The following is a 72,089-nucleotide window of genomic DNA, read 5'->3' on the forward strand; positions in this document are numbered from 1 at the left end:
TAGATCCTTTGGGGAAGACAGGACCATCAAAGTGGAAACGCTGCATGGCTGGTACTAGGACCTCTGGGAGAAGATGAATAAGGAGTGTTAGAACTATGGAGTGATGGGGTTGGGGATTTAGCTCAGTGGTAGAGCACTTGCCTAGCAAGGGCAAGGCCCTGAGTTCGGTCCTCAGCTCTGGGAAAAAAAAAAAAACTATGGGGAGGGGGAGGAGGGGGAGGAGAGGAAAAAGGGGGAGGAGGGGGAGGAAGGGGGAGGAAGGGGGAGGAAGGGGAGGAAGGGGGAGGACAGAGAGGGAGGAGGGAGGAGCAAGGCCTAGCTGGAGCTAGGAAGCTGCACAGCTGTGCCTGCTGCCACGATGCAGACAGGAAGCTCTGTCCTCTCAATCCTCCAGTTGGTTCCCAGCAGTGTGTCTCCTGGGTAGGATCTAATAGTAGCCAACCATTTAGAGAGAGTGAGTCTGGAAATAGAAGCAGGAAGAATAGCAGCCCCAGCCAGCAAAGTGTGAACCAGAAAGCTAGGCAAGCAAAGACATAAATAAGAAAGACACGTATTTAATCCATTTTAACCTGGAGGCCACACTGTGAGATGAGTGGAGGCCACACTGTGAGATGAGTGGAGGCCACACTGTGAGATGAGTGGAGGCCACACTGTGAGATGAGCGTGGTTTTTATCCTCCTATAGATGAGGCTACTGAGCAGAGAGATTAATAACCGGAGGGGATTTGAACCCGAAAAGTCAGGAGCCAAATTCCTTCCTGTAATCACAACCGCATCTTGAGTCCCTTAACTGCTTACTCAACAAATACTGATGGGAAGGTGCCTACTATGTGCCAGAAACTATGCCAGTGCTGACTAGTAAGTAAAGAGAAGCTTGGTAGCTGTTCTTCTGAGCCATAGTAGCCTGGTAGACAAAATAAATATCACTCAGATCCACTCTGTATCACAGAAATAGTGAGTCTTCAAAGCCAGAGAGGCCAGTGTCATAGGTAGACACTGAGCAGACAAAAGGGAACAAGAGTCTTTCACAGTGAGCAGGAAGGAAACGACATGTGAGATGTACCTTAACCAATGGGAGCTGACACCTATCAGGGCCCCCAGGAAGGTGTATTACGCTGAAGAGAAGAGAGGCAATATGATGCAACGTGAAGTTTGCTCTTGAAATCCAGACACTGCTCTTGGGCAATAGAAAATAGAATAATACCCCACGACTGGAAAGATATGACAGAAGAAATGTTAGAATCTGATCCTCAGCTACAACGATGATCAAGGTAGGGGAAAGAGATAGAACAGAAAAATAGGGCCAGAGGTATCGCTGTTCCCCATGATCGGTTGCTAGGTGAAAGTCCACATGCTCGGGGACAGATGCAAGGTGTATAGGACCAGGCAACCTGAGCGTTACGTTGCACGGCAGCTTTAAATGCCTGGGCCAAGATTGAAGAAACAGGAGAAAGGCCTGAACCATTTATTCAGATTATGCAAGGCCCAAAAGACACATTCACTGACTTTTTACAAAGACTGACTCCCGCTAGGAAAGCACAGGTCAAATCTGTGGCTTCCAAACATGCTGGTGCTGAATGCAGAAAAGGTGATCAGGCCCTTAAAGGCGAAATCAGCACCACGAGATGGATGGATAGAAATACAGTGATAATTGGTTCTCATTCATACGATCTAACTTTAACAGGAGACACGATCTCTAAAGGCTTTAAGAAAATCCAAACTGTCAAATGCCTTATTTTGTGGTAAGCAGGGTCATTTCAAAAGGAATTGTAGGCAGAACCAACCTAATTCTGAAAGAAGGCCTGAGCCTTCTGGAATATACAAAAGACGCTGTGAAGGCCAGAGTCGGACTAATGAGCGTAGATCAACAAGAGACCAACAGGGTAACCTCTTGTGGGGAAACACCCAGTCAGGCCTCTCACAGCCATCTCCGGTCAACATCGGAAAAACTCATCCATCCGCAGAACAACTGAGCAACACTGCTCTGAAGACAGACATTAGTAATCAACGTCAGATCAGCGTCAGTGCGTAGAAGAGAAAATTCTGGAGAGTTAAGGCAGGATGTCTGTTCCCAGTGAGGACATCCCAGGTAGGGAGGAGAGAAAGAGAGGAAAAGGTCACCACGAGGACAAAGATGGAGCAGAGACAGCCAGGGAGAGACTAAGATGGCAGGTAACGGGACTCATGACTGGGAAGTAGACCAGACCTGCATAGTTGGGTTATAATAGATGAATATCTGCCTAGCTATAGTGCTTGAAGCTTATTAATAAATGAAGTAGGTCTCCATGTCACTATTTGGGAGCCAGAGCAGGTGTAGAAAAGCTCTTACTTTTTTTTTTTTTTTTGAGAAGCTCTTACTTTTAATTTTACACACTGAATGTCTGTGTAGTGCGTTATGTTTTCCCCCTCTTAAAGCACACTTGTTAAATTTCTCATCACTTTGAAGCTACACGTGACAGTAACACAGGAGAGAAGGTTTGTTTGGGCCAATGGTTTCCTCGTCAGGATTTCCATCCATCAAACTGAGGAAGGCTGTGTGGAGCCCTTGGTGGTGGAAGCACACGTCAGAGGCCCCTTGCGTGACAACAGACCAGGAAAGAGCACGGGCCAACACCAGGGACAGTGTCATCGTCACCAGCCCTCGAGTAGTCAACTTGCACCAGCCAGGCCAGGACTCCTAACGGTTCTAGGGCCTTTAAAACACCAAATTCCCAAGCTTGGGACTGCATGTTCAAACCACGAGCCTGCAGGGAAACATTTCACTTTCAAACCTTAGCAGAGATGCGTATAAAACATCTATTCATTAGATTTGTATATACTGTCAGGGGGGGAAAATTGCACATCTCACAGCAGTGAAGATTTTAATCTTACTTTACATGTCTCTTGTGGGTAGCCTGAGACCTGTGCACAGGATTGGCTTATTCCAGGACCCAAGACAGGAAGCAGAGTGTGGGCCGTTGAGGGAAAGATTGGCAGGGTGTTCCTAACGCCTTTAACAATCGCATCTGGAATTGGCTCCCAGCACTTGGGCTCACATCTCATTGGTCAGAGCGAATCACAGGAAGGAGCGAGACTGGTCTTGATGCGTGGAGACAAAGTGTGCCTTGTACAGTGAAACTGAGTAGAGCCAAACGCTGAACCTGGAGCAGCAGGGAGGCGGTATGCAGTGTGTGCGAGTTCAAGAGAGAATGCGAGAGAAGTGACCAGAGTAGAGACCAGAAAGGACATTAATAGCCACTAACCGCTAAACTCTCACATGCCAGATGGTTTTGGGCGACTGATTTACCCCCTTACTGTCAGTAATCTGCTCTCAGAAGAGGAACAATCGGTCCTCACAACACGATTCTGACACAAGTGGAATTAAGCAACTTCAAAATAGTTGCCTTAGAATTTAAGTTAAATCAAATTAGTCCCCAGTCGCTTTGGTCTTTATAATTTGGCCCCATGAGATTGAAATCCAAGCCAGCTCAAACCATCTAGGTCAGGAGGTGTGCAAGCATGGGCCTTGGGCATGGGACAGTGTTGTGATCAGGACGATGGATGCGGGTACGAAACTGTCTCAGTTGGCCCCTAGCTCTCCATTTCGTCAGCTCAGTGGTATCGGCTGGTGCCTGCATTCCCCCACTAGTAAAATGAGAGTAATTATTACAGGACCATTGTGAATATCTGATGGATTAAAGTGTGTCCAGCCTAGCATATTGCAAATGCTATGTGGGCGCTTTAGCTGAAAGAAAAGACCCCAATGTAAAGACTTTAGTGCACTGTTAGTGGAAGTCCTCTTCCGGTTCACTCCCAGGCCTCCGTTTGGGTGAATTCTGAAATCTGCCTCAACTATGCAGGAAGAAGCAGCCGAAGAAATTTAGCCTAGAGTTTGCATCTTGATTTCTTACTTTCTGAACTCTTCAACAGTAAGGGGCTCACTTTCCCCATCTACAAAGTAGAAATGACTGTGGTGCCTACTTTAAGAGACCATGAAAAAGGTTGAAAACAGCCAATGCATGTGGGACACCCAGCAGAGCACACATCATATAACAACCTGGATTTGGCTCATCCTGGAAGAAAGGACCCCTGACACCCCAGAGAGCAGAGAAGTTACAGAGAGAAGCTGACCTTGGAACCAGAATTCCCCGTAGGTGAGGTGATACAGGCTGTAATCCCAACACTTGTGAGACAGAGGCAAGAGTTTAAAGTCAGCCTGAAGGATACAGACCATGTCTCAAGAGGGTCAATGGGGAGGGCGTGAGCAGAGGAGGATGGGGAGAGAGAGGCCGGAGGAGAAAAAGGATCAGAGAAACCAGAGAACTGGAGAGAATCCCTCTCCCACCGTTTATTGGCCACAGGATATTAAACAATTGTTTCTCACCCTGGTTCTCAGTTTTCTCACCTGTCAAATGAATATAGTCTTCCTTGCTGGAGAAAGATGCTCAAACAGCACAGTAAACACAAGCGATAATGCACCAGGATAGACGGACAGCAAGCGCTGGGGGAGACTAGAGAGAATCCAGCTTCCGGGCATCCCTGGCTCAGGTTCCATTTTCCCAGACAGGGGTGGCCAGCAGAGTAACTGATTCTCATCAGCAGGGCAATGGGCCCCGAGAGCAGTTGTGTCCATCACTGTTCTGGATCACTGGTAAATGGACGTGACCAGGCAGGAAGGGTCCCAGCGGCCATTGGCAGGAAGCAAGGGCCTCCTTTTTAAAGAAGAAAGGAGCCTCTCTGAATTGCGGTCATCCCAACCCCATGTTTGCTTTGCACCCGGGACATTTGGTGTGGATCCCAGTGCTGTTCACCGATCATTGCTAATAGACCAGAAGGCACACTGGCTTCTGCTAGCTCATTGTATGCTCACCCTCTGCTTTGGCTGGTGTCATGGTGCTCACCTTTTCGGAATCAAGACAAAGCACTCGCCTCTTCCCCTCTCCCACCCCAGTGAAGCCCCTCCATCCTTCCCAGAGAATATGCTACACCCATGATCACTCTTCTCCACATCTCTCCGCTCATGTTCTCCTTACCAGGCCACCATGTCTTTCCTGCCTCATCTTTTTTGTTTGTTTATTTTGTTTTGTTTGGTTTTTGAGACAGGGTTTCTCTGTGTAGCCTTGGCTTTCCTGGACTCATTTTGTAGATTAGGATGGCCTCAAACTCGCAGGGATCCACCTGCCTCTGCCTCCTGAGTGCTGGGATTAAAGGCATGTGCCACCACCGCCCAGCTGCCTCATCTTAAAGCTAGCCAGCATCCCAGAGGTGAGCACCTGACCCTTTTGGACAAAATCTATTCAAATTGTGCTTATTTCATGGTATGTTTTTCTTGCCACTGTGTGTGTGTGTGTGTGTGTGTGTGTGTGTGTGTGTGTGTGTGTGTGTGTGTGTTACTAAGCTACTAGAATTTGAACCTTGATCCTCACACATGACAAGCATATACACCACCACTCAGTTATTTCCCCAGCCTTTTTTTTTTTTTAATTTCTTATTTTGAAACAGGATATTCACCGATTTGCCAAGGCTAGCCCAGGGTAGCTCAGGATAGCGCGAGAGAGCCTCAAATTTGTAGTCTTTCAGCCTTTTGGGTAGCTGGATTGCAGGTCTGATTCACATTGCATTTTTGATTACAGAAAAATACCATGTGTGTATAAAAGTAGAACTGGAAAATAAACTAATATTTATCTATAATCTATCATTTACAATCAACTTTGAACCCTCTAACCACAGGTCTTCTTTCTTGCCATGTCCAGATTTTTCTGAAGCAAATCTCAGGTATCATATAATACCATTTATATTTGTGACTGCAGCTCCAAAAGACACAGTTGTTTTATGAAATGTACATGATACACCATTGTTTAAACTCAAAATGTTGACAAAAATTTCTTGATATCATTGGCTATCAGTGTTCAAATACTTCCATCTGTCTCGACTTTTTTTTTTTTTTTTTTTTTTAATGATTTGGGGCCTGGCAATATGGTTCAGCAGTTAAGAGCACTTGCTGCTCTTCAGAAGACTTAGTTCCAGTTCCCATCACCCACATGGCAGGTCACAATTATCTGTAACTCCAGCTCCCAGGCAACTAGTGCCCTATTCTGGCCTCTGAGGGCACTGGATACATATAGTACACGGACAAAAAATGTGGGCAAAACATCTACATAATTTTTTTATTTTTAATTTTTAATGACTTGTCAAAGTAAAGAACCAAGCAGGATTCATACACAAAGGAATTTGTGTTCATCTTAAGGCTGTAAAGTCTATAGCATGCCCCTTCAGCTCTTGTATTTTCCTTGTGATAATGTGCTGAAGGCCTGTCTCATCTGTACTGATGAGTTTTCATGGTTTGCAACCAGCTTCTATATATAGTTCAGCATGTGTAGCGGTTTGAATGAGAACAGCCCCCCGCCCCATTGCCTCATATATTTTAAATACTTGGTCCCAGTCAGTGGAACTATTTGGGAAGAATGAGGAGGTGTGGCCTTGTTGGAAGAGGTATCATTGTGGGTGGGCTTTGAGGTTTCAAAAGCCTGTGCCACTCCCAGTTAGCGTCCTCTCTCTCTCTCTCTCTCTCTCTCTCTCTCTCTCTCTCTCTCTCTCTCTCTCTCTCCCTCCCTCCCTCCCTCCCTCCCTCTCTCTCTCCCTCAAATCACGATTAAGCTCTCAGCTGCTCCCCACCATGATGGTCACAAACTCTGGAACCCTGAACCCCCAAATTAAATGGTAGTTTCTTTCACAAGTTGCCTTTGTCATGGTGTTCTTTTGCAGTGTTAGAAAAGCAACTAAGACAGCGTGTTCAAGCACTAAACCAGAAGCACATGTCTGCCTTTGGGAGTTGACCCAATAGGATTAGATCCCAGAGCGTCTTGGGCATTACTCATGGTAAGCACTGGGCTCTGGCTCAGAAAACTGGGAGCCATAAACCACTGGACCCAAGGAAAGCACTCACCACCGGCCATACCCCCAAAGAGTGCCTTGCCTTTGACAGAGAGAAGAGAGGCTGAGAGTCCCATGAATGACAAGTCTTCTGTCTTCTTCTGTTCTTCATGATGACCATTTTTTTAAAAACTAGCTTCCCCTTAAAGGAGAACACTCAGGAGGGGCGTTCTCTGCTCAGCCACCACGGCAGCTGGATTCTTAAGGATACCTGGGCCACACAACAACTGCCAATGATTGACTAGCTCCTATGTACCAGAACTTGAGGTCATCAAAGGAGATAAAACCAAAATAACCCCCAGAAGAGTGCAAAGTTTAGCAGAGGAAGCAGCCAGGCAAACCAAATAATTATACACTGGCCTTAAAAAGAGGCAGGCACATGGCTGATGCCAGTACACGGGGGTGCCGGGCGGGAGAAATAGTGTCCCTTTGTGTTCTCTGTTGCTATCATAAAATACCTAAGGCTAGAAAACTAACTTCTTAAAGAGTAGAAGTGTATTTAGTGATGTTTCTGGAGGCTGGGGAGTCTAATTGCATGGAGCTAGATTCTGATGAAGGTCTTCCTGGTGCAGCAGAGCACGGCAGCAGGTATTGCATTGCAAAACTGAACCAGAATGCTAGCTTGCGTCTCTGGCTCTTTGTGAAGAGAGACACCAATGCCAGCATAGGCGCCCCACCCTCGTTTAATTCCATTTGCTTTTTTTTTTAAACTCCAAATTATCATAGATTGAGGATTTAGTTTCCAACATAGAAAGTGTCGGGCGCCATATCCAGACCATTCATTGCAGGCAGCCACAGAAAGGAGATCGCTAGTCCACCTCTTCAGAGATGAGAAAGGTCTCAAGAGGGGCTGAGAGACACGCACACTAACAAGGAGAAGGGCAGTAGTAGCAGCCCACATGCCCTGAGTGACTGCTGTCAACACTGTGTACTGTTCCCTAATGTTTTCATGAACTCACATATGCATCCATTGATTATCCCCATGTTTCTGATGAGGACAGAGGCACAAAGGTTTTGGTAACTTTTCCATATCGTTTACTTTAATAACTCATTGAATGTGGTCTTAACGGCCACTCAGAGACTTACGGAGTGGAGGAGTATAAGTGTCTGTTGCATTGAAGCATCAGAGGAAGTTTGCTCAGCGCGCAAGAGGCATCCCGTGCTAGAAAGGAAGGAGAGATCTTTTCACCTCTCCAAACATCCTGTCACCTTTCCCCCAGCCTCCTCGCCTCACAGAGTGCCCGCTGGCTTGGTCCAGGTTAATGGGCTTCCCCTACATCTGACTTCCGTTTGAGGTCACCAAATGAAAGCCTCGAGTAGATTCATGGTGGGGTGGGGGAGGCGGGGCGCGGGTTCCTCAGAGTATTTCTTCCAGGGCTCTGGCCCAGGGACTTCGCCAGCTGTCAACATTCCTCTCAGGATAATTCTCTGTACCCCACTGAAGGCACTAAGAGCCTTAGAGTGCTGTTCTGTATAATATCCACCGTGCCTGGGCCTTTGTAAATAGTGTCTTTATTAGAGCCCTCTCCCGTCACTTTAGATTGACTGTGCCATCTGTTTCCTGCTGGAACCTGCACTGATAAAGCAGTCAAGCCAGGCTTCTTTCTTCTGAAACAGCAGAGGCTCACATTCACTCACAGGGTGGATGTCAAAACCGTAAATTTGCCCATCTTAGTTTACCCTGGACTCAGAAGGCCGGACTCAACCTTCAAAGGTCGCCGAAGTCCATTCCCCTGCCTCCGGCGAGGCATCCCACCCCAGCACCGCCCCTGAGTGTGCCTGTCAGAGGGAGTATATCTTACTTTGAAGATCTCCAGGTAAGGCAAGACTATAACTCACTCCAGGGCCCTCGGCCTCCTTGCCTGATAAATCTCCCTCCTGTCTGACACAGCCCCTCCTGTTACAGGTGAAGCCTGTTTCCTTTGTCTGTTCCTTGGCGAGAGCTGAAAAAAAAAAGGGAATCCTTCATTCTTGGAAAACAGGCATTAAATCATCCTTCCCATGGCCCGCTCTGACGCGCAAATCAATGGAGGCTGCTGATCTGCACATACTCACCTCGAGTCGTCAGCCTGGATGCTTCGAGACAGCCCTGACCTGTAAGAGAAGGGATGAACTTGAAGGCTGGTAAGAGGGAGGGAGGGAGAGAGATGGAACCTGGAGTCTGCACAACACACACACACACACACACACACACACACACACACACACACACACACACAAAATGACTGACTGCTTTCCTGCCAGAAGAGATGGTGGGTTCTTCTTCTTCTTCTTCTTCTTCTTCTTCTTCTTCTTCTTCTTCTTCTTCTTCTTCTTCTTCTTCTTCTTCTTCTTCTTCTTCCCTTTGCATTCATATATTTGACCGCTGGTCCCCTGCCTCTTAATCTGAGCCTGGATTCTGAAGGTGGCTCCTTTACTGGGGTGTACTGGCCCTCACAAAGTGTACTGCCTGCTGTTACCCTCAGGCCCTTCTCTCTGTGGCCCTAACAAAGGAGCATGGATTTTATTTCTATTACAAGTCATGAAGCTGGAAGCTTAAGCCCAGGGTGGCAGGTTTGGTTTTTTTCTGAAATTCTCTATGGCTTTCTTGATGTGTCACACACACAGTCTTTTCTCGGTGTGCACATCTCGGCTGGATGCCATGTCCCACACATTGGCCAGGCCCAGTTTGTCGCTTTTAAAAGACAGCAGTTCTAGTCACTCCAGGACAGACTGAGCCCCAGATCCTCTCCTGAGATTTAACATGGACAGCACACTAAGACAGCCCTCTACACTGAGACAGCCCTCTACACTGAGACAGCCCTCTACACTGAGACAGCCCTCTACACTGAGACAGCCGTCCGTCTACACTGAGACAGCCCTCTACACTGAGACAGCCCTCTACACTGAGACAGCCCTCTACACTGAGACAGCCCTCTACACTGAGACAGCCCTCTACACTGAGACAGCCGTCTACACTGAGACAGCCCTCTACACTGAGACAGCCGTCTACACTGAGACAGCCCTCTACACTGAGACAGCCCTCTACACTGAGACAGCCCTCTACACTGAGACAGCCGTCTACACTGAGACAGGCATCTACACTGAGACAGCCCTCTACACTGAGACAGCCTTCTATATTGCAAGCAGCATCTTTCCTTCCTCCTGTCCTCACAAGAGGTCCACAGCACAGAGCGCACCCTTGAAAACGCAGTTTTCCTACGTTCTCTTAAAAGATCCCTTAGGCCTCTTCCACCTCCTACCTCAAATTCCTGCCTTCATCCTTATTAAGGCTGGATTCATAGTCAATAGATTCAATTAAGCGACTTTCTAACACAGAGAGAAACTCCGTCTCTCGGCCTTAACGCATAAAAAATTTTGAGCGTTTATCTGAGTTCAGACAAACCAGATCATGGAGGCTCAGCTCTCTACTTGCAAAAGAAAATCTAAACTGTGCTCTTTCTTTACCAAAGTTATTCCAATAATAAGAGCAAACCTTATGTTTTTATATCTATAAATTGGCATACAAGAGATGACTTGGTGCCTAAGACCTCCTGTTATTTTTCCAGAGGAAGTGAGTTCAGTTCCCAGCACCCACACTGGGTGGCTCACACCTGCCTTAACTACAGCTCCAAGGGATCCAAAGCCTCTGACCTCCACGGGCACTTGCGCTCACACACACAAACCCACATGTGCACACAATCTAAAAGAAAGTAAATCTGTACAAGGTAAATCAGCATGCATTCATAAGGACAGAGCCCACATACTGTGCTGTTTCCTATGTGGCTGCTTCTCAGTAGGAGTATTATTATCTAATAACAGAGATGCTACAGGAATTACCCAGTAACAGTTGCTGCAGTCCTCCTGCAGATCAAAGATTATTAAATGCATAGATATACACTTAAAATGGGATCTAGTTAGATCACCTGCTAAAAGACTGCATGATGCCTTAGAGTCAGAAACTAAAGTCAGGTTTAGAAACAAGATTCCTTTCCTGCCTCGCAGTCATTTTCTTGCCGTGCTGCAGATGAACACAGTACCTCATCTGTGCTACCAAGTTCTCTGCCACTGAGCTACATTCTCAGCCTGAGAGTCATTTTTTTCCAATTTTTAATTTTGTATGGATATATGTTTTGTCTACATGTCTGCAAGTGTTCCATGTGCATGCCTCATGCCCACAGAAAAGGGTGTTGATCCCCAGAGCTAGAGTTATAAATGGTTGTGAGCTGCTGGATGGGTGCCAGGAACCAAATGCAGGTCCTCTGCAAGAGCACCTTGGTTAAAGATGCTCTTAACCCCTGATCATCTCTCCAGCCCATAGAGACAGTTATATTTTAAACATCAAATGATAACTGCTATTTTCACCTCTCTCCTACTGTCAGTAGCAAATCTAAGGAGATGGAGACACAAATGCTAGTTTCCATCTTAGAATAATTGAAGAAATCAAAGTCATATTGTTTTGACTTTTCTGTAGCAGCAAGAGTACACATCATGTCTGAAAATTTGCCATGAGAAGCTCTTAAAGATGATGACAACTTACACCGAGGGTTGAGTAGCCCGGTCCTTGGTGTATGCATCATCTACAGATGTCCCCAAACTGAATCAAGGACATTCCTCCCAGCACCATAGCAGAAGATTTACTCCTTAAGATCAGGAACAACTGTGTCTCCATTGTCCTTTCTGGTAAATTCCAGTAATTCAATCCATCAGTGAAGGTAAAAGAAAAGGCTATGACAGGAGGCCAGGTGAGGAGGTGTGCAAGTCCTATCAAGGAAGTGCCTATCCCTGCACACTGCTGTGCTCTCAGCCCTGAACTAAGATTCCTCTAAAAAGAGAAGCAGACCCAGGGCCAGGACTTGGGTACAGCAAGTGGGACACTTGAGTAGGGGATAGAATTTAAGAAGACACTTGTAAAAAAAAAAAAAAATCAGTATTCTAGCACTCTTTTATTGCAAACTCTTGAAGGTAGAATTAAATACAATTCAAGACCAAAAATTTAAATAGAGGTGTCTAGCATTACTAGCTTTTTTAGTTTTCCCGAAGGTTCCAGTATAGCTCAGCAGGTTATCAGGGCTAACGCTGAAGAGAACTAAAGCTGTATTTCTTTTTTTTCCTTTTTTTATTATTAATTTATTCATATTATATCTCAGTTGTTAGCCCATCCCTTGTATCCTCCCATTCCTCCCTCCCTCCCGCTTCCCCCCTATTCCCCTCCCCTATGTCTGTGACTGAGGGGGATCTCCTCCCCCTGTATATGCTCATAGGGTATCAAGTCTCTTCTTGGTGACCTATTATCCTTCCTCTGAGTGCCACCAGGCACCCCCATCCAAGGGACATGGTCAAATATGGGGCACCAGAGTTTGTGTGAAAGTCAGATCTCCTTCTCCACTTAACGGTGGAGAATGTCCTGTCCATCGGCTAGTCTGGGTAGGAGTTCGAAGTTTACTGCCTATATTTTCCTTGGCTGGTGCCATAGTTTGAGGAGGACCCCAGGGCCCAGACCCGCCTGTAGTTTTTCAGGACCCTCTGAATCCTTCTATTTCCTCATTCTCCCAGGCTTCTAACACCTAAAGTCTCAATAGGATGTCCTCCCCTCTGACCCACTTTCCTGGTAGGGAAAATTTTTCATGGGGACGTACCCCTTGGACTAGTGTCTTGATATAAGTGAGTATATACCACTTAACTCTTTTTGCTTCTGGGTGAACTCACTCATTATGATAATTTCTAGTTCAATCCATTTGTCCACAAATTTCAGGAATTCCTTGTTTTTAATAGCTGAGTAGTATTCCATAGTGTAAATGTACCACAGTTTCTTTATCCATTCTTCTACTGAGGGACACTTAGGCTGTTTCCATGTTCTGGCTATTATGAATAAGGCAGCTATGAACATGGTTGAGCATAGGTCCCTGTTGTGTGGTAGTGCATCTTCTGGGTATATTCCAAGGAGTGGGATAGCTGTGTCTTGAGGAAGCCCTATTCCCATTTTTCTGAGAAAGCGCCAGATAGATTTCCAAAGTGGTTGTACTACTTTGCATTCCCACCAGCAATGAAGGAGTGTTCCTCTCTCCCCACATCCTCGCCAGCATGTGGTATCGCTTGAATTTTTGATCTTAGCCATTCTGATGGGTGTAAGATGGAATCTCAGAGTTGTTTTGATTTGCATTTCTCTGATGACTAAGGAAGTCAAGCATTTCTTTAAGTGTTTCTCAGCCATTTGATATTCCTCTGTTGAGAATTCTCTGTTTAGTTCTCGGCCCCATTTCTCTATTGGGTTATTTGGTTTGGTGATGTTTAATTTCTTGAATTCTTTATATATTTTGGATATTAGACCTTTGTCAGATGAAGGGTTGGTGAAGATCTTTTCCCCCGTCTGTAGGCTGTTGTTTTGTTCTCTTGACAGTGTCACCTGCCTTACAGAAGCTTCTCAGCCTCATGAGGTCCCATTTATTAATTGTTGACGTTAAGGCCTGGGCTGTTGGTGTTCTATTCAGGAAGTTGTCTCCTGTGCCAATATGTTCCAGGCTCTTCCCCACTTTTTCCTCTAACTGGATTAATGTCTCCGGTTTTAGGTTGAGGTCTTTAATCCACTTGGACTTGAGTTTTGTGCATGGTGACAAATAGGGGTCTAATTGCATTTTTCTACATGTAGACATCCAGTTATACCAGCACTATTTGTTGAAGATGCTGTGGTTTTTCCATTGAATGGATTTGGCTTCTTTGTCAAAAATCAAGTGGCCAAATGTGTGTGGATTCGTTTCTGGGTCTTCAGTTCGGTTCCACTGGTAAAGCTGTATTTCTTCACAGGCTACACCATTCTCTCTGAAGACAACCCAAAGAATCCGCTGGACAGTTTTCCAGAAGTAACAAGTGAGGATAAAACTTCATTCATATGAACAAAATAGCATAGTAAGTTTGGCTTAAATGGCAGAAATATATTTTTCACCTTCAATATTAAAACACTTGCTGGCTCAGGCAATGTTCTATTGCTGTGAAGAGACACCAAGGCCAAGGGAAGAAGAAAGCATTTTTTTTGGAGAGGGGGGGGGCAGGGGGAGAGAGAGAGAGGCTCTGGGTCTAACATAGGCTTTTAAAACCTCAAGGCCCAACCCCAGTGACGTACTTTCTCCAACAAGCCCTGATCCTTCTAATCCTTTCAAACAGCTCCACTCTCTGGTGACTAAGCACTCAAATATATGAGCCTGTGGGGGCAATTCTTACTCAGATCACCACACTGGCAAGTCAGTCTCAGTCTCAGGGTTCTTCTCCTGGCCTACGGGTGGGGCCACTGTGTGTTTATACGGCATTTTGTTGGTATGTGCCAGAGAACGGTGGGGGAAAGCACTCGTGCTTTGGTGTCTCTTTTAATGGAAACACCAAGCACAACATGAAGGGCCTAAATTCTTATGGCCTCATCTAATTCTCACTACTTCACAAACACTCTGCTCCAAATATCATCATCACACTGGCTATCAGAACTTCACCATGTGAGTTTAAACGTCAGGGATGCCACACACATTCGTTCCAATGCAGTGATCCCTTCAGCACACAAAATCAATTCAGCCACTGTGCGACAGCAGCAAACAGCTGTAATTCAGTTTTAAAGTACTATTTAAGATAGATCCCCAAGTACGTACATGCCATGCAATAAAATATATTGAGTATACGCTTGCTGAAAACTATAAAACACTGAAAAAAGAAGCATGACTCCATAAGGCAGATGTGCCATATTCCTGGGTTGACAACCCCAGTGTTGTTAAGATGGCAATTCTTTGTGAATTGATCTATAAAAAGTCAATGCGATTTCAGTATAAACCCTGGCACCATTTTCTTATACATATCAGCGACCTGATTTCAACATTTGTAAAGAAAGACAAATGGACTGGAATAGGCCACTTTCAAAAGACAGGCACGCAGCTGGATGCCCCACACTATGCAATCTTAAGACTTACCATAAAGCTTAATAACCGAGACAGTGCCATTATTAGCAGAGGAATGGAAACAGAGGTCAGTAGCTCAGAACCCAGAAACAAACTGACACAAATGCAATCAACTCATATCTGACAAATGTACAAAAGGCAACTCAATGGTGGAGATGTTGACTCTTTAATATACAGCACTGGGGAAGTGTATGCCTGCTTGGAAGAGAGATGGGGAGGGAGAAATAAGTTGTATGTATGTTTCATACTTTGTTTGAAGTTTAAATTAAAGTGGGTCATAGAATTAAATGCAAAACTTAAAAATTATGAAGTTTCTAAAGTATGATAGAAAAAAATGTGACCATGAAAGATGTAAAACTCTTTAGATTCAATAGCAAAATCACGATACAGTTCCTTTGGCCTCTGTTAAGACAAAATCTTTGGCCTGTGCCAAAACAAAAACAAAAACCACTACAACAAGATAGATAAAACTACTTACAGACTAGGAAATACTTTCAATGCTTATGTCAGACCAGGAACATGTATCTAGAATGTATATAAGAGAAATTAAGTCTAACAGTAATAAAAGACACACATACCAATTTTCAAATGAGCAACTATTCTAAGCAAACACGTCCTTGAAGTAAAAGGGTACATTTAGCTGTATTTACGTTGTAAATAAAAATGTGAGAGGTTTGGCTAAGCCATAGTTAGCACCATATAGCTTGGAGCATATATGCCGGCAGATAGTAAAGAACGGGATCATTACAGTAGGATTCAATGCAAAGTTGTTTAAAGCACTAATGAAGAAAAGCAGAGAGTGAGAGAAAATAAAGAGAAACAAAGGAGAGATTTTAAGAAGCACACAGGAGGGATTAACACGGTTACAACCGGTACTTTGAGATGCTGCAGTTGAATCCTCCTTGAGGACAATGTTCCACCAAGGATCGTTAAGTGGATGTCAGCCTTGTCAGGAGGGATAAGACAAAGCAACAGCTATGAGGGCCATTAAGAATAGTATAATGAAACTGGGTGTGGTGGCGCACGCCTTTAATTCCAGCACTCGGAGGCAGAGGCAGGCGGATCGCTGTGAGTTCGAGGCCAGCCTGGTCTACAAAGTGAGTCCAGGACAGCCAAGGCTACACAGAGAAACCCTGTCTCAAAAAAACAAAAACAACAACAACAACAAAAGAAAACAAAAAAGGAAAGGATGAAAGAAAGAAGAAAGGAAGGAAGGAAGGAAGGAAGGAAGAAAGAAAGAAGAGGGCCTTTGTGCTGGAAGGGTTTAGTCTGTGTACTTATCTTTGTGCACACTTGTGTTCTAGTTCATACTTAGAAACTGAGCACAGTGGGGCAGGCCAACTGATCTACCCTGAAGTATATATGGTTTATAACTGAAGTTACTGAGCAATATATATTTTGGAGAAACTGTGTGGCTGAGCTTACACAAAAGTAAAGCCCTTGTGAGGTAGAGGGCTAGAAGAACCAGAAAGAGTGTTATCTTCCGATGTGTGTATTGAGGCAGGGGTGAGGACCCCCAACAACAAATAATTGGGTCTCCTGTTAGTGGCCACATCTGTTGACAGCGTGCACATTAGGGGTTGGACTTGGGACACTTGGCTACCATGTACAAGAGTCACTGAGGTCAAGTCGAGACTTGGTTATGGAATGTCTGAGGTTCCTGGAAAAATGGACAAGAACACTATGGCATGAGCCCAGGAATCAGGCAGAAGAAGAGGGGGCTGAAGGCAGTCAGTCGGCAGGGCTGATGTCAGCACGCTGTCTTCAGTTACTATCTTGGAGTTCCACTGTGTGCCTGGCTTTCCCTCCCTGCTTAAAACAGGAACGTCTCTGGATCCTTACAGTGAGACACAAAACACCTACCAAAAAAAAAAAAAAAGCCAGCTTTTTAAACTAGTGGCAGCTGTGCCAAGGATATAAAGGAAGAACTGAAACTTGTCGGGCAGGTGAGGCCAGGAAAGCAAAGGTTTTGGAATAAGGGAGAGCTAGTTTCCAAGGAACTGCCTGGGCAGCTGCAGAGGCAGGCATAGTGTTGAGAAGAGTAGGGGAGCCCGGAGAGACTTGGAGCTTGGTGCCAGTTGGGTAGAGATTGCACCTTTGCCTCCAGGGTCTGACACACCACTCTCATAAAACAGGGTTTGGTTGATGGATTGGTTAGGAAAGTCCCTCTGCCTCCTACCTCCCCCACCTTATTGCACCTGGCCTGGGTACCTGTGGGGTGTGATAGGAACCACCCACACCCTAAATTAGGATCCAAATTCCTCCTTTTTGTCAAAGAGCTGCATCTCTGCTTAGGTAGATTGATAGTCAATGGCTGCGCCTTGAGTCTCCAGATCTGCATTTAAACACACTGAGGCACCTGTCCTTGGCTCTTTGAAAAGCCACTTAAAGTCCTTTCTGAGGGAAAAATAAAATCCCAGCTGATGACATACACATTGGGACCAAAGTCTCGGCTTATATGGGGTGCTTGCCTTGGTCTTCATCACCCTACTCAACCTTCCCTGAATGGCATTAGCATCAGTGACCAAGGCCAAGAATCCACGTGGCCATGCCAGAGATACCAGAGGCATCAGAGATGAAGATGGTAGAGTCGGGAGCAGGTCAGATCCCAGGATACCAGGATCCCAGGCTCACAGGCTTCTTTGCCAATAGTTCAAGTTATTTTCGAGGCTTGTAGAAGCCATTTCACCATCCGAAGCCAGGTTTCCATCCTGGGTCTTTTGAAGCTGAAGGAAGAGAAGAAAAATCAGTGAGCAGCACAAGATCTTAAACAGTCTGACTGGCCTTGGCTCCACTACCTAAAAAGGAAGAAGACTACACACAAAACACCCATAGCGAGAACGTGTTGCAAACCACCACACACACGCTGCTTCTGCATGAAGACATCCAGAACAGGGGAGACCAGCTAAGGCTTCACGCTGCTCCCCAACTTCTAAGTAAGTCTAATGTGTGTGCACCACTCATCCCCAATCTTGAAAAAGACAAAAGACATTATGTTAGAAAGGTATGTGGTGGGTGTGTTTTCCATACTGTTCTCTTAAGTAATTCTGACAGTAATGCTCACTTACTTATGGGGTTATGGTTTGGGCCTCAAATGACCCCAAAGACTCGCATGCTGAAGGTGTGGTCCATTTTGGCGATACTATCAGAAGGTGTGGGAATTTTAGGAAGTAGGTTGGAAGAGGTTGGACACTGAGCTTTTCTTTAGAGGTTGCAGTTTCTCCCTGATGTGTGCTTTTTTTGTTTTGTTTTGGTTTGGTTTGGTTTGGTTGGTTGGTTTTTGTTTGTTTGTTTCTCAAGACAGGGTTTCTCTGTGTAGTCTTGGCTGTCCTAGACTCACTCTGTAGACCAGGCTAGCCTTGAACTCACAGTGATACACCTGCCTCTGCCTCCCAAGTGCTGGGATTAAAGATGTGTGCCACCACACCCAGCACGATGCGTGCTTAATCCCCACTCGCCAGCTGCTGTATGGTGATCATGATGCCCTGCCTCTCCACAGGCCCAGAAACAATGGAGCCAGATGACTATGGATGGACGCCTTGGAAACAATGAGGCAAAATAAATTTCATTCCTTTAAGCTGAGTTTAAGGTGTTTTTTCTGTCACAGTGAGTGAACGCTTACTCTCACATACAGCACATTAGACATGACCGTCTTTGAACAGAAGTGATAGAGGCCTTTTGCAGTCTTGGGAGAAGATATTCTCCATAGCAGAAGCAAATGCCAGGCTGTGGTGGGATATAGGGGCATGTGGATGCGTGTGAGAGCAGTTGATAAGCCAGATGCCTCCATCGCAGGCTTGAAAGCCATCGTATAGTGAAGACAAATTAGACTCATTTATGTTTATGATTAAACCTGTTTCTCAAGGACTGGACTTTGCCCCACCTGTAACCTTAACTACAAATGGTCCTGTACTGCCTGTTGCAGGAAAACAGCAACCATGCCTTTGTTTCAAAGGGTTATTATGACCACCTGTTTTTATGACTGTCTTGTTATCACTGCCTTGCTCTGCCTGTGTTCTCCTTCTGTTACCCGGCCTACTTGCCTGGCAAATCTTTCATTTAAAAACCCCTATTCCTGTGATTAATAATAAAACTTCATCTTTAAAAACTGATTTTTAGGTAGAGCCCTGGTACAATGATTTGACTGGGAAATTCCATTTCAACTAAATTATCCCAGGGATGAAGATTAGGGCTCTCCACAGGAATCCATGTATATGTTCTAGAATAGCTAGGGATGTGTACCAGAATTTATCCCAGGGAATAATTGCAGGCATAGGCAAACAAAATTATGGGTTGATTTATAATAAGGCCAATGTTCAAAAAATTGAGAGCCCATCTAACAAAGTATTTTATGATCTTAAAATGTCTTGTGTGTAGTTAGTTGAGGCCCAAGAGTCTATGTTGCCATTGGCTATGGAAGTGCATTTGAGAGAAATTGTGAGGCAATATAGATTAATCTAGACAAATGAGAGGCAGAAAAAGTTACAAAAGACAATTAAACCTTAAAATATTCAGTGGACACAAGTAAAGGAGAAGAGTGAACTGGTACAGGAAGCAAAGGTCAACCACCCTACACCCTACGTGACTGGAATGGGAGCTAATTATCCTCTTTTTTTTTTTTTTTTTTTTCAGTTCTGAGGTTTTTGCCACATTGAACATAATTATTTAAACAAAAAGAGGGGAAAGCAATAACAAAAATTAACGCACCAAATGATTTTCTTCCCAGGCTATCCTCCTTAAAGAAGCCAAATTTGATTTCCATTTCCTCCTCATGTAAATGATGCTGACACCTGGAAGATAATAAAGGCAAAGGCAGCCAAGATGTCAGGTTCCACTTCCAAGGAAAAGGGCAGTGGTTTAGCACACAGTAGGCCCACAGACTGAGGAAGAAATGATCAAACAAACCAACATGGGCAGGCAGAGTTACCAGGCTCTCCAAAGAAACCTCTGCAGGAAATGTCCAAAATGCCTTAGTAGAATACCAATTTAACATGGAGGCAAAACGTCCACACACGGCTCCAGAGTTGCCAAATTTTCTTCTGAGTAAGGCTGTATGACTGAGAAGCGAATTCCGCACCTCAGACCTCTAACCAACTTGGGCAACAGACCTGCAAGATGACGGACATTTGCTTTCTGAGAAGCCCTCAAAGCTGGCGGTGAGGATGACGTGTGACCTCCAGCAACACCCATCTACTGTCAGGAATGTTGCCATCCTCACAGTGTCCCTGCGGCCTCACTTAGACGTCATGAAACAGTCTTTCAATTCCTGTTATGGGCTGCTCCAGCCACTTAGCATGGTTCTCAACTGTTAGCATTCCTGGTGCTGTGGCAGGAGGAGCATGGAAGAACATTATAAAACAGGGATACGTCTGATGTCTTTTATCTGCCAGATACAAGCCAAGAATGGAGATATTTATTCCCTGAGTTCTTTCACAACGTGGTATTAATTGTCTCTGAGTGTTTTGATAGGTAGTTAATGCAAGGGTATTAATGAAAACAGCCCCACTTCATTTTAAAATTAACTACTTGGCCATTGAGCAACATGAGCTGATAAATTATGGCAGTAAATTTGTGATCAAGATTTATGGGCTCGTAATTCAGAGCTGGGCTATGGGCACAGTTGGACGGGGTGGAAGATGAGGGATACCAAAAAGGAGATTTATCCCCCAGAGAGCTTCTCTCCCGAATTGCTACAGCCTGGCATAGGGAAGATCAGGTCTGTGAGGTACCAGGAGCAGGCCTGAGGCTGTTCTTAGAGGAAGGTGTTTTCAGTGCCCACTTCACCTCTTCTAGGAGGAGCTTCCTCTTGCCTAACAGCATGGAATCCCAGGGGCATGGCCTAGCTGGAGGGTAGCATTTCCTGCACAGGCTAGGAGCTGTTAGGCTCTGGGCTAGGAGCCTAATTTACATAATTTGGCTTAATCTGCACAGCAATCTTGAGAAGTTGCTCTTATTAACCTGTTATTAACTCCACTTAGAGGGTAGGAAGTGGTAACTTGTAAACCTGAAGTGGCTTGCCCCGGTTCTGTGCTGTGTTGGCAAGAAAGCCAGGATCAGGAAGGATGTGGGCTTAGCAAGCCTGGAAACTGGAATGTGAATCCCCACATCCTAGCTAGTGGCAGTACTGAGACAGGCATTTAAACTTTCTCTGCTCATGGCGCTATCTGTCAACAAATGGGACTAACTTGGTAAGACTAGTGGAGGTGCAGCATATAAGTGTCAGAGCCCAGTTGTCCATAGTACCACAGAAAGACCACAGCAGCCAGACCAACTGATGGGGTGGGGGTGGCGGCGCGGGGGAAGACAGCAATATACTTGCATCATGGGATGAGAAGAAAACACCTCCCAAGAGACTGAGGGTGCAAGAAGTCAGATCAGTGCCTGATGTAGCCTTAACTTAAATCTGATCAAATCCAAAGGTCTAATTAAAGTGTGTCAGAAACTGAGTGATGTGGGGGGAGGGGGAGGACAAGAACAAAATGGCACAAGTGAGTGGCCATGAAGCAAACCGTATCAGAGGTTCTTTGAGATGAGGTGGGAACTCGCCACAGGACAGTTCCTTAAAGCAGAGGTCTGCCTGCTGCCCATGCACTGTGGAATGCGAGGAACATATCTAGTCAAGGAAGTTCAGTTCTCCATCTTCACATGACCTGAGGGCTATGAACACCACAGAAGCCACCATGGTAGAGGGTCTCATAGAGCAAGAAGAGTTCCTCTAGGTAGACAGCGTGCTGTCCAGTAGTAGAACTTGATGCTCTGTTCCGCCTGGCCATCAGTATTCACTGGCACAAATGAATACCCAGGACCCAGGAAACCAAGTAGAATTGGAAGCTGAAGCTACAAAGGTACTGAAGTGGGGAAGAGCTTGAGCAGATGTTTCTGACACAAAGTGATCAGTGTTTAGACAAGACAATGTCAGGACACCGAGGGACAGGGGCACGTAGGCTATTGGGGACAGGGCAGCGGGTGGTTAAATTAAACTGTCTGGCAGTGAACACCAAGATTAACATGACAGAGAAGACAGGTGTTAGCTGATTGGAGAAGTTAGCTGTGTGAGAAGTTTACTGAGGAGACAAGACACAAACACCTCTATCACCCCAAGTAGGGAAGTCATAACAGACTAAGAAATGAGTGGCAGGTACCAGCACATCCACTGGGGTCGACTGCAGGATTGTGGGTGAGCGACTGTAGAAACAAGAATACCTCAAAAGCAACTGGATCACCAAAAAGCCCAACGCCGGTGGCAACTCGCAAATGCTGCATCTTTGGAGGTCTCCCCACTACTTCTTGGTAGCCTGATAGCTTGGAGAATCTCTCCTCGGCGACTCAGCTGGGCAGGATCTCTCCCTGTAGCTCAGTGGCTGCTTGTTGCTTCTATACCCTTGGTAGGGGTGGCCTTGGAAGTGCCACGTCAGCTTTGCTACGTGTGTACTTAGTGGGTTTCAGGAGTCTCCCTCTTCCTCCATGCAGGGAATGGGTCAGTTAAAGGCAGTTGCTCTGCAGCATCCCACTCAATACTGTGTTCTACCGCGTACCCTGGCATGTACGAACTGTGACTACCTTCATGGTCCAGCATGACCCCCAAGCTCACCCTTCCTCATCACAGGCTCCAGCAACAGCAACCCTCGGGGACACCTGTGATCTGTGCTGCTTGTGTTTGGTTATAGACCAGAAACACATAGCTTTAAAGGAGCCAAGTTCCACTCATTTAAGGATCCTTTAGGGATCCTAATCTGCTTCTCCTGCCTGACATTGGATGTTCTTCATTCAAGGCAACCACGTGCCTGTCTTTATCCTCACCCTCGCTGCCTCATCTTATACGCCACTGTAATCCCATCGTCCTCACTGAGCAGTGTGCACTAACTAGTATCAGGAAATGAAAATTTGTTTTTATAGTCTAGAACTTATTTGCAATGATTTCTTATGGAGAAGTGAGATGAACGAACATTATACTTAGTCTTTGAGGCGGGGGATGGGGGTAGCATCCATGTGAAGGTCAGAAGACAACTTTTGGAAGTTGGTTCTTGTTAGGTCTCAGACCCAAGACAAGTGACTAACTGAGGTGCCTATTAACATATCAGAGTGGACCCAGATGCCAGATTTCCCCAGCATCCCTCAGTCCCTACATGTTACAGGGTATGGCAGGCATACCTTGGCCCCTGCCCTAAACTTCCTCAGCCTAGGAGCCGGGCTGCCCTTCCTTGTAGAACCCAGTCACTTTGGTTACCAGCTCATTTTTGGTCTACTCTTTACCTTCCTGGCCTCTGTCTGGCTCTTCCTTCCCCCTGGAATTTAAATAAAAGAACCGTTTTCTACTTAACATAACCAGATAAGTGTAGTATATTCGGTTAAATTGAAATTAGAATTGAATTTTTTCATTGCAGGGAATCAAGATCCTTCTGAGCATACAGTGCAAATGTACCATGAAGCTTGTCCTATACAGAGCATGTCTCATACCAAAAGAGTGTCCCTTATCAGAGTACAAATTGAATGTGGGATCATGCATTTTGTGAAATCTGCCCACCTTATGTTATATTTGAATATGTCAAAAAGCAAAAAGGGGTGGTCAAGAACATTCTCATCCTGCTGCTGAAAGATGTTCAATCCAACAAAAATAAAATATTTTTTCAGATAGTATTAGATAATTGTATAAAGATAAGGAAGTGAATTCCAGTGTTCAGAGCTGCCCAAACTTAGATGCAACCCAATGTACATCAGCAAGAATGCTGGATAAACGTGGGAAAGCTTACCACAAGATCTTGAGGAAGAATGCCTAGGACCAGGTCCTGATGATACAGGATGCTGGCCTCTGAAAAGGATGACTTCATTTTCTATGCCTCCAATACCACATTTGTAAAGTAGGAACATGAAGTCTATAACCCATTAAGCAGGTCACACACGTGCAGCCTGTAGGAGACGGCTTGACAAGGAGGAATGTTCAAAGGAAGACTGCTATTATCGTTGTCATAATCTTTATTGCAGAGTAGCATGGTGTCATTAAAAATGTCTCTATAGATTTATATTTACTAAGACATAAAGGCATTCTCATTACAGAAGAGAAGGCCAGTAATCAGAGCAGTATATACATAGTGGTTTCTGAGCAGACATGGGAGGAGAGGCCCAGACAGACAGAGCTGTTCTTCCTGAGACCTGAAGGTTCTGTGGCGCTGTCCAGACAGAGTTGAGTGGATGCCGTCAGTAATTTCTCTAGGACGGGAAACATGGGCAACATTTGCCTCAGAAGGGACACACACACACACACACACACACACACACACACACACACACACACACACACACACGCACGCACGTACGCGCACACACACACACATGCACGCACGCACGCACGCGCGCGCACACACACACACATCCCCTTCAGCCTCCCCTCCTATTATTGAAGAGTTCTCCTGTCAGCCTCAAGATTCTAGGCTATCCAAATTCCACTGCATCCAGGGAGCCCGTGTCGACCTAACCTCCCCTCAGTGCCCCAAGGCTGCAGACAGCAGTTGCTGAGTTCCCCTTGAGAAGGTATTTCTCAAGACTGTGGGCAGAGCTGAGCTCTTTGCTCAGGAGACATGGGGAGAAGGGGGAAGGAAAGCCACAGATGGCCAATTCACTGCAGCATTCCTATCTCACAGAGTCCTTGGATTCTTTCCCTTCCTTCATATCAGGGAACTTCTGACATCGCAACTCTGTTTAATGTTGGCAACACAGAGTCCAGGTTTCCGTCAACCCACTGGGCAACCAGTGGTGTCTACTCCCAGCTGCTCCTAGCTAGTCACAGCATGAGGCTCCCATATCCACGCCTTCAGTGTAGCCCATGAGTCTGTTCCTCTGCCCTTAGTCAAGAGCCTATAAAATCCATCCCTGTGCATTTTCTACAGGCTTATGAAGGTGCCAACCAACAGTACATGACAAATCATTTGTTACAGGTGCCCTCTGTTTCCATTTCCCACCACCCTACATTCTGCTTAGCATCTTCTCATCTGGGCAGAAAGAAAACAAACAAACAAACAAAAAAGCTACAAGCCATTTGTCAAACAGAAGATCTGTACAATTTAAGAAGAAACACTAAGAAAAGATGTTTAGGTAAATAAATAAATATGTGTGTATTATATATATCGTGTATGCCATGATATCACTATTTTTGCCTAGATATGTTTTGGTTTTTTATTAATTCTGCTTAATTGTAGTTTTAAAACAAAAATTATTCCAGAAAAAAAGGTGCACACCTGTAATATCAATGCTTGGTAGGCTGAGGCCAAAAATAAAAAAATAAAAATAATAAAAATAATAATACTAATCTTCAGATGATATGGCTGGGACTGTGTAGTGAGAGCATGCCTCCAAAGGCCACAAACAAACAAAGAAAACCAAAAACTACCTCATGAGGTAGTGGCATTTTCATGAACATGGGCATTCTACAGAGGCAGAAGGCATCTGGCATCTGTTAGAGATAAACCACCGCCATTGTTAGGAAGTAGAATGGGGTGGGTGTCTGCGGCTCAGAGGTCAGCAGTTTTACACTTTTATCATGTTCTTACTTGTTCCATAGATCTTAGAAATAGTTTTCAGGTCTCCGCTAATTGTAAAATTTAAAAACGGTCTCCCTGGATTTCAATTAACTCAATGAGTGTGTTGTTGATGGGGCTCTTGCTGACTATGCGGCACTGGTCATTGCCAACTCCATTGACTCTATTGGCTGTGGTGCAAAGTCTTTCTGTTACAGTGGCTGCATTGTTCTATTTTTGTCCGCCTTTGCCCAGTGAATCTTCAAGGGAGTCAGTGTTTGTTTATTATTTCCTGAGTGGAGAGGGAAAGGCGCTGCTCTTACTCACGTTTGGAGGAAGCATCAAAGAACTAGAGAGGCTGAGCAAGGAGCGCAGAGGCGGAACCCATACATGTGCACATAGCATGTGTGAGGACCTACCTGGGTTCTAGCCCCAGAGACACAAAAATGGTGGGTGGGATTTAAAACTCACAAACACCTTGCATTTGAACTATCAAGCATGAGGCTCTGATAAGCTGCTTGAGCTGTGTGCTTCAGTTCCTTACACAGGAAGCGAAGTCAGACAACCCCCCCGCCCCCCACTCCTCTCTGGTCCATCCTTCTGAGGGTAACTCCCTCCCTTCTTTATCTTCTTCCTGGGCTCCACTCACAGCAACAAGTTGACTGCAGTGTTTTTTCGGCTTCTTCTCCACACTCTGCACCCTCGAAAGAAAGAAGACAGATCTCTTTCGGTCCTCAGCACTGATGGATGAGGAAGTGTCTTCCCCGGGAGTTTCAGCAGCTCTCTTCCTCCTTAACCATCCTCCTCCTTAGGACCACAGCCAGCCAGCCAAATTCCTGTGGCCTAAGACAGTCAATTGGAACAAAAACAAAACAAAACAAAACAGGCCCCCGTGAAGATAATGGAAGACACTTCCACTCCAGAAGGGAGATGTGAGACAAACAAGGGACTCCATGGATATCTTGGGGCAACTTCTAAGTGAAGGACGTGGAGGCTGGGGCCAGAGGGCGTGCCCTTCACACTAAAGCAGTGCAGCTCACTAAACACACAGGAAAGCCAGACGAGACTGTGAACGGGACAGCGCCCTGTGCCTGGATATTGGTGGGACTGGAAATTGATGGGACGCAGACGTATAAAATGGCATTGGAGGGACAATTTGATTTCTGGCCATATCACTTTTGGAAACTTTACAGAACTCTGTCGTTTTATAGACTGAGGGTGGCACCTGATAAGGGTGCATGCTCACACTTACTTATTTATTATTTATCTTCCTTTAAATTTTTCTATTTGGTTAAAGAATAGCCAACAAGGCAACATGCTAACTACCAACGAATTTTATATTATTTATTTACTATAAATACTTTTCTGTGTGCTGAATTCATGTTAGAATTGAGGTTGGTTATGATAAAAACCAGTTTGAACTGGTAAATTTGAAGCTCTTGCTTGCAACCTTAAGAAAACTTCCCTTGAAGGAGGAATGGGAGGATACAAGGGATGGAATAACAATTGAGATGTAATATGAATAAATTAATAAAATATATTTTTAAAAAAAGAAAACTTTCCTTAGGCACGTCAGTAGGTTTCGAGTAACCACGGCATTATCTGAAGGTAAGAAGAGATGTGGTCCTCACTGAGCAGAGATGGCTCAGTACCCAGAGCGCCCACTGCTCTTCCAGAAGACCCAGGCTCAGTTCTCAGCACCCACATCACAGTTGTCAGAGGACCCAGGCTCAGTTCTCAGTACCCACGTCACAGCTGTCAGAGGACCCAGGCTCAGTTCTCAGCACCCATGTCGCAGCTGTCAGAGGACCCAGGCTCAGATCTCAGTACCCACGTCACAGCTGTCAGAGGATCCATGCCCTCTTTTGGCCTCTTTGGGCATCAGTCGACTGCAAACAGTGTTCACATACAGGCAAGCAGACCTTCCTAGGTGTGGCTGTGTGGGATTTTGGCAGATGGTCTTGCGACCAAATTCTCACACAACTATTTACTTAGCCTCACCGAGCTTCAATATTTACTAGGAATGTTGGGCTAGTATCACAAACTCCGCTGTGAGGACTAAACGGCATAACACTCATTAACTGCGTCAAAGAAAGCCTAGTGCACGTACTACACGTCAGCCGCTTCAGTGTTCGGATTGTGAGAGGTAAATCCGCACTGTACTGGAAAAGTACCAGGCTAGGCATGGTTTTGGACCTTTTCCAATCGTGGCTTTCAGGATATGAGGAACCTGTGACAAGAGCAAAAGAAGCTGAGTTGAAGAACAGAAGTCCTCTTCTTACCTGACCCCCGAGTCAGTCCTGCAACAAGAGGGCTTGTTAGAGGCCTTGGACATCCTCCCGCCCTCTATCTTCAATTCTATCTGCACCTTCCCTGCCACAATGAAAAGACGGTCTGCGACTAGAAGAGACAAGGTCTAGTCATTGCCACTGGGAAACGGGCACATGAAATGGCCAGACAAGCTACAGAAGCAAAGCATGGACATCCAGACAGGAACTCCACAGCACCTGAAGCTGAAGGTGGGTATGGCCTGTCACAAAGAACAGGGGACCTAGCTACATGTTTTCAGGGGACCATGAGAGGCTCATGACATCTCAGACAGGAGAGCCAAAGAAAAAAGGGGCCTCAAAATGTGGGACCCTGGTAAGAGCGTCCCTTGCCTGGAACTATGTAGCTCTGGTTTTGAAAAGTTGTCTACAGTGAGTATAGTGCCTGTGTTTGAAAAAATAAGAGCTTTATAGCAATACAGTGAGTGCACCATGAAATTCGTCCACTTAAAGAATACAATCCATGTATTTTATTGTATACAGAGTCCTGCAAATACCACAGAGTCGACACATGCAACACGAGAGGAGGCAGAGGAAAGTAGACCGCTACTTGGCATGTTCTTCCTCCTATGTCCTCTAACCGTATTGGCATAGAAAGTGACACCCCCAACTTCTAAAAATATAAATTTCTGATACCACATGCCTCACAAGTACAGCTCAGTTTCTTAGTTACGATTCAGTGAGCAAATGGTGGTTTTTAGCTGGCTGTGGTGGCGCACATCCTTAATTCCAGCTATGTGGTAGGCCAGCACAAGCATCTTGTCAGCCTGGAGAGTGGGCTCTTTTCTTCCCTTGGAGTTTCCAGGCACCAGAGCGTGCAGGTACCAGACTGGCTAAGCTTTGTTTCTCGGAACTCTCTCATTGCTACAGATACGCCAGCTCTTAGGTGATGTTCAGTGAAACAGCTTGTGTGCTTTATTGGGGGGAACAAGAGCTATACGAACCTCAGGGAGCAGGACGGCATCTCACTGGCTGGGGCTGTGGGTGCTTTATTGGCGTGGAGAGGAATTCCAGGTGCTAGGCTGTCTTGAGAACTGTGAGGGTAGGGGGTCACCGGGCTGTGTTTGTGGGCAGGGCATGCAGGCACAGAACAGGGAGGGAGCAGTTGTCACTCCTGCTGGTCTCAAGATTGAGATTTTTCAGGGTTTGGACATGTCTTGACCTCACTCTAGCTCCACGCCGGTTTCCCCGGTGGCACAGTCCACATTCTCCACAGGTTTCAAGTTCAAATCCAGCCTGGGCAACAACACATGGAGAGACAGAGATAGATAGATGATACATAGATAGATAGATAGATAGATAGATAGATAGATAGATAGATAGATAGACAGACAGACAGACAGATAGATAATGTAATTCCTAAATTAAAGGGGAAAGAAGCTTCCAAATTACTATTTTCCTAAGAAATCTTTAAGGGGGTGTTTCTCTAGAATTCCACTTTGATACACTGATGTCAGAACTGATATTCTCAGTACAATCTGCACTGGCATGGCACCTGTCCTGGCCTATTCTTGTAGAGAGGACACTGTCCTATTCATATCCATCTACCTGAGTGTCAAGATGAGGTCAGTTTGTCCGGCCACCTGCAAGTCTGGTCCCCTCTGCTATGACAGTGGTATGTCTCATCGGTGCAAAAGCCAAACAGCTTTCATTTCTACTTTCTGATTGTTCTTGACTCCCTAAGTACATCACCTCCTGAGTTGGGGGAGGGGCTCTGGGGTGATGAGGAGAATCAAGTCAGGCGAGGCCAGAGGTCAATGAGTTTCCCCCTGCAAATAGTTAGGATCTGGGTAGCAGGGGGAATCTCACCCTAAAATATGACTGAATTGGTTCCCTTTGAGCTTAACCACTAGGAATCTGGCTACCAAAGATTCCTACATACATGATAAAGTTCTGTTTGTGAATTTTAACTGAAATATTATAGATGTGCTATAAGCCACAAAAGGTCACCATTTTTTTTAGTAGGTGAGATAATGTCCTGGGGTGGTGGGGACTCCTCAGGATGTCAGCCTTGGAATAGAGCTCAGGTCAGCCTGACTGAGAACCAGGAGCAAGCAAGGGGGCGCTGTGCAGAATGCAGAGAAAGCAGTCCAGCACACCTCGCTGGTTCCCTGAGTCATTGGCCTCCCTCGCACAGATTCACGCCTATTACTTTGAATGCCTCTCTTCATGGATCCTTGTTTTATCACTTTGTAAGCTTTGATGGTATTAGCAAATTTATAATGGCTTCTCTCTTCTCTGCTTCACAGTGGATCGAACATTAGCATCAAATGGGAAGTCTAGGATTTCCCCCTTAAAATAGAATCCTAATTATGTTTAAAACTATTACACTTTCTCTCTGGGTAGTTTTTTTTTTCTGGTAATGATGGTCAAAACTCTGCAAAGTTTCTGTCCTTTGAGACAGAACCATTCACATCTGGCCTCTTCTAGCCTCAAAGTGGATCTCAAACAGGTGCCTGACTTTCTCTGGCCCTGAGAGGGGCAAGGAAAACTTTAGCCATAAATTACAGTTGAAAGTGAGTCTGAGACCTCCAATTTGATGTAATTGATGTATTTGTAGATTAAACCACCTTTAAGCCAGCTTTAGGTTGTGCTGATACTAGATGAAAGCTGTATTTCTGGGGAAAGTGATTTGGTATGTGGTCAGGTGACATGCATGTTTTTCGCCCATCATTGTAACCAGTTATAATAAATGGAAAATTAGCTTGTCTATTGCAATGGTCTTTTTTCCACATGTACTTGGTGTGTTTATGTATGTGTGTGTTTATGTATACATTTGCCATGGTGCATGTGTGGATATCAATGGGCAGTTGAAAGGGTTAGTTCTGTCCTGCCCAGGGGTCCTAGGGATTGAAGTCAGGTGGCCAAGTTTGGTAGCAAGCATCCTTACTCGCTGCACCATCCTTGGTGGCCTACTATAAATATCTGTGATGGTTTGGATGGAAATTATCCACATAGGCCCATAGGGAGCGACATTATTAGAAGAGATGGTCCTGTTGGAGTAGGCATGACCTTGTTGGAGGGCAGTGTCACTCTTTTTTCCTTCTGCCTTCAGACCTGGATGTAGAACTGTCAGGTACCTCCCCAGCACCATATCTGCCTACATGCCATCATGCTAACTGCTCTGATGACAATAAATTAAATCTCTGAACTGTAAGCCAGCCCCAATTAAATGTTTTCTTTTACAAGAGTTGCTGTGGTCATGGTGTCTCTCCACGGAATAAAATCCTAACTAAAACATCTTTGCAAATCTCGTTAGTAGCACAAAGCCTTTCCTAAAATATCCTTGTAACCACCATGTGTTAACAGATGCGCGATCTCTCTGGTTATGAAGGACCAGAATGCTAGGGCCAGCTGTGTGGCGTTTTCTTTTTTGGAGCTCCGGATTCATTTATTTGTAGGAATAAAAAAAATCTGGAAATATTGAAACACGTGAACAAAGCTGCAGTTCTACAGGAAGCAATGGGTGTATGTGACTGACCATAAGGGCTTCTGCCCCTTGTAGAGATGGCATCTACTTCCCAGAGCGGCAAGGCATTTCCAAGAAAAATGTAGGGTCTTGTTTTGCATGGCCACTGAGCACTTCCTGGGCAAGAGTAAGAACAGGAACAAATGAGTAAGGCACCCATTATCTCTGCTCTCCACTCAAGCCCAGCACCCCTGGAAAGAAGGTGTTTCTGCCCCGGCTGCTTTGCACCCAGCAAGCTACCCCTGCTGCTGGTGGCTTTCTGAGCTGCTTCTCATCAGTAAGAACTCAGAACAACCTTCATGCCCATTGTGCTCTGGACATTCCTTTAAATGTACTAATAGCTCATTTATTTATAAGTGAATCTGGTGTTTCCTCTCCTCCTATAATCGTCCTTCTCCAGATTTTCTCATCAGTGCTGCTGCACAGTGAAAATGATTGTAACCATGGTCTAAAAGAAACACACAGAGCAGACTCGCCACCCTCAAGGTGTTCTAGATGAAATCCGGTAAATTCTACATCACACCTCGTGACAGATGCAAACCATTCCCCTATTTTCCCTTTGTCTTCTTTCCTTTGTCTTCCTCTTATCCATTTCTTCTGCAGCCACTGAAACCCAAGCCTAAGACAGGCCAACAGCCTCTGCAAGTGAACTTGGCTTTCCTTGCTCCATCCTCTTTTCTCCTACCAGCCAATTTTGATTTCCCAGAATGGAGCCAAAGCTGCACCGTGGATATGCCGCTGCCTGGCGGTGGTTTCATTAACAGAACACAGGATGCTTAGAGTTGCGAATTACAGTTGGCACAAAGAACTCACAACCCATCTCCAGACTGGGGGTTGGTGGGCTGATACCAGGCTTGCTTTTCGCCACAGTGGCATGGCCCTCCCTCTTCTCCATCCACACTGTGGGTTTCAGAGTCACTTCATCTCATGAGAAGGGTAGTCCTGACCGGCTTGTCTCTACAGGAAGTGAAAGGGTAGAGAGAAGAGAGCCAGGCAGGGTCAGGGGCTGGGAGGAATGGGTGGATGCGGGACAGATGTAGCCGCAGCAGCAGCACCTCACTGCCCAGGCCTGACCCTTCACCTTACAGTGTCGTCAGAATTTGCCAACACCCACTCCCTTTTCTAGAAAGGATGAGTTATTGACTGTGGTGGAAGAAAAAAAACGCAAAAATGGAGGTTATTTCCATGCGAGGGCAAGGTGAGGCAGGGTCCTCTTTTACTCTGTGGGTCTTATCAACAATGGTTTCCCTAGGTGCCTCCGAAGTGTCTATCCATTTTAGGCCAAAGGAGCTGCTCTGGTTCTTCCTTGGAAGGGAGGAGTTTAACAAATCATCAAGTGCAGGGAGCATCTCACTCCAATGACCGTGGAGTAGAGATAAATCAGTGCTTGCTAATGCTCACAGCACACTTGATTCCTTCAAAAATGGGCAGAGTCAAATGGCGGTCCTCACATCCGACACTGGGACACCCGTCTCAAGCTCTAGCCTCCAGGCCAGAATGCCTGCCCAGAGCTGGGCCTCCTCCCTGGCTTTTGAGAAGTGAAGGAGAAGGAAGGAGGCTGCCTCTGACACTGGCACAGCAGAAGTTCATTATCTTGTTTGTGTGCAGAGCAGGTTCCTGCCCCTGAGGCTGCAGGGAGTCAAGGCATGCAGGCTGAGGCATCTTACCCCAGCTGCGTGACTGGAGCCTTCTTCCAGCGCTTTAGCCCTGGTTGATTCTCTCGCTGGCTATGTGAGCATGACAACGGCGGGTGCGTGATGGAAGCTGGAAACTCATGAGATCCAGGTTGAGCCAGGGCCAGGAAGGTATGTATCTTCACTCACTCCCCCAGTTTCTCCCGTAGGGTACAGGGCATGCCCACCCCGCTGTTCCACTCTGAGTAAATTTCATAAGAAATGCAAGTTTAGCACAGCCCCCATATTTATAAACATGCCAGCTTGCAAATGGCTAGATAGGTATGTGAATTATTGATTGTTAAATATTTAAGCTGAATTCCTCATCCATCAGTTCTTGTGAAAAGCCAGGGGACAGATTTATGATGGCCCGGTTTTTCTGGTTAGTTGGCAGTTGGCATCTCTATTAATTATAGCTCACATGGAGGGCTCCACCGTGTCCATTGAAGGCACTCTGAGTCGGGGTCTGTTATTCGTTTGGAAGAGGGTTTGAGCTGCAAGAACCCCTAAAATAAACAGGGAGCATGACTTGCCATCTATGACTTACTGCCGCCAACTTCTGAAGTCTTGGTGGGTCCCACTGTGCCTCTGACTAGGATGCAATTGAAAGAGCCAGGCCGGGAGGAGATGGGTCTGGAGTCTTAGTTCTATTTTGTCTTCTTCCTGGCTGTTTGAACCTGAACTGCTTCTAAATCCCAACACCTCTATCTTAAAAGGTATGGTGGGAGCGGGGAACAATTACCTGGATATAAGTACAAATAAACACCTATATATAATATAAATATAACATATTGAATATAAAATAAATATATATAATAAATGTAATATATTGAAATATATGCATATATATGCACATACACACATATGTACATGTGTATATATAGGTATATGTGTATGTGTATGTATATGTGTGTATATATGTATGGATATATATATATACACACACACACCTGTATGGATGAGGGTAGCTAGCCAGCTCAAGCTTAGCAACTAGGCCACAGACTTACAGACTTAACCCAAGTGGAGAGCTATTCAGTGTGAGGCCAGTCTCCAGGCTCCTGGCTTTTCCTGTTTGCTGTTCCTGTTTGCCATCCCCTTCTAGAATGGTCTGGTGAAGAACTCAACAAATGTCTTCCCCGTTCAAGTATTGAGGGTTCCATGGGTGACTCATCCAGAAAGACAAGTGCCACCAGGGGGCCTTCAGTCGTCACCGCCACAGATGAAGCCTTAAGCGCTGGTCGAGATGTGTGTGACTCAACAACAGTGGAGTGCTCGTTTAACATGCACGAGGCCCTGGGTTTGACGCCCAGCAATGAAAGAGGTTGTTAACAAATCAACATTGAGCACATTTCCCCAAACCAGCAGCGGTAGAAAGAAAGGGGATAGATGCCAGTGCCTACGTCCGTGGAATTCACTAAAGATGGGACAAATGCACAGAGAGAGAGAGAGAGAGAGAGAGAGAGAGAGAGAGAGAGAGAGTCGGTCTCGGCAAGGAAATCAAGAAGTCAGAGTCTGCAGTTTGCTCACCATGGAACGCCTTGTGCCCAGCACGATGGCTGACACACAGTAAGCAGTGGACAATTCTTTGGTGGATGCAGGCACCAGCAAACAGTACCTTGCACCAAACAGTATGGCAGTATGACTTAAGGTTGTCATAATCCATGCCCTGGGCTGGCATCACTGGGCTTCTTTACTGTTCCTGTGAGACATGAGCCGCCCCATTTCCTAAATGAAGATGGCAATGTCCCTGCGTCTCAGAAAGTAGCATGGCAGGAGGCCCAGACTCCACCTCCTCTTCTTTACACCAAGGCTGCTTCTGTGAGACCCCGCTATTCCTGACTAAGGGCTTCCCCATCTCTGCAGAGCTGACACTCTGGGCTAGGCAATACTTCACCGTGGACACTGTCTCATGCGTTATACAATGTTTGGTGGCATCCATGGCCTTGTTAAATCATCCTGTTAAGCCCACCCCACTACCTTATGGCACCCTAAAGTGTTTCCAGGCATTGTCAACTGTCCCCTGATGTAGAAAATGCCAAAATGGCCCCAGCTGTGAGCACTATCATCGTTAGGACACTTTCCTGCCTTCCCATGACAAAGTGTAGAGAAGCCAGTCTCTTGGGGCACCAAGCTCCAAAGGTCCAGTTACCCTTGGCCATTTCCAGGTGAATGCCCCTTCTCCCTGTGCCCTAAAGTTGAGTTCACTGCCCTTTCCTGACTCCTCCTCCTATATTCCTTGCTGAGCTCCCCACAAAGTCATGCTGAACCCCGCCCCCTCCGTGTGGTGGGATTTGAAGGTATGGTTAGTGCGTCAGTTGGTGTGCCATGAGGACAGTCTTTATAACGGGCTTACGTGGCATGCTCCCTCTCTCCATCTTGGCCATCTCCAAACCATGAAGCTCCACAAGCAAGCACCTTCATGTCGGACTCCCCACCTACGCCAAAAAGTAAATGTTTGTCGCTTAAACTGCCTCACTCATGATAGTTTTGGTAGGAACCAAAGCTTACAAAACACCTGCCTCAGTTAATGTCACGGTCGTGTGCCAGTTACCCCAAGTGGAAACACGAGATCCCGAGCCATTGTCCCATGTACCCTTACTCTCTCACAACTGCTCAGCTCCCCAAACCCTGCGTAGTTCATCCTTTAGTATCTCTGCAAGTTGTGTGCTTCTCTCTGAATTTCAGGTGGGCCCTAAGCCCAAATTTCACAGATCTTCCTGTAGCCGCATCTACTGTCCAGGCCACAGCTGAAGTGTAATCTTTATAAAATGCAGCTCTGCTCACATCTCCTTCTGATAATATTCAGTCTTCGTGGTGAGCTCAAGCTCCCTCGAATAGCTTGTAGGATCTGGGGTAATCACTGAGCTCTTCCCTAGCTTTTATGCCCTATGCTCTGGCCTCAAGGGACTCTTCCAACAGAGCTAGTTTCCTGTACCTCAGACATAGAATGTGACCACAGGGACACCCTTCTTTCTATTCTTGCCTTCCTTTGGGATGTGGGTCACCCTTTTCCCTCCACCTGCTCAGGTCTAAGTTAAGGTCTAAGAAGGGTTCCCACTAGCGATTCAAATGAAGATGTGAAACGCAGCTCTTTCAGGACACTAAGTGGCAGGAGGTGTCACAAGGCAAAGCATAAGGAAGGGCTTCGAAGACTAGGAAACAGGGACCTGGGTTATAGCTAATAAATACAGTGCTGGGTTGGGTCTTGTCAGGAAGGTCCAGCCAGGCAAAGGTCCACAGAAGGGGGTGGCGATACTGGACTGAGTGCATGGCGGAGAAACAGACAGCAGGAGGAAGCAGAGCCTGAGCAAAGGCCAAGTATCTCTTGGTGCTGTGCAGTCAGAGACACAGCAAAGGCCAGAATGGTGAGTCTAGGATGTCATTAGTCATGGGATCACAGAATGAAGTCCTCCTGCTCATTGTATCATTGGATGTTATCGTCAGGAAAGCCACGTGTCCAGTGGATGGGGAGGTGCAGGCCAGCTATGGGACTCTGGGTAAATGGCTCCTCTCTGATCCACATTCTCTACTGTGGGTCACCAGCTTCTCCTGCAGAAGATGCCATCTGAGCATGAGGAGGGACAGCATGCTCACACTGTGCTTCCAGCCCTGGGCCATTGGGGTAGTGTCCATGGAAAAACAAATACAGACCTATTGGAAAGGAATATATAGCCAGGTGTGGTGGCTCATGCCTTTAATCCCAGCACTCGGGAGGCAGAGGCAAGTGGATCCCTGTGAGTCTGAGGCCAGCCTGGTCTACAAAGCGAGTCCAGGACAGTCAAGGCTACACAGAGAAACCCTGTCTCAAAAAACAAACAAAAACAAAAACAGAAAAGGAATATATTTGGTTGGATTACACAATACAGGTTGGGTAATCCAACAATGGCCGTCTCGTACCAAAGAGGTTGAGAACCTGATAGCTACTCACTCCACCAGGCTGGATTCCTCAGCAGCCTCAACCTGACAGTGAAGGGCTGGAGGATTCCTGAAGAGTCACTGGTCCACTGGGAGAACAAATAAGAAAGGTTCCGATAACAGCAAAGGATGGCGGCGGCAGTAGCAGCAACGAGGTGGATGCACTCACAAAGAGTGAAGGTGGGCAGGCAAAATCAACAGCACCTTCCCCTCAGACCTCTGAGCTTCTACCAGAATGTGCTGGAGAAGGAGCTTCTCTCCTCAGCTAATCCTTCCTGGAAATGTCATCACAGACTCTCCCGGGAGTGTGACTCTTAGTTGATCCCAGATCTAATCGAGTTGGCAACTAATACCAAGTATCAGAGCCAGGTGCTAATATTTTGCTGGGGTGCTCTTCTGGACCTCTCAGCCTCATTGAGTACACTGGCAGTGGTGCACATGCTACTGTACTCTGAAGGGCCTGCTGGTTGCAGACTATGACTCCCGAACACCAGGATGAAGTCCGCGTGTGAGCCTGGGCAGTGTTGTCTAGCAGGTAGGAGTGGGGCCGTCCAGACTCAGAAAAACAATGCATGTTTTCACCCATATGTAGAGTCTGGATTCACATAAATATGTAACATGAAAGCAGAAGGGGACTCCGGAGTGTAACAACAATGGATAATGGGAGAAGACAACACTGTATGCTTTCATCTTGTGTGTGAAACATACGGAAGAAGCAAAAGGACGACTATTTGGGGGCAGAAGGGGACCAGTGCAATAGGAAGAAAAGGATAAATCTGGAGATGAATATGGGCAAAGTGCAACAATATATGCACAAATATGTTGTAAAACTCAGGTTTTGCACTAAGCGATTTTTAAGAGGCAAAACATTCGTTTATTTGCTGGTTGTGTTTTTTGAGAGGCTGTAAATGATAATTCTGTTTGAACGTCTCATAATGTACCCAATGTATATATTGGCCACACTCACCCATTGCTATCTCCCTCCAACTTCCCTCAGTGACCCCAATCTCCCTTCCAACTACATGTCCTGATGCTTTTACTGTTGTTATTAATAACATCCCAAGTCCAGATCTGTTGCCCGTACGCTCATGGGTGTGGGGCATCTACCGGAGCATGAGCCACCTACCAGTGGCCAAGACCCCAAAGCAAAGTGACTCTCCCCAAACTCAGCAGTCATAAACTGCCAACGGCAGCTCCTCCTCCATCGGAGCCAGTGCTCTGGTTGGCTTGATCCTGTGCACACCTTACACCGATAACCACAGCTGCTGCGAGGGGGATGGGTGCAGCTGCCATGGTGTGTCCAGGAGTCAGCATTCCACAGAGCTCCTCCGCACCAAACAGTTCTGATCCTTTCACCCTCATCTGTGATGGTCCCTGAGCCTCGGGCTGGCGCTGACGGCCTGTCCACAGCTGAGCACTTAGTTTTTTTATCCCCAGCACCTTGACGGGTAGGTCATGAGTTGCATTAACCACCATTCACTACCAAAAGAAACCTCTCTGACTGGAGCTGGGGGCCCCACGAATCTCTTCCCGGGGGGTCCACAGTTTCTGCTGGCCCAAGAGCCTGTGCAGCCCTGTCTGGCTCTGACCTTCTCCCTGGGTCTTCCCACTCCCTCTTTCATCTTACGGGTGAAGGGGAGGCTGTCGTCATGCTAAGCAGAGCTGAGAGAACCTGGCCAGCCACGTGGTGCCACCCTCCCAGAGATACGCTCTTTTTCTCTACCACAGCAGGCAGCCACACATCTATGAAGCGACCGAGGCACTCCATGGCATTTACGTTTAGAGTAGAAGCCATGGTCCATGCAGATCTTCTGTCTCTAGAAAGCAGAGCCTTTTCGGTAGTTTGCTGCACTCTCTACGTATTCTGGACGTTAACACTCCATTGGCAAAGTGTTTCACTTACTCTGTAGGCTATTCCTTCGCTCAATTATTTGTTTGCCTTCCTGCCCAGAGCTTTTAAATTTCATGAAATCCCACATTAATTCTTGGTTTGATTTCTTGAGTTGCTTTAGATGTTTTCAGAAAGTCTTTGTTTATACTGTACAGCTGGATCCACCTGTAGGAGAGTAAAACTAGATTCATATCCCTCACGATGCACAGCAATCAAGTCAAAATGGATGGCACACCATACTTTAATCTTTTCTTAAAGTTTATTTACTAGTCAATGTGTTTGTAAGTGTGACATACATGTGTCTATACGTGTATAAAAATAGTGTATATGGAGGGGGTACATGCGTGTACACACACTGTTTTGACGTCAGCTGAACAGCCCCTAACTCAGAAGCAGGCTTCAAGGAACTAATCCAACAGTTATGCCTTCCAGTGTGTTAAAGGGAATGTATGATAAAATACAAGATATTATTCCCTGTATAATACCAACTCTGTACATTATTAAAGTGAGATGTAAATGCATTGCTCCATAACCACATTAATAGCTCAAGTTTTGGCTACAGGTAAATGGATCACAAAATAAAATCAAGTCACAAACCTGGTAGGAAATGGGTGTGATTGTTATCGATGGGAGGAAACATGATTTGTTGGGGTAAAGAGTAATCACAATATACTATACACACGTGTGAATAGTCAAACAACAAAATTCATCAATAAGCAAGGAAAAGGGATATGATCACTTTTAATCTAGATGTCCAGTACCTCTCTTTCACAGACTTCAATCCCTATCTTTCTTTTGGAGGGGCCACATAGCCAGGCAGAAGTCGCTGGCTTAGGTGGTCACTGGCCATAAAAATAAGGTCACTGAAATGAAACTTTAAAAGCCAACTGATGACTTTGTCTGCATCACTATCTGTGTGACCTTAGAAGAATTCTAGACCTTTTCTGAGTCTTTATTCTCTCGCTGAAAAAATGGGGACACTTGTAAAACCATATCCATAAAACCACGGATTCAACACAGTGCCCATAGCACAGTCTTCATAAATGCTGGAGGAATGAGAAAGTCATTACAAAGCCGGGAAAGCCAACTAACTAATTGGCTGACCAAAGAGAACACACGCACACACACACACACACACACACACGCACGCACACACACACACACACACGCACACACGCACACACGCACACACACTTGCATGTGCACACACACATACATGCACATACATGCCCACAACACACACACACACACACACACACACACACACACACACACACACACACCAGGCTGTAGGCTTCATTTGAGGCATAGACAGTTTCAATTTGGCTGTGGAGTGGGGATCTGAAATTAATTGCCTCCCCCAACTCTGGACCCCTGCATTCAGTTAAGGAAAAGCAGATGTAGACAGGAAAGGCTGTTCTAATTTGAACGACAAAATCTAGTTTGGAAGAACATAGCATAAAACACGCAGAGCCAATTGGATGGATTCAAGAGCCCAAAAATAAACCCAAATATGGACAGTCAAATAATACTTGACATAATGACAAAGTTGTGTGTTCTTGAACACAATGGAGAAAGATATCTTCAACTAACGGTGTTGGGAAAAACAGGATATCCTTCCTCAAAAGAGTGAGATAGAACCCCAGTGTTACTCTGCTCACAAAAATTAAGACAGATTACAAGCTTAAATGTAAGATCTAAAACTCTAAATCTTCTGGAAGAAAAGACAGGGCAAGCCTTCTTGACCTTTGTCAGAGCAATGCATAGAACACAGAGGACCCCCGCCCCTGCCGAAGCATGCACAACTTACTCAGAGGTGAGTTCACGCAACCGCCTCCAAGAGCATTTATCACAGCAAAGGATGCAAACAATAAGTGAAATATTTGCAAACCAAATATCTGAGAAGGGGTCAATATGGCAAGGTGCATAAGAACTCAAACATTAATGTGAAAATAATTAGGCCAAGGAATCTGGCTTTAAATTGGGCAACGGACCTAAGTAGACTTTTTTTTTTTTTTTTTTTTTTTAATGCAAAGACACTTAACATCACCAATCCCCAGGAAAGTGCAAAGTAAAACCACAGTGAAATATCCATTCACACCTGTTAGGCTGTGGCTAGTATCAAAACCACAAGAGACAGGAAGTGTCGATGAAGCTGTGGGGCAAAGGGAGCAATCGTGCGCTGCTAATAGGAAAGTAAATTGTCTGCAGCCACTGTGGAACAATGCATGGCTCCTCAAAAGATTAAAATGAGTGGTCTGGCGGGATGGCTCAGTCGGTTAAAGTATTCGCTGCCCAAGCCTGATGATCTGAGTTTAATCCTTGGAACCCACATTTAAAAGTCAGATGCTGACGGGCATACTTGTCTGTGATCCCAGCTCCTTGCCTGCAGTGAAGCGGGAGGCAGAGCTGGAGGAGTCACTCATATGCTTTGGGGCCTAAAAGCCCAGAGTATGCTGCACGGCAGAAACAAGAGAGATCATGCCTCAAAAACAAGGTTGGGGGTTGGAAAGACAGCTCAACGGTTAAGGGCATTTGTTGCTCAGGTTCACTTCCCAGTACCCACTTGGGTATCTATATAATACCCTCTTCTGGCCTCTTCAGATACCAGGAACTCACGTGGTACACATATATGCACACAAAAATATCAAAATAAATAAATCTAAATTTTTTAAAAATGAGATTTCTGGGTCATAGAGTAGTTCTATTTTTTATTATTATTAGTGTGTGTGTGAGAGAGAGAGAGAGAGAGAGAGAGAGAGAGAGAGAGAGAGAGAGAGAGAGAGAGAGAGAGAGAGAGAGAGAGAGAGAATCTCTTTCTGCAGACTGCAGCCTGGTCTTGAACCTGTGACTCACTGAGTATAAGAAAGCAATTGAATCATCATCATCACAAACTCATTTCTTTCCTCCTGTTTCAGGGCCTCTATAAGACACCTTCTGCGTGAGGTGGGCCTCAGCCTTGGCACTTTCTGGCAGTCTGAAACTGGATTTCTAGCCCTTTTGTTGTCTGTGAGCTATCTGCTCAGAGAAGATTTTACAATCTATACAATCCCTCACTCGTGTGGTAGGAAAAATAGAGAGAGCCTGTGTGCACAAGAGTGTGCGAGAGTCTTTACTAGTAGCAGGTATCAGTTAGCCTTGGTAAGTAAAGAACTACCTCCAATTCAGAGGCTTACAGCGCCTAGCTCATTGACTACAGTGTCCATATCGGAGTGGGCACATCTGCTCTTGACTGGACTTCCTTATACACGTGAGCGCCAACTAAGATCTTGCAAATCTGAATGCTCTAGTGCAGGCGGCCAGTCCCTGTCCCACATCCCCCAGATGACCTGTCCACGCGTCACAGGGAGGATGGAGCTGGATGGCATGAGAAATCAAAATCCTTCAAGACCTCTCAGCCTTAGGTTCAGAACTGCGTTAGCTTCCTGCCAATCAAAGCAAGTCATAAGACTAGCACGGATTCAAAGAGTGGATGAATAGCCTCTGGCTTTTGTAAGGCACTTGCTTTGTCTTAGTTGGGATTTCATTGCTGTAAGAGACACCATAGAGAAGGCAACTCTTTTTTTTTTTTTTTTAATTATTTTATTTTTAAGCTTGCTTATTTATTCACTTTACATCTCAAATGCAGCCCCCTCCCTCCCCTCCTCCCAGTCCCACTGCCTAACTCTCTTCACCCTTTCCCCCTCCTCTTCTCAGCACAGCAAAGTATCGTTAATTGTGTCAGGGGCTGGCTCTCTCCGTGGGGTGGGTCTCAAGCTGGGCCAGTCATTGGTTGGACATTCCCTCAAGCTCTGTTCTCTCTTTCTCCCTGAACTTCTTGTAGGCAGGGTAAATTTTGTGATGAAGGTTTTGTGGTTGGGCTGCTGTTCCCCTCCCTCCGCTAGGAGACCTGCCTGGCTAGAAGATGGCCCTTCACTCTCCATATGGCCCCCCTTCCCTCCTGCCCCACCTGCTAGAAGTCTTAGCTAGAGTCACCCCCCATATCCTCCCAGGAGCCTACCCTGTCACAGGTCTCCAGCTTGACTCAGAGATGCCCCACCTTTTTTTGTTTCCCTTCTCTCTCCCAGCCCTCTCACCACTACCCCCAACACCTCACTCTTGCCAGCCTCGTTTTCTTTCCCACACCATCTCCTACACATTTCCCCTCTTCATCTACTTCTCCTGTCTAGCCTATTTCCTCTTCTAAGTGAGATTCAAGCAGCCTCCTTTGGGTCCTCCTTGCTACTTGCTTTCTTCAGGGTTGTGGATTGTAGAATGGTTATCCCAAGGCAACTCTTATAAAGGAAAACATTTCACCAGAGCTAGTTTATAGTTTCAGAGGTTCAGTCCGTTATCCTTCCGGCAGGAAACATGGCAGCACCCAGGTTGACATGGTGCTAGGGAAGGGGCTGAGAGTTCTGCATCTTGATCCGAAGGCAGCAGGAGACTGTGCCACACTGGGCTCAGCTTGAGCACAGGAGACTTTGAAGGCCACCTCCACAGTGACACACTTCCTCCATCAAGAGACCACAACTACTCCACCAAGGCCACACTTCCTAATAGCACCAGTCCCTATTCAAGCATTTAAACGCGCGAGTTTATGGGGGCCATACCTATTCAAACCACCACAACGAAACCCTGAGTTGCATCCCCAACATTGCAGAAAAGCAAAACAGATCCCAGAACAAACACGCCAGTTGTTGCAAAGAGATTTTTTTAAAGCCACATTTCAAAGGGGCAAAAAATTAGAAAAGAAATTCTTGGAGCTTTGCCACAAACTCCCTGTTTAGAAATGTGCGTGGGAGTTTCCTGGCACTTGATATGGACACTTAGCACTTTGCCCTGGTGCCCAATTTCTCCCCTTCCAATGATCACACTCAAGTTCCACTTTGGGTCTAGTCTTTGTAGAACTTTCGACCAACAGATTCCCTCACACTAGTCAGTAGGTGGCTGAGCACCCAGGCTAGACACCAACGGGTGCACTAAGTTTGCACCTGGGCCTTGGCATGAGAGACCTCGCCTCCTGGGCCAGCCTAGCCATCTCCTTCTCAGCCAGGCTATCTTAGTCACTTCAGACCTTGTCACTCCCTCCAGTAGGGGCTAGGATGTGTCGCTGTAGATGGTTCTTGGAATGGTGGTCATTCCTGGAGCTGTCAGAGTATCGTTTAGCGACAGGCCCCCCAAGAGCTGCCCTTCTCCTCAAAAGTGCAACTTTACCCCCCAGGAAATGCACCCTCCCCACAAGGGCCTCGGTTGGGACACTCTCCTGTAAGGCCAACCAAGGCCTTTGCCGTAACTTACCACAAGCCAAGAACACTTGTTCTCCTCTCTTCCCCTTCTCCTAACACCCCATGCCTCGTGTTGCCAAGATCACTCTCCCGTAAGTGTCCTGCAGAAAAATCTTTCCAGTATCCTGCAAGCTAAGCTGTGGAAGTCCCAGATGTCCTGTATCTCTTCAGGGAACTCCACTCCCACCTGTTGCATACAACTACAACCTGGTAAGAGACATTTCCATTCAGGAAATTGCCTCTAAAACCTGTGGTTCTCAACCTGTGGGTCACACTTCCCCGACCCCCGCTGGAATTCAATTGATCTTGTCACAGGGTTAGCCTAGGGCCATCAAAAACCGCATGTCTACATTACAATTCATAACAGTAGCAAAATCCAGTTATGACGTGCCAACAAAAATAATTCTATGGTTGGGGTTGGGGTGGGCGTGAGGGGTCGGGGGGGTTGCGGGGGGCATGGGGGGGTGTGGGAGGATGGGGGTGGGGCTCGGGTCACCACAACATGAAGAACTGTATTAAAGAGTCGCAGCGTTAGGAAAGTTGGGAACTACTATTCTAAACCACTTTGGTTCCATCTATGATTTACTGAATGCTTATTATCTGGACCCTCGAAGTCACCACGCCAAGCTGGTACCCTTATCACCGTCTCATGGCTGGGACTACAACCTCCAGGACATCCTGGGATTTGCCCAGGTGAGTGGCCTTTAAGTGGAGTAGTCAGTACTGAAGAACGTTGACTCTGAAGTCCAGCTCCTGGGGGGCTGTAGCTTCCTCCCCACCTCACTATCTGAGTCATGCACATCTGCCTGAACCTCTAGGTCTCAGTCTCCTCCTTTTGCAAATGGAGGTGGTAATACCCCTCTCTTAGGGATTTTGATGTTGTTACGCGTGCTGTTGTTGTTTTGGTGTGTGTGTGTGTGTGTGTGTGTGTGTGTGTGTGTGTGTGTGTGTGTGTGTGTGTGTGTGTGTTTTGAGACACATATAAGCCTTGGCTGCCCTGAAGCTCACTATGTAGACACAGCTGATCCTCGGGTTCACAGAGACCCACCTGCCTCTGCTTTCCAAATGTTCTTAGGGCTTGTGCGAGGATGAAATGAATTAACACGAATGAAGTGTTTGGAACACCACCTGGCCAGCGGCAAGTCCTATGTGTTTGTCATTGTTGCAATGGTGCTAAAATCTCTAATGATGTTAACAAAGATACTTTCAGTCCCAAAAGTCCGTGCATGTCTCTAGCCCCTCCAGCTCCCAGAGTGCCAGAATGTTAGCAAAGGGCTAAAGATGACAGTGACAGTGACAGGGGCATTCTGCTTGCTCTCGCAGCCCCCACCCTTCAGGTTTAGTTCTGTCTCCTCCCACTCCAGGTGTTGCTGGCCTCCAGGAGCATAAAGAGAACGCACCCGTGCTTGAGGCAGCATGGCTGATGGGATGTGGTTTGTTAATAGTATTTGACCCACATCAGAGTGTCTGTGGACAGGACTGCTGTGCAGCCCAAAGAAATTGGCTTATTTATCAGGGTCACTCTCTATCCTATCGTCATCTCAGACCTGCCTCTGTTTGCGCATTTTTATGACAAGATGTTCCGTGAATATCAAAGTCGATAAGTAACAAGTGGCCTAAGGCAAAGGCCACAGGGTGGCCTCCAGGCAGCTCATCGGAACACTAGGGCCAGCTCTGTGAGAAACCGTAATCCGGAAACAGCCAGTCTGGACCGTGGGGTGCATTCTTACTATGGGCACACGCTGTTCCCGAGTTAAGAGGATGTGGCTCTGTGTTCACAGCAGGATCTTGTAATTGCAAAGAATGAAGTGAAAACAGAAACACCTGGGGGACTTAAACAATTTGGCAAGCTCAGCGGCAGGAGGAAGGTATGCGCTGGCTGAGCCTGCAACCGCTGTGGTTAGGGTCTGGGGCCCTTGCTGTCTTTTCAGAAGAGAAAAGCATCTGCTCTTTCTTTCTTTCTTTCTTTCTTTCTTTCTTTCTTTCTTTCTTTCTTTCTTCCAGGAAAGCTAGGGAGTGACTGAGAGAGCTCCAGGGAAGTGAGCTCCAGGGTGAGGGGGCTCCTGGGTCTAAGATTCTCAAGGTGCAGACAGAACATTCCAGAACAGGCAGAGTGGCGCGTTTGCACTCCTCTAACCAGCAAGGACTATCAGTAGCTCCTAAAAAAGCACGTCACCCCGTGCCCCACAGCAAGCAAAGTCAGGCTCCCCTCACCTTATCTCCAACTCCGTCCTCCTTGTCCCCCATAACCAGCAATTATCTTATTAGTCAGCGCTACATCCTCCACGCTCAGCCCTGTCATTGCGATTGACAAGACTTACTGCTTTACGAAGCAAGGTACTATGCGGTTACATAAAACATATGCAAGGATAATATACACAGGGACACATCATCTCCTTCCTAGCCGTCCACTGGGGGACACTTGGGCTGGCTCTGTGTCCTGGCGGCAGCAGTGAGCATGGCAGCAGGGCAATCTCTTTGACATACTGATTTCATAATTCTTGAATATATGCCCAACAGTGAAATTGCTGGATCATATGGCGGTGCTATTTTTAGCTCTTTGGAAACCCCCTGAGCCCCCTGTGCTGCTTTTTTAAACGTCTGTGCTAATTGACTGCCCTACCCGCAGTGCTCAGGGCTCCCTTCTCTCCACACTGGCTCTCCCTGGTTTGCTTTTTTTTTTTTTTTTTTCCTTCACAGTAGCCATTCCATATGGACCAAGGTGATAGCGCGTAGTCATTTCCCTTTGCGTTCTTCTGGTGATTACTGATTTTGAGTTTGTGGGTTTTTTTTTTTTTTTTTTCTTCTTTCATGTGTCCATTTTGCCATTTCTATCTTATTTTTTGAGAACTGCCTGTTTAAATGTACCTTTATTTTGTTGCCTTACTTTGAGGCAAGACACTTTTTTTTGCATTCATTCCCCTTATCAGCATGGTACTGCCAATTGAAAAAAAAAAAGACACACCGACCAGCTAAATTATAAAGCCCCAAAATGGGTCCAGATGCTTACAGTCCACTGATCTTCCACAAAGGTGAAACACCAAAACACCCATAGGGAAAGAAAATCTATTTGATGAAGGGCTGTGGAATAACTGACTATCCATATCCAAACACAATCTCAAAATGGATTAAGGACTTACATGTAAGAGCTCAATGTTCATGACTATTGGAAGAGAAGAGAGGGCAGCTATGAAGACAGCCCTGTCTCGTGTTCCTCTGGCAGGTGCAGGGCAGGAGTCTGTGCACTGGCCTTTGGATATGAGCCTAAAAGCCCAAGTAGAATTGGACAAACAAACACTATCCAAAAAGCTTCTTCATGGTCAAGGACGTAGTCCAGAGTAAAGAGGCGACCCGTGCACAGGGCACAGGAAAACATGGCCCTCACCATGTCTCTCAGGGAAACTTACAGTAGCCCTGCCAAGAATACTTCCTGCCTTCTGCCCCTCCCATAAACCGCTGCCACCACTCTCACAAACTCACCCTCCCGGGAGTAGTCCCACACTCACTGTCCATCTCCAAATCCTTCGAAGGGCTGAGTAAAATCAGCTGGTGGGGTAAACGACAGCATCGATTTTGTTTGCTACCCAGTGCTTCTGTGAGCCAAGCCGGGGATCTTAGAGAAAGTTCTGTCTCCAGTCTCCTCTGTCCCCTGCCTCATGCTCTGGTGACACGTGTGTAAAGGCCTGAGTGTCATGTGAGTGCTGGGCAGTGTGTTGAGTCCTGCATCTCTGTCTCTCTCTGTCTCTCTGTCTCTGTCTCTGTCTCTGTGTGTGTGTGTGTGTGTGTGTGTGTGTGTGTGTGTGTGTGTTTACTGTGTCCTCATAGCAACCAGAAAGTACACAGACACTTGTCTTCATGTTAAATGATGTTCCATACATTGGCCAATTTGACCCCAACTCCCGAGCAGTTCCTAGGGCGATATTTTAAAATAAATCTTTGCTCAGAGGTTAAAATTAGTGATTATGAATCCCTATGGATATGAAAGGGCATGAGGATATGTCTGTTAAAGGCGGGAATTTGATCAAAATCATTAAGTACCAATCCACCTTGTGAGGTCGCCTAACAGACTCAGAGATAAGCCCTACACTGCACTCGTCCTCCAGATGAGCAGCCGGACCTCATTTCCTGCCACTCCTTCCCACCTTGTTCCTTGCCTGCCATACTCCAGTCCCACGGGCCTCTCTGTGCTACCCTCCCTCCCTCCCTCTCTCTCTTTCTCTCTCTCTCCCTCTCTCTCTCTCTCTCTCTCTCTCTCTCTCTCTCTCTCTCTCTCTCTCTCTCTCTCTCTCTCTCTCTCTCTCTCTGTGTGTGTGTGTGTGTGTTAAGTATAAGTGTATGTGCCTGCCAACAGTAATGAGTGTGTAGTGTATGTGTTATGCACACGTACACGCTTGTTCTCATACATGTGGTGCATATATTCATAGAGGCCACATATTGAGTTGTTTTTAATTATGTTAGTGGCAGGGTCTCTCACTGAACCCAGATTCTAGCAAGTCTAGTCAGCCTGCTTGCCCCATGGGGTCCCCTATATCTGCTTCCCAAGTGCTGGGGTTACAGACAGCTGTCATACCAGCCAGGCTCTTACATGGGTTCTTGGGATCCAGAATCAGACCCCCACACTTGTTCAGCAAGCACCTTGTCAGCCCAACCCCCTCCCAGCCCCTCCCTGCCCTTTAATGAGTGAGCCAGCATGCTTCCATTGGAGGCTTTCAGCACCAGGGGCTTCTCTGTCTGGGCCTCTTGCTGCATTCTCTCACTGCACTGAGCTCTTTGCTTAGACTTCGCCTCTTCAAGGACTCTGCTGTGTACTGTTGCTAAGATGCGGCCACTGCGTCCTGTTCCCTCTTCTTCAGTCTCATCGCCACCTGGCATGAGATTACAGGGTTAATCTCTTCTGCAGTCCGCAGCATCCTGCTAGGGCAGGGCTTCTGCCTTTCCAGTTACCTCTCTCACAAAACGCCTGGCAACAGCACCCTAAGGAAGGAAGAGCACAGTGTGAGGATACTGTCCATCTGTGTAGGTGGGCATGGCAAAGGAGGAGAACATCATGAAACCTGCAGGCAAATGGATGGATCTAGAAAAGATCATCCGGAGTGAGGTAACCCCAGCCCAGAAAGACACACACGGTATATACTCGCTTATAAGCAGATATTGGGCACATAATACAGGAAAACCACACTACAATCCACAGACCTAAAGAGGCTAAATAACAAGGAGGACCCTAGGGAGGATGCTTAATTCTCATTCAGAAGGGCGAACAGAACAGACACCGGAGGCAGCTGAAGAGAGGGAACAGGATGAGAGTTCTGCCATAGATGTCCTCTGAGAGACTCCACCTGTTGGGGGAATCAAAGCAGATGCCGATACTCTCAGTTACATTTTGGGTGGAGCAGGGAGTCTTAATGGAAGAGTCGGGGGTGGGTGGATAGAAGGGCCCGGAAGGGACAGCAACTCCACAGGAAGACCAAAAGAGCCAACAATTCTGGGCCCAGGGTGGGGCTGCAGAGACTGATGTACCACGGACCCCAGCCCATTGCATGGGTTATATTAGTTAATCCCACCTACAAATTCTCTCATAGGCATGTCCAGAGCTCTGGCTCCTAGGTGACTCCAGATTTAGACAATCATTATTGGTCATCACAAATAGCATCCGATGTGTAAGAGAAACCATTGCTGCTTGTTGAATGAAGAACCCTTGTCTACAGCCTGACTGAGGACCTCGGAGCACCTAGAATGCACAGCGCTGTACAGAACATTGGCTGGGCAGACTGTTGGAGGCAGGGAGATGGAAATGCTCAGGGTGCACAGCACAGAGGAAGAAGAATATGAGCACCTGAACTTTCTGTTTTGAGCACCCATCACTGAGTAGGCACTCAGTAAATGTTAACGGTACACGTGGATTTGGGAACGCCGCACTTGCATTACCTTAGCTCCAGGTGGCTCTACTCTAAGACTGACCATCAATTTTGCAAGTCAGAAGACATTGACTATTGGTTTTGTTGTTGTTGTTGTTGTTGTTTTTTTTTTTTCAATCCCATGCTTGGAGTGTGAGCATTCTGCAGTCTGTTTCTTTTAGTCCGGTAGAACCTCACTTGGCTCAGACTCAGCCCGTGGTCCAGATGCTGAGTCCTAAGTGACTAGTTCAAAATTCTGCTCTATCCAGAAGCTTGCTGTGGATTCTCCACAGTGGGCACACTGCAGGGCAATTTGGAAGGGCTGTGTGGTACATTATATAAGAGCTTGTTTGATATATATGGGGTGTGGCTTGCAAATGTAACATTCTCAGCTTTTGAAAATAAAATAAAGTTGAGTAGCTGTAACTGGTGTAAGGAGGGGAAAAAAAAGAGAAAGCTTTTCCAATGAAGATTGCAGAGGCCCTGGTCACATGGCAAAGCATCTGGGGAGTCAGCTCATGGGAGACTGTTGACTAGCTATTGGGTGAAAAGCTGTGGGTTTGATTCCAGAACCAAAGAGGGGAAAAGCAGACAGGGAAGGATGGGCAAAGTCAGTCAGTGGAAGCTCTCACAAGAAAATAAACAGGTAACTGGGCATGGTGGTGCACATCTGTAATCCCAGCACTCAGAGGGACAGAGGCAGGCAGATCTCTATGAGTTCCAGGCCAGCCTGGTCTACAAAGTGAGTCCTGGACAGGCAAGGATACACAGAGAAACCCTTTCTTGAAAAGCCAAAAAGAAAAAGAAGAGGAGGAGGAGGAAAGAAAAGACTTGAACTTGAACAGTGAGGCTTGAGAGTTCTTAGGCTGTTTGAGGAGGCATGTACTGTCATGGAGAAAATACTGTCAACAAATCAGGAGTGAGCCATGGTGACAGGCCGGGGGTAAAGCTAGGCTTGTCCACTCAGTCTTCTCTAGGACGCCCCACCCCTTTCAGACAGGGGTTGTTTCTTTCTTCGGGAAGAATAGTGGAGGCCTCTCAGAGGAGACTCTGGTGACCCATTTCAGGGGAAAACAATGGGAAAAAGCCAGAGTGGTCTTTCTGCACCTGTTGGTCTTTTAAATACCCCAGGTCACATGTTTGGTTTAGTAGGGCCCTGAATCCTATCACTGATGATCTGGAATCAGCTGCTTTTAAAAATGACGACAAAAACAAAAAACAAGTTTAGAGACCAAACAATGCAGTGCTCAAAATGTTCCTCAAGCACAAAAGAATTGGGTCCTTATAATGAAAGGACTGTTCTCACAGGAAGACATTGGGATTCAAGTTTTGTTTCTAACGATATATTTTCAGTTTGAGCAAAGCAAAACTGCTCTAGAAGTTGATATAAACAAATAACCTTACTTGGAGATGTTTTTTAGTTTTTAATTTTGTTTCTAGTACAATATTATTAGTTCTTTGAAAATTCCATACATGCATGCAGTATACTTTGATCAAACTCACTCATAACTCCCTCCTTTTAATGCTCCACCCACTCGCCCCATCCAGCTTCATGTCCTGTCTATTTCTAACCCACCAAGTCCAGTTAGCACTGTTCACATACTCAGTGGATGTGGGCCACCCACTAAGCATGGTCAACCCATGAGGGACCACACCTTTGGAGAAAACTGCTTCTCCCTGCCCCCAGAAGCCATCAACTGTCTGTATCCCCTCAAATAGGGAGCAGGGCTTGAGAAGCACTCCCCTTCCATGCTAAAATGTTGACTGGCTTGGTCTTGTGTGGATCTTGTGAAGGCAGCCATAGGTACTGTGAGTTCATCAATTGTACCGGTGGGAGTCACTTAAAAAGTAGATCTCTAAGTTGAGAAAATGTGTCCCTAGATTTGCCTGTAGGCAAGACTGTATGTAGTGTGTTTGCTTAATTGATGGTTGATGTGGGAGGTCTCAGATCCTTGTAGGCAGTATGAGCCCTGGGCTGCTGGTCCCAGGCCCTGTAAAACAGCAGACTGAGCAAGCCATGGGAAGCAAATCAGTAAGCAGCACTCCTCCATGGCCTCTGCATCAGCTCCTACCTCCAGGTTCCTGCCCCAATTTTCCTTTAATGACAAGCTATGATGTGGATCTGTAAGCTGAAATAAACTTTCCTCTTGTCTTAGTTAGGGTTTCTATTTGCTGAGCTGAATCACTGTGACTGAAAAGCAAGTTGGGGAGGGAAAGATCTACTTGGCTTACAGTCCCATCACTGGAGGAAGTCAGGACAGGAAACCAAACAGGGCAGGAACCAAGAGGCAGGAGCTGATGCAGAGGCCATGGAGGGGTGCCACTTACTGGCTTGTTTCCCATGGCTTGCTCAGCATGCTGCCTTATAGAACCCAGGACCAGCAGCCTGGAGATCGCACCATCCACCATGGGCTGAGCCCTCCCGCACTGGTCACTAATTGAGAAAATGCCTTACCGCTGGATCTCATGGACGCACGTTCTCAACTACGGCTCCTTCTCTGATGACTAACTTCTGTCAAGCTGACACACAAACACATCACTATTAAACCACAACCCTTCCTTTCTTATTCACCCCCAAAAATCTCACATTAAAAACATAAATAAAAGTTGCATAGTATTTACAAATTAAAACATAATAAAATTTTAGTCTCCTTAAAATAACCAATCTCTCTAAAAATCCAAAATCTCTTTTTAAAAGTTCAAGGTCTTTCAGCTGCAGGCTCTTGTGAAAAATCAAAATCAAATACTTTCTCCAAGAGGGAAGAACCAAGGCATGGCCACAATCTGAACCAAGCAAAACTAGACTCCAACAGTATAAATAACTCATCGTCCAATGTCTGGGATCCACTCACAATCTTCCAGGCCCCTCCAAAGCGCTTGGATCACTTCTCCAGCTCTGCCCTCTGTAGTGCACACAGTTTGTTCTTTAGGCTCCAGCTGCCTCCACTCCACTCATGTTGCTGTTCTTGGTATCGTCCACAACTTGGCATCTCCAAAACTGCTGGGTCTCTTGCTGCAACTGGCTACACTTGCACCAATAGCCAGTCATAGACTCTCTCTCTCTGGTGCCAAGTCTCAGCTTCTCTGCATGACCCCATTATTTGTGGGCCTTCAGCTGCCCCTGGGGTTGCAGCTTCACCAATGGTCTCTCCTGGCCTTTCATGGGGCCAAGCGTCAGCTGCTCTCCATGACCTCTCCACACCTTCAAAACCAGTTGCACATTACCAGCCGCCAATACAAGGTACAACCGTGGCTGCCTCTGGAACACAGCTTCTCTGCTCTCAGGAAACACTTCCCAGAAGCTTTCACCTTAGTGATGGTGGTCTCTTCTTAATCACTGCTAATTTCTTAGCCCCAGCCGACCAGCATCAACTGTCCCAGTACTGCAAAGGTTTCACTGTAGCAGTCCTGGTGTCTTGTTAATAGAAGATGATTCTTCAGCCTCGGCTAACCAGAACCACAGAATCCTAAATCAGAATAGCAAACAGCCCTGATTAAGTCCTTGACCTTCCCTCTAAAATTTTACAAGCCAGGCCTCAATCCTCTGCACTGCTCTTCACATTATCTTTCAAGCTCCTACAGAACATCCCACTGAGGTCTCAACAGTCAATGGTTCTTCTAGCCTAAAGTCCTTCCACAACCCTCCCCAAAACATGGTCAGGTCTGTCACAGCAAGACCCTACACCCTGGCAACAATTTGTCTTAGTTAGGGTTTCTATTTGCTGAGCTGAAACACCATGACTGAAAAAGAAGTTGAGGAGGGAAAGGTATACTTGGCTTACATCCCTATCACCAGAGGAACTCAGGACAGGAACTCAAACAGGGCAGGAACCTGGAGGCAGGAACTGACGCAGAGGCCACGGAGGAGTGCTGCTTACTGGCTTGCTCCTCATGGCTTCCTTGGCATGCTGCCTTATACAGCCCAGGACCAGCAGCCCAGAGATCACACCACCCACAATGGGCTGGGCCCTCCCACACTGGTCACTAATTGAGAAAATGCCTTACAGCTGGATCTCATGGAAGAATTTCCTCAACTGAGGCGTCTTCTTCTCTGATGACTAACTTGTGTCAAGTTGACACACAAAAAATTAGTAAATATACTCTCCAAGTTGCTTTCGGTTATGGTGTTTTATCGCGATAATAGAAGCTGTAACCAAGACAAGAACACACAGTCCTGATGTCCAGTACTTCCCTAATCTCTGAGTTGTTGTTTTTTTTCTCCCCATCTACAAAGATGATCCCAGATCCCTGAGGAGTAGGTTTGTGTGTGTTTACTGCTCTAGTTGGTGGTGTGAACCTGGGAGAGTGGAGCCTAAAAATAAGGTGGACTAACATCTCGTGAAATGGCCAATTTTATTCAGAGCTTGAGACAATCTATATTCTAAAAGTTAAGAGTCAGGTGAGCCAAGTGTCAGATAACAAGAGTAAGCTGCATGTGGTGGATAAGTAAACCATTGCAAAAACCTGCTTCTCCAATGAGGCATTTAAACAAATAACAATAGCCAGTTGTAAGTTAAAAAAAAAAAAAAAAAAAAAAAAAAACTAAGGCATACTCACTCCTATTCACTACATCTGGAAGGGGCACAAAAGCACATTCTAAGAACGATTCCGTGTTCTTAAAGAAACTGAGGTCACAAGTCTCTTGTCTTGTTTCCTTGGAGTTTTCTCACAAGCTCTTAGAATTGCCCTCGCACAACTCAATCCTTGGAGCATGTTCTGACAGGTGTGATCTAGACATCTCTGGCTGAGCACTCCCCTAGCACTTCCTCTCTATGCTTGGACCAGTGGTGAGTTTCTGTACTGTCCACTGTCCATCACACAAAGAAATGTCCCTGACAAGGTCTGAGGGTTGCCCTAATCTATGGGTAGAGAGATAGGAACTTAGAGCACCATCTGAAATTACATCCGCCTGTCAAAAAACTAACAGTAGGCCCAGCCCTGAGGCTGAGAGCTCTCCAACTATGGGTTCTTAGCCATATTAATGTTGAGTACTTTTTAATAAGCAATTCATTAAGATACTTCATGTACCATAAAACCCATTCCTTTAATGCATGCAGTGCAACCATTAACACAGTCTAATTTCAGAGCACATTCTCTCCAGCCTCCAAACACCAAGCATGCTTTGTCGCTCACCCCCACGCCATGCCACGCCCTGGGAAGCCCCTAACTTACCAAGTCTTCTCAGTTCATATTCATAGAACCATGCACTCTGGCGTTTTCCACCTAACAGTGTGAACAATGTTCACTCAGGGTGTAGTATCTAAGCCTATTTTAGTTCTTCAGTTATTTTTTTTAATGAGCAGACTGCCTTCTATTTCTGTGATTTGCCATATTTATCTATTCATTTACCAGTATATGAGCGCATAAAGGTTTTTTTTTAATTTTAGGGTTTTATGAATAATACCGTCACAGCTATTTGTATAGAGGACTCTATAAGAACACATGTTTTGGCTTGTTTGGGGTACATAGCAGTGGGACTGTTTGGGGTACATAGCAATGGGATTGTTGGGCCAAATGGGAACTCTGTTTATCTTTTTTAGGAGCTGCTAAGCTGTTTTCTAAACAGGTTGCATGATTTTGAATTTGGCCAACAATACGTTTCGATTTCGCCCCATCTTGTCAACACGGTTGTCTAGCATTTGCTTTGGGTTTTATAATTATAGCCATCTGTGGTGATGTGAATAAAAAACCATCTCCATAGGCATGTGCACTTGAACACTTGGTCCCCAGTTGGGGCCACCGTTTAGGGAGGTTGTGGACGTTTAAGGGGGAGGGGGTGCTTTGCTAGGGGCGAGCTTTAAAGGTTTACAGCCTCGCCACACGTCCAGCCCATTTTCTGTGTCCTCTGCCTGTGGCTAAAGATGTGAACTTGGCTCCTTGCTCCAGTGACCTGCTGCCATGCCTCCCATGCAATTATGGACACTACTCCTGAAACCTCTAAACCAAAATAAACTCTCTCCTCTATAAGTCTTTTTTTTTTTTTTTTTTTTTGGTCATGCTGTTTTATCACAGCACCAGAAAAGAGGCCGTCTTTGTGTGTATGTGAAGCAGTTATCGCTTTGTAGATTTGTTTGTTACATCCCCTAGACGCTAATGCTGCTGAGTGCCTTCATGTACTTGTTTTTGTTTATCTTTGCAAGTGTTATCTATTCAAATTTGTTTCCATTCCTGACAACACTTTGAGGCACAACTCACATACTATATAATTTATTCATTCCAAGCATAAAATTATATAATTTAATCACTTCAAGTATTCTGTGCATTAGCTTAATTTTTTTTAATTTAAAATAACAAAAAAATCCCACTTCAACCAATTTGACATGTATAATTAAAGAGTGATGTTGGTATTTATGCTGTTGTACAACCATCACGGCTGTTTCTTTCCAGAATGTGCAGTTACACCACGCAGAAATCCCGTAACCTTTGAGCAACCAGTGTGGTTCTTGAACGGGCGACAGAGAAGGTCATGTTCTTTCATGCTGACCTAGTGCACAGTATAGAACTTCCGGGCTGCTAGGGGCAGAGAAAGGAGAGTCACAGAACTAATTCCATCATTGTCAGTTGTCACACCAGTTTATCAACATTGGCTACTGATACGAAACAGGAAGTAAAGGCCGTCCAAGAAGATATCAATGTGACCTCTTCTCCACAGGCAAGAGTGGTGTCGCGTTCTCTGGAGGGACACTGGGTTCTTGCCTGAGAGATCCACGCAGGATTTAGTTTCTGGCACACGAAGCACTTTCCCTCCCATCACTCCGCACATGGCTGTCACCTTTATTCTACTTAGAAGATGTGTTCTTGCCAAATGGTGTGACCATCAGCTGGGTCACCCTTGTTAGCCTTTTCATGTAAGTTCTTCCCTTTTTAAAACACTGCCTTAGCAGGGCATGGTGGTGCACACCTTTAATCCCAGCACTCAGGAGGCAGATCTCTGTGAGCTTGAGGCCAGCCTGGTCTACAAAGAGAGTCCAAGACAGCTAAGGTTGCACAGAGAAACGCTGTCTCTGGGGAAAAAAAAAAAAAAAAGGAAGAGAAGCTGCCTTGACCTTCATATACTAAGTTTTGTGTGTATATTCCTAGCAAAGTTCCTCGTAGAATACCAAGCAATTCCTCAGGCATCAGCTTGTGGCATTCTAACTTTTAAAGTCTTGTTTACGTCTTCCCTGTGAACATAAATACAAAACTCCCTTATGAAATATGAAAAGACCAAGTTGAGTTTATTCCAGGAAAAATGTTAATTAATAAACTCCTATACTCACTTGTGACAACAAATGAAAATAAAAATAAAAAACCAGGAAATAAGATCACCCTAATATTACATTTAAAAGTTCCTTGAAAACAAAGCAAAACAACCTACAGTACATATCCTATTTACTGACAAGATACTAAAAGACTGCCCCTGAGATGGGAATAAAATGTGTGCTACTAAGGACTATATCTAATATCATTTGGGAGGTCCTATTCGTTGAAATAAGACAAAGACAGACTAAACAGCATAAAGAAAGAAAAATATTATTCTCAGACAATTTGATTGTGTGCAAAAGAATCTAAGTGAAACATTGTAGATTAGCCACGTGGTTCCCTGGACACAAAGCCAGTGAACAGAGAGTCACAAAGTGTACAAAGTGGAGACCCACATTTCTGAAACCCATCTCCAGTACTCACATGTAACACAAGGAAAGAACTGCAGAGCCGCCATGCCACAAAACACTGTCAAGAGAGAAATCAAAGAGTGAAGTGAGGGGGTGGCCATGCTGTGTTCCTGCCTGGGACAAATGAGACAGCCTCACCTACATACGTAACCCTCGTCCACAGCGTGATGCAGAGATCAGCTCCAGCTCCGTTTTCAATCCCAGCTGTGACCTCTGTTCATCTGGACACTGACAAACACATAAGTAACCTAAATAAGCTAAGGAAAACTCTTTTAAAGAATGAAGTTTAGGGACACATTGTTATTATAAAGCAGCACTCGCAGGAAACAGTCAAAATACATTTGAAAAGATGTGTGCTTTGTAACTATCGGTTAGCAAGATCCATATATTGCTATTAGATTACAATTTTAAGTTATTTCACTCATATTTTTCATGTGTTTTCTGGTTTTATTTTTGGTCTGGGCACCTATTGGTCACCGGGACTGTGTATTAAAATCCCCCACTGTGGAACATGTTCAAGAGAAGAGCTGAGAAACTATGAAAACTATACAAACACAATGGAAAGAAATTCAAGAAAGTCCAAATAAACAGAAAAGCATTCTATGCTTAGAGTCAGAAAGTTTAATATTGTTACAATAGTTAGACTCCTCCATTTGGCCTGTAACACTCAGCACAATTCCTATTAGCATCTCAGATGCATTTTTAACCCATAAACCACCACCATGTTCGTAAAATGTATGTGGGAATGCAGAAACCTTAATCAGTGTTGAGAAGTAAGCTTGAAGTTCACGAACTCAGTTTCTTTGTGAACACTCACATTGAAACTCTCGTGGTTTGCACAGCATAGCACCAACAAGAAGGAAGGTGTACGCACAGGTAAAACAGAACTAAAATCCAAGAACCAAATCCCCACGATTACAGTCCGTCAACTTTCAGAAATGGGCCTGAGACAATTCTATGGTGGAAAGACGATCGTTTCAACAAATGGTGCTTGGACAACTGATAGCCACAGGAAATAAAGCCAGTGGAGCCCCCACCCCTACCCCATTTCATACAAAAATGGACAGGGGTTTTTCCCACTTGCTGGTGTTTGCAACATGAAAGTTGGTGTCAGATGTTATCAGGCGAAGAGGTCCTGCTGATGGCTGTACGGTTAGAGAGTTCCCAAGGAGTGAACTACTATCTCCACAGACAGACCCACTGCTAGGACAGCGCCCGACTGTCTTCTTGGTAGAATGTGGCCAGATGTTTCCAACATGCGGCAGTGAAAACTTGACAGGAATGTTCCCAGAGCTGAACTGCACAAACTAAAAGGGGAGAGAGACTGGGAGGAGTCGGGGGTGGGGGGTGGGGTGCCCCCAACAACCATGTGAGTGTGAGTGTTTTCAGGGGCCTTGGAAAATAAGTGTTCCAAAATGAGGGACCCTGGGCACTGTGAGAACTTGAACGGCAGCTTTTGTAAGAAAAACTAGACTCATACAAGCTTCTCCTTGTCACTTGGACCCTTATCTCAGGGGGCAAAATGGTGAACAAAACCCAAGCATAGCTCTTCCTACCTCCTGTGTCATCCCTCTACCCACACATCCCCAAGCCTGACTATGGGGTTGATAATTTGAGTCTGGAAGACACTGGAAAAACAGCTCATTTTCCCAAGACTTTGAAAACCAGCAATTAAAACCATCTCCAATGGCTCAAAAATTAATGAATTCTTCTCCAGTTAGGCTGATAGCCTGTGGAAGCGATAACCTCATCTTGTTAATACACATTGGAACATTTACTCATTATTTCTCCCTTTCTACCTGTCTTATCTATCTTTATTTAGACTTTTACAAAGTAGTTACTGAATTGTGTGCACCAGTAAATGCATTAACTCAGTGCAATTTCATGGAGATTTATGCACCTGCAATGTTGAATATATTAAGTTCCCATAAAAGCTTGGCATTTGGGGTATGTTCTTTCCAAAGACCCTATGGGGTACATTTTTTTTAACGTGGAACATGCGATAGGCAGGAACCAAAATCAATGCGTTTAAATTATTAAAATTCTAAGCAGCCGGCACAGATTGGGTCAAGTATTATAAAACTTACAGTCCATCAATTTACTTTCAATATTCATTTTAGCCTTGCGCCTCGCCATGAAAACCATGAGAATAGAAAGCATGCGCCATCTCACTTACAGCTGACATAAGGGAAGTGACTCTGAAATATAGACCCCCCTCGGCCTCTGGGCAAGATTTATGTGGCGAGGATCACTCTCCTCAGAGTGAGGCTGCAGGTGAGTGGCATGCCTGCATTATAAATGCCCGGGGAAACTATAAAAACATAAATGGTATCAGGTTATTGATTTTTTCTCCTTTCTTGAGCCCACAAATTAGAAAAGTCATGGCTAAAAATCACCGGTCTATCCACAAATTTTAATTAAAGCATAAATAAATCATTTTAGTTGCTGCACTTGCATATAAACAAAGGGAGAGATGGCATCCTTACAAATGCTTGTCAACATTTGGTGACTAATGGCTCACAGTGAAAATACAATCTGAAGAGACAGAATTGAAAGCAGACTCTGATGCTAACTAATATCACATGCAAACCATCCGGAGCTATTATGGGAAAGACACTGAAACCACACATCGGGTTTGGTAAGAGGGTGCGGGGGATGAGGATAATTCTGTTAAGCAGAGCAATACTATTTTTTTATTATTATTAAATAAAGTGAAGCTCTGTAATGGGATATTACAGTTGCTGCACTTTTGCCACATGATGGGGAAACAGATACGCCCCCACCCCACCCCACCCCAGCAAACTCTAACCGTATGCCACAACAATCCCAAATGTTGACTTTATTCCTAAATAAATACACAGCAAGAACTAATAGGAATAGGGCTTTAGGAAGCACAGGGCTAAAAGGGATGCTGTGAACAGGCCTAGATCCCATTACGTAGAAAGAAAGAAAGAAAGAAAGAAAGAAAGAAAGAAAGAAAGAAAGAAAGAAAGAAAGAAAGAAAGAGAAAAGAAAAAAATGGAAATCAGGATGGTGAGTGGTAAAGGAATTCCCAGGGGATTTTGATCTTGGCATGAGCTCAGCAAGCTGATAACAGAAGCCACGTTGTGCTCTGGCTTTGGGGAAAAATGTGTACAAAGTCCCTCTCCAGGCTTGGGGAGACAGCTCTCCTCTGCAACACTTCTGGATAGTGGGGTGATGCAAGGCAGTGGTGTTGGGGGATGGTCTGATGCATTTTGGTGCTAATTACTGCTTGCTGTCTCTGTGACCCACTTTTTGCTTAATAAAAAGCCATCCCACCTGGGCAGGGCAAAGGAGATAGGTGGGGCTGGGAGAGAAAGGAATTCTGGGAAGAAGAAAGCCGGCCTCAAGGAGGAAGACCTGAAGTGAAGAGAGGAAGGCCACTATGGGTTAGATGGAGGAGAAGCACATGGCCGGTGGCGTGGATGGAGAACCTAGCCCAGATAAAGAACATTAGCAAGTATGTGGGATTATGGATGGGAGATAGCTTGGTAGAAGTTATTAGAAGCAGATGGCATGGGATTGGGGACAGGGATCCCACTGCCTGCCCCACTATGGGAGGTAGTTTAGAGGACTGATATCTGCCCTGCCCCAGGTTAACTAAGGCTATTTTAAAATATAACAACTGTCTGTGTCTTAATTGATTGCTAGCCGGGCCTACAGATAATACAGATAATTAAAAAAAAAAAAAAAAAAAAAAAAAAAAAAAACAATACAGTGGGGCACAAGGCTTCCCTGTTGCTAAACAGAGAGGCCACCAGATGAATGACCTGTGGCCAACCCATCTCCATCCCAGATTTTGCACACAGTGAGAAGACGGACATTATTTGGTTTCCTTGCTAAACTGAAAATTCAGAGAAAACAGGAAGTGTATGGTCTATACTATTGCTCTATTTGCCAAATGTTAGCAATGTGAGCGACATAATTTGTTGTTCTTTCCTTCGTTCAGTCAGTCAGTAACCATTCATCGTGTGCACACAATGTCCCGTGCAGAATGTTAAGTATCTGAGGAAACGTACACAAGTTTTAAAAACCTGCTCAATACGAACTAAAATATGTAATCTAAAAGATGCCTCAGGAGACTGCCAGATGATTTAACACTGGGAGAAAAGAGGTGGTAGCTGAGGGGTGCCTTACAAAGACACTAAAGTTCAGGCTGAACCTTTCAACAGCGCATTCTATAAGTTAAAAGGCACAATAAAATATCCAAACACCTGCAAGTTAAATAACAAAAAAAATAATTGTAATGTTTACATAGTAAAATTTTTATTAATTTCTTTTTTTTTTTTAAATGTCTTATTTAAAACAAAAATAACTTGAAAAGGCAATGACAAAGGCACAGAGAACAATCCTAGCTTTGCCACTTAGTGGCCTGGAAACTCGGGTAGGTTCCTTCCGTCCTCCCTGACTGGACTCCTAACCTTTCGGATAGGAATAGTAATAATATGCGTGCTCTGCCAGAGAGCACTCGAAGGTCAGAACTTAGAAAGCTTACTCTCACTACGAAGGCATTGTCCGGACCATGCACATTTTAATGCGCTAACACACTTTCACAGATGTAATCGCTTGCCACGTGGAGATCATCATAGATAGCGCATTTGCCTAATGGCGAGTGTTGTCAAACACTGATGTGTCGGTTATCGCGCCAGGCACTGAGAATAGACAGTAAACAGTAAAAGGGATCCCTGCCCCCGTCCCTCTCACGGCACCAACTCCCAACATCGCCGACCTCTAAGTCTGTCCTTCAGCCTGAAAACGCTGCAAATCACAAAGGCCGCCATGTTCCCCCCTGTAGAGCTTTGGAGACCAGCACCCAGAACACATGCACACTGTCCTTCCCTCAGCTCTCCAGATGCCATTGTGTCATCACTGCCCGGCTGCCGGTATAACCTAGAGTCCATGCAGCACTCCTGACTCTTCTTCCTCCTGCCCCTATGTCCAGTCACCCAAAGCCTTTACAGTTTTGTTTAGAAGTTGCATCAAATCCACACTCTCTCTTCTTTATCTGGACACTGAGCCATGGGGTTAAAACTCTGAGCACTGTGCTTCTGCGTCACCCCCGCAGTCCTCAGCCATGTCCTCATCATGGCACCTAGCACCAAGAGGGAGTGGGATCTGGCCATGTCTTACTCACCCCTCTGTTTGTCACTGCTAGTGATGAGCACGGAGTGTATTCCGGGGTTAAATTAGCTTGCCTAAGGTGAACCCTGCCACGAGTATTAAACCCCTTCCAGGTGGAGATACTTCGGTTCTCAACATAGTCCTCTCCTCCCTTGCTCACTAATGCTTCTTCTTCTGGACAGAGCCACTGGTTCCTCCTCTGGACAGCTTCCCATGCTTGATGATTTTGTTGTACATCTTGCTTTGCCCTTATAGGCAATGGTTACCTGGATGTCTGTCTCTTGTCTCTCTGCACAGTGAGCATAGGCTGCCTGCCCGGCATAGACAAGGAACATTTTAAACATTTGTAGAAAGAAACCAGCACTTCACAAATGCTAGCATTAAGGCATCAGCAAACCCATCTCAATAATAATCCTACATGGAAACACTCTCGTCTTGCTAGTTGAAAGAGACAGATCAGCAGATTAGATTTAAAAGCAAGATCCAACTATTTGTGGTCTTCAAAAACCACACCTCGATGGGAAAGCCATGCCCATACTGGAAGCAGAAGGACGGGGCTGTATATTCCAAGTAACAGAAGCCCAGAGAAGCCGGAACAGAAATACTTATATCTGGTATTTGACTCTAAGCCAAAATTAGTAAGGAGTGCAAGAAAGGCTCTCTACTTATTAATAAAGAAAATAGTCTATCAACAATATATAAAGTTTAGAACATATACACTATAGATATATATCATATTGTAGCTATATATTATATATTACAGGTATAATATAATTGTGTTGTTTATTATGATTATATAATATATTAAATATTTGTAATATATACATTTAGAATATATATTTTAAACTTTATGGTAAACAGCCTCACAAAACAAACACAGCTAGATGTACATTCAAATATGTCCAGGCACAGTAACAATGGGAATAGTTAATGCCCCATTCTCATCAATGGATACGTAATTCAGACCAAGACATCATCAAAGAAACTTGAGAGTTAAGTTCCACCAGATGAAATGCACTTTAAAACCATATAAAGAGTGTTCCACCTGATAGCTATAGAACACACATTCTTCTCTGCAACCCTGTATTAATTGCACATTTGTTGCTGGGATAACACGCCTGACAAAAGCTACTCACTCAAGGGAGGGTTTGGGGTTACAGTTCATCAAAGCAGAGAAGTCGAGGGGGCAGGAGTGAAGGGGCTGGTCACTCTGAATCCACAGTCAGGATGCAGAGAGTGCTGGGCGCTCATCTTCCACTAGCCTCCTCTTTATGCAGGCCAGGACCCAAGACCAGGAAACCTCATGATCATGGGGACCTCATGCTAGGTCTTGCCCTGGGTTACCTGATTAAGACAATCTCTCACAAGCATCCTGGGATGCTAACCTAATCTAAATAAACCATCCCTGGAGGCTGGTCCCCTAGGTGATTCCAGATGCTGTCACGTTGAGAGCCAACACAAACCACCACAAGTCCGTGGAATCTAATGTAAAATAAATCAGATTTCAGGGCACAAAGTGAGCCTTAATGCTTAAAAACAAAACCCAGAGTCATCTTTTAAGTCCTACAACATCGTAGTGGAATTTTTAATTTTTGAAACTGGGCATTAAAAAAAATATGTAACAAGTATAAGCTCTATTTCCCCCCAGGCATTGTTGTTGATTGTTTCTTTGGTGACATGGTGGAACTCATTCTATGTCTGTTTCAACTACCAGTTTCAGACTCTGGCAAGTCTGCTCAATTTCTTTTCCTTTTGTCTTTGTCTCTTAGTCTGACTATCAAAGGCACAAGCCGCTTAACCATTCAAAATTCATGCTTAGGTTCATATACTCTGTTCCAGTTTGAATAAGAAATAGGCTCGTAGGGAGTAGCACTATGAAGCGATAAGGCCTTGGAGGAAGTGTGTCATTGGGGGGCAGGCTTTGAGACTTCAGATGTTCAAGCTAGGACCGGGGACTTAGTCTCTCTTCCTGCTGCCTGCTGATCCAGATGTAGCTCTCAGCTACCTCTCCATGTCTGCCTGCACGCCGCCATGCTCCCCGCCATGACCATAATGAAGGAAACCACTGAACAGTAAGCCAGCCCACAATTAAATGTTTTCCTTTGTAAGAGTTGCTATGGTCGTGGTGTCTCTTCATGGCAATAGAAACCCAAACTGAGACACACTCATATGCTTTCTTAAAAATACATATATAACATATAAGCATATGAGCATAAATGTATGAATTATTTAAATGAAGCTATGCCATTGGGAGGTAGACAATGCTTCCCCTGACAGCCACCAATTATTAAACAGAAACCCCAGTGTCAGGCATGGGAAACCTCCCATTAAGCTATTGATGGAAACCAAGATCCAAACAATATAGACTATTGCCATTGCCCCTGATGCCTCCCAGAAATTGAAGCTAAGGCCCTGTTGCTGAATATACCACATACTTGGACACAAGAGTCAAGCTAGGGCTTACCTAGAAGCCTCCTCCCTGAAAACTGGCTCTCAAAGGGTATTATGTAAATTGCAAAAGGAAGAAAAGTAAAGGTCCAACCCAGCTGTAAACCCTACTAACCTCAACAATGACCAGCATGGCCAGATATGCACAGGATGTGTAACAGCAGCAGTTATATCCCAGGAGTAACCAGCTACTGTCTAAAAGGCCTGCTCGATAGGAGGACGTGCATGCCTGGTATTATAAACTTAGCCAACTGCCTGTGGCTGGTGAGTTCATGAACCCTAGAGGAGAAACTATTCCTGCCACATTCCTAAGTCGACATAATTCCAAACAGCATTCTAAATATTTATCTTTATATACACAGGTAAGTGTGGTTTTCACATCTCAGTGAAGAAGATTCTTGCAGCTGATGGAGACGGTCACAGAAATCCATCACTGGTTTAACATACAGAGAAAACTGACTGCAGGGAGCCTGTTCCCACTGGGTAACCTACAACACAGCCCTTGTCCCTGAGGGGAAATTACAAGATCCCGAAGGCCCGGACGTCGATAGTGACATAGTGCATTCTGTACATAATACAACATGTCCCCTCAGGCAGATTTGGGGAGATCTTCAGCCTTCCTTTCTCCTGTGCTAAAACCTTTTGCCATGGCACCAGAGCTGGGCACAACCCACTACCTCTACCATGGTGGCATGTCCTGGTCGCTGGTAAGAGCTGGTGGCGGCGGGGGATAAGGCTGCTCTTCTTTCCTTGCCCCCACCCCCAGCCTATAGGCAGGCAAGGGTTAGGGCTAAGGTTAGAGATAAGACTGGCCTTCTTTTCTTGGATGTCCTAGCACATGGACAAGTTAGTGAGGAGACCCTGGGGTCCCAGTATTTTCAGCCCCCTACAAGTAGCTTCTTAGGAGTTCCAGGTGGGGCTGGAAAACCCAGACTCTATCCTTTGGGCCATGCTTGCCTAAAGGTGTGCTTCTGGAGTACGAGGCTGTGGGAGATGGGAAATGGACACCCACCCCAATCCCAGGTGGAATGCTAGCTGAAAACCAGGGCCTAGAGAGAGTGGTGGCTTTGCCAGCCTGGACAGCGGATTCCGTAGCGTGAAAACGCTGTGGAGAGCCAGGGGCTGGACTCTGGCTCAGGTGCCTTGCATGTTACTGCTCTTCCTAGGAACAACTTTACATCTTTATTTGTTTATGTATATGGGTGTTTTGCCTACAAATCTGTCTGTGCACTATAGGTGTGCCTGGGTTTAAAAAAAAAAAGGCCATAAGACCCCCCTCCTCCCCCAGGACTGGAGTTATAGACATGTGTGAGCTCCGTGTGGCTGCTGAGACTCACACACACTGGTCTTCTGGAAGAACACCCAGTGCTCTTAACATCTGAATCATCTCTGCAGCCCCTGAATTATTAGGTTTTAAAAAGTGACTCTTTCTCTGTTTGCTTCAAAAACTTTGGGGGGGATTTTTAAATTATTGTCATTCAAATTTTTCACCAATTTTTTTTTTCTGGCAGAGAGTCTCCCCAGCTTTGTATGGTTCTCTTTACTACGTGTAAACCTTGAATTCACACCACCCAACATTTCTTAATTTATCTGTCAAATATTTGTGGATATCAGCTTACGACGGATGATGCTTTTGTCCCTCACTGGCCTGTGTTACTAACTTATTCTTGCAGGTTCTTGTATGTACCTATCTTCAGCCAGGTCAGGTATCTCAGTAGAAGAAGACCCATATGTCCCCACAGTATGGAACATGAGGTACTATATGTGATTTTTGCCTTTGTTCTGCTAAATCTTTTCTGATTTCCCTACTTGAGCAATGTTACATTTTCAAAAGAAAACATTTTTTTCTGCAATGCTTATTTCCTCCTGCCTCTATTTGACAAATCACTCTGGCTTGCCTGGAGTCTGTCTCTGATAGTTACAGATGTTTTGCTACAGTGTGGACTGCCTGGTGTACAACCTGTCTTCACGTGGGTGCTATCATTTTAGCTCAGAATTGGAATTTTCTTAACCCATTTTGCAGACGGGAAACAGGACAGCAGAAAGGTTAAGAAGCTGCTTTGGTCCGTTTTGTGTTGTTCAAACAGAATACCCCAGGCCAGGCTTATATAGAATAGAAGTAGATTTCTCTACATTCTGGGCACTGGAAAGTCCGTCGTGAGGGTGCGAGCAGCTTGCGGAAGTCATCTTGTGCCATCACAGAGGAAAGTGGAAGAGCATGAAAGATGGATCCTGGGGCTGGAGAGATGGCTCAGAGGTTAAGAGCACTGGCTGCTCTTCCAAAGGTCCTGAGTTCAATTCCCAGCAACTACATGGTGGCTCACAACCATCTATAATGTGATCTGGTCCCCTACTCTGGACTGCAGGCATACATACAGGCAGAGCACTGTATACAAAATAAATAAGAAAGAAAGATGGATCCGAGCTCAGAGGGGCCTACGACAAAATTATCTTTTAAGGTTCGTAACTTGGGAGGAAGATGTAAGTCTTAGCAGGAACTTACCCAAAGTCACAGTAACGTAAATAGGAAAGCCGCATGAGCCGACATGGCTGCCAGACTCCAAAACTGGGTGACTCTCTTCCCTCCTGCTGGTTTACCAACTCCCTCCTTCTGGGAAGGGAGGAAAACTCCTTCAAGTTTGAGGAAAATCAATCCTGACACGCGGAATCATCTCCAGCACTGCGTGCTCTAGGAGCCACGGCTTCTCCCACCGAGACTGCGCTCTGCGGCTTCTCCACGCTCGCTGCGCTTCGGGCACAAAATGACTAATAAAGAACCACAGAAGGGAAACAGAGTGACCTTGTTGCACCACCCCAAACCCCTCCCACGGTGACCCCAATTAAGACCACAAGCTGGCCTATTTACAAATATGTAACCCACAAAATGGCAAGTTATAACTCAACCACAACCGATCTGGCCCTTGTTAAACCGCACTGTAACAATACCATTAGGAAGCACTTATTTTGTATACGAATTGTGCTGAACCTACGTTTTTTCTGCCCCTCCAGGGGGGGGAAAAAGTCAGCTAGTAACAGCGAGGCACACCCATAGGTCTCTCACTTTAAAATGATTTGTGGATATCTTCAAAGGCTAGCATCCTGGATATTTGAGTGGGTCAGAAGATTTTTTTCCTTAGTTCTTTCAAACAAATCTATCTCTAACCTTCCTTCACCAGGCTTCTGAATCTGTAAGTAAGAGTGGAAAGAGCTTCACTGGAAACCTTAAGGAAAATGTGGTTTCCAGGGCAGGAAGAGAAGTTGACATTTCATTTAAATTGTATTAGACTATAGACTTACTACAGGTTGAACCGCCTTCCCTATAGTCCTGTAAAACTCCCGCTATAGTATTATTTACCATTTACCACCAGTAGGTGTTCAAGTGTCCTTTAATTGCCATGGCCTGAATCCTCCCTTAGCAGTGGCATTGGAATTAAGCCACTTCAAGAGTTCTGTTACCAGTCCTTGCCCACCTGGTGGCACACACAGACCTTCTCTACCTTGGAAGGTCTCACGCATGCAAGCTGCTTCTCCGTTACTTCCCCTCCCCCATCTTCTGTTGTCTAGAGATGCTCTTATGAACCACATGGATGCAGTTTTGGTCCAGTTGAGCAACACCATTAACCCTTTCTAATGCAAAAGTTCTGGCACACAGCAACATACTAGGGCGGAACATCACCTTGATGACCAAGGAAAGCTAACCGAAAGCGATAGTCTCTATCTGTGGGCTAACACACCTTTTATTGTCCAAACCAGGCAGAAACAGCACCCAGAACTCGGGAGCGTTGACCCATTTGCCCTGAAATGCACTTATTTATCCTTGATCACAGTTTTCTTCTGTTTATAGATAATTTTATTCAAAAAAAAAAAAAGATTTGGGATGACTGTCAAACGCAATCATCCTGTAAAAAAACAAAGCAATATTGTATTTCTCTAGTTTCTGTGAATCACACATTATTTCTAATCCAAATCCACTTTTGTTGGGTAGGTAAAAAGTTTAGCTTCCTCCATTGTGGGGTCCTCACTTTTCCATTAGTACAAAACCTCCAAAGTCTTCCATGACCCTCAAGGCATGGAAGAAGTCTCCTAGCTGCTGACTCTGCTCTCGGAACAAAGACAGAGGCACAGAGGCAGCCCACATAGCTTTGTAGCTCTGTCTGCTCAGGCCACATCTGCACGGGCCTTGGCCATTCTCACCTGAGACACTCTCTCTCTCTCTCTCTCTCTCTCTCTCTCTCTCTCTCTCTCTCTCTCTCCTTCTATCTTCTTTCTCTAGACTCACTGATCTAAGACGATCTGGAAACTTCTACTCTTTCCATCTGTCCTACTTCAGCCTCCTCAAGGGCTCGGGGGGGGGGGGGCAGTTTTAGACAAATCTAGAGCGGGAAGTGAGCTGCAGTTCCATTACCTCCCAATCGAGTAGTCAAGGTTTGCAAATTCTCCTCCCTGGAAATGAGAAGACCCATGTGCGCAGTAGCAGATCGAGATGTCAGATTTGGTACCCGATGAAGGAGATTTGCTGGTACACAGACCCCCTCATCTTCTCGAGGTAACCCCCTGTGGTGGTTCAAATAAGAATGGCCCCCATAGGCTCATAGATGTGAATGCTCGGTCATCAGGGAGTGGCACTACTTGAGAGGGATTAGAAGGCATAGCCTTGTTGGAGGAAGAGTGTCATTGGGGGTGGACTTTGAGGTTTCAAAGGGCCAAGCTGGCCCCACTGTCTTCCTCTTCCTGTTATCTGTGAATCAGCTACCTCTCCAGCACCGATGCTACCATTATGAGGATGAGGATGAGGATGATGACGACGACGATGGGCGAAGCCTCCAAAACTGTAAGTCCAGCCCCAGATAAATGCTTCTTTATAAGAGTTTCCACGGTCATGCTGGGACTTTACAGCAGTAGGAAACTGACATAGACACCTCCTGTGGCCAAAGTGGCAAAGGAGCTCTTTGGTCCCCCCTGTGAAAACATTAATCCCACTCAGTTTCCACCCCTACTCAGTTTCCAAAGGCCCCCTTCTTCAAACACATTGAAAAATCAAGTCTCAACCAGGCATGAACATTAAATCCAGGCAGTTATTTCTAGAAAATCAAATTATAGGTGATTTTTTTATATTTTTGCCTCCAGCATTTCTACATTTTCAAATTTTATGAGGAAAAGGTTATTAATATTTAGTGACTAGTTTGGGTTGTAACAGAAGATCCACATAAAAGTGGCTTTTAGTTTTTGTCATGCATGAAATATTCTAGAATGAAATGATATGAGGTCTGGGATTTGCTTCGAAATAATGTAAGGAGAAGGAAAAGTCAGTAGACAGGGGTGTAAATGAACCAAGACTTGCCATGAATTGCTAATTGTTTAAGCTCGATGATTGATGGGTGCACGGGGATTCATTACCCTGGTCTTTAGCATATACTTTAGGTTTTCTATAACTTAAGCTGAGAAAACAAATAGACAAAAAGAGTGACCTCAGTCTCTAAGAAAGCCCAGTTGGAAAGTAAGCATGTCCAACTCATCAGACAGATGTGGGGCTCAATGGGTCAATGGGTATAAGGTGCTCTTATCAGCATCTAATGTGTAAGTTTGATTTTAATTGTTATTATGATTGCTTAAGTTAGGCTGGTGGCCACCTTGGTACTCAAAGTCCTGACATTTCTCTGTTCTACTGTCTCAATCATGTCATGGTTGTCAGGGGTCATACACTGCCAAAATGGCCTTTTGTGCCTCCTCCTTCTATGACCATGATCAGAAGCAGAGGGTAAAAAAGCAAATCCTTACCATTTCTTGAGTCCAGTTTTAAGGTTCAAGAAACTGTCTAAGAAACTCCCCTAATGCGTTCCACTTTTCTTCTCAGGGGTACTTCTCATATCCAAGGTAGAATCAATCATGTTATGGAAGATCAGCCAATATTGATATAAATATAAATGTTGGCATAGGCTAACCCAAACTACACTTAACAATCCCAAGACACCAATCCCACAGCAAACTCCATGGTCCTGCACCTCTTACATCTTTCTGCCCCCTCTTCTGCAGTGTTCTCGAGCCTTGGGAGCAGTAGCTGTTTTGTACATGTATCTCCTGGGACTGAGCTGCACAGCTCTGCATTTTGATTGGTTTGTGGTGTTCTATAATGGTCTTCATCTGTTGCAAAGGATTTCCTTGATGAGGGGTAAACCTTACACAAAGAACTATGGGCAACCAAGGAATGCTGAGAGCAAGGGAAACACAGTCTTCCCCGGGGAACAGCACACCAACTGGTTATCCAATGTCAAATGGTTTTATCCCTGAAAACATACAATACTATTACACAGACTGAACAGGTTCTATCTACATACTTAGAAATGTGTGTGTGTGTGTGTGTGTGTGTGCACATACATAGACATTTACAATGTATGTACCAAAGATTAATGAGAAACAGGCCATTACTGTGAAGAGGGTAGGGGGGAGATCTATCAGAGGATCCAGGGGGAAAGAGAGAGGAACGTAATGTAATTAGGGTACAACCTCAAAGAATTTTAAATACAGAAAAATAAAAAACAACAACAACAACAAGCAGCTACACTGGAAGGTATGAAAAGTCCCCTAAAAGATATTATATGTCTGTACAGATAAAGATCATGGTTCTGTTAATGAGGAAGAAAGTATGAAAGATAAAGTAGTGAAAGCTGGTCACCAAAAGGACCTTCCTACATGACTGGCAGACTAGTAGTACTAGCTGGACAATGTGAGGACAGGAAAAGAGATAGAGATGTCGGGATATTGGGATCAGAGAGTGAAGCACCAGGCAGTAGATGTTCTGTTTTGTTTTGTTTTTTCCTGCAGACAGTAGTGAGCCATGACCCTGCAGCACAAAATTAAGGAAAATTCACAAAGGTATAAAGAAAGACTCCCTTCCAAGGCTCAGGGACCATCTCAGAAAACGGGATAGAAAGACTATAAGGGAGATCAGGGAGGGCAGGACCAAAACTGTCTTCTGGACATGACAGGGCCATGGCTCTTACACCCTCACAGCAGCAGTGGTTGCCTGCACAAGACCTGCATCAGATCAAGCCAGACCTCATTCCAGCACAGAG

Source organism: Acomys russatus, chromosome 2 (assembly GCF_903995435.1).
Source record: "Acomys russatus chromosome 2, mAcoRus1.1, whole genome shotgun sequence".
Taxonomy (NCBI): domain Eukaryota; kingdom Metazoa; phylum Chordata; class Mammalia; order Rodentia; family Muridae; genus Acomys; species Acomys russatus.